This window comes from Aythya fuligula, chromosome 11 (genome assembly GCF_009819795.1).
Source record: "Aythya fuligula isolate bAytFul2 chromosome 11, bAytFul2.pri, whole genome shotgun sequence".
Taxonomy (NCBI): Eukaryota; Metazoa; Chordata; class Aves; order Anseriformes; family Anatidae; genus Aythya; species Aythya fuligula.
Genome location: NC_045569.1, coordinates 11,443,076 through 11,495,928, shown reverse-complemented (window position 1 = coordinate 11,495,928; position 52,853 = coordinate 11,443,076). Strand labels below are relative to the sequence as shown.

At 41.4% G+C, this 52,853-nt stretch overlaps 1 protein-coding gene across 1 annotated transcript; it reads right to left on the bottom strand.

The window, feature by feature from the left end:
• Positions 1-39,215: 39,215 nt before the first annotated feature.
• Positions 39,216-51,090, bottom strand: GATM (glycine amidinotransferase). Its single transcript, XM_032195180.1, has 9 exons — positions 51,022-51,090; positions 50,379-50,597; positions 44,505-44,700; positions 43,550-43,740; positions 42,648-42,785; positions 42,238-42,402; positions 41,398-41,461; positions 41,166-41,282; positions 39,216-39,328 (listed from the first exon to the last, which is right to left on the bottom strand). The coding sequence occupies exons 1-9, from the start codon at positions 51,088-51,090 to the stop codon at positions 39,216-39,218; spliced, it is 1,272 nt and encodes a 423-aa protein (XP_032051071.1).
• Between the last annotated feature and the right edge of the window lie 1,763 nt (positions 51,091-52,853).

Below are 52,853 nucleotides of genomic sequence, written 5' to 3'. Positions count from 1 at the left end.
CAGTTTCAAACATAAGCAACAGTCACATAAACTTCATCCACCCCATTAATTTAGCTGCTTCATATCGCCTGTCAGTACTAGCAAATCACTCCGGCTTCCTGTGCTCTCATCACTTCGGATGCCCACTTAAGATAAGCACTTAATAATAAATGAAGGAAAAGGCTTAACAGACCTGCTTTAAACAGTGGGCATTGGTGGGAAAGGAATCTTGTCCTCATTCTTTATGTTAAACTTCTAATTTTCTAAATCCCACTGATAAGAATGCACTTAAGTGCAGTGTCAGAAGAGAATGCTGAAGTTCTTACTCGTGCCATTAATCACAAGTGTGGGCTCTCTTCTTCAGCCTTAATGGATCTGTCATCAAAACTACTATTGCACTTAATTTCTGGTGGCACCGGGGGAGTCAGAGACAGCAAAACTTCATTTTCAAAGCTCCACATTCAGTTTGCAGTGCTGACACCTAGAGTTAAGCCTTCTACTTGTAAAATAAATAGGTTTGATTTGCAGCTACATGGACATTTCATGGTGTCATTTCAAAAACATGAATGTTAAAAACGTCTCTGCTTTCAATTTCAGAAGCAAATTAACATTCAACCAATATTTTATCAAAATGACAGACAAATAAGTACATGGAGGAAAAAGCACTTTGTTCAACATCACATAATAGCAGCAAGACAAAACAACAGCATACATGCAGATGGAATGCATATGACCTCTTTGCCCTTTTTTAAAATTTTTTCCACTCTAAGCCTATGAGACTATTTCTGAATATTTCAATTTAGAGTTGAACTTCAAACAACAAAAATTAAAGCTCCATTTGCAAGTTTTTCAAATGAGAATTCACACTGCCTTGAATTGGAGGGTAAGCTGAGCACAAAATGCATGAACAATTCCTTAACAGTCATTAAGCCATTGAGAAATTACCAGAATTGTTGCTACACTGATAAAATCCAACTAAAAAAATACATGTATAAATATATTTGAGCAAGACACTGGCACAGTCTTTGGCTTGTTTCTCTTAAATTTGAAAATATTACTTCCATTTTTTTGTTGCCAATAGGAAAATATTGTTGAAAGTATAGGTTCACCTGTAGTCTAGAATCAGAGAGAAAAGGTGAAGATATCAAAATCATTGCCAGTGGCAGTCATTTTTCACTATGCTACATGAGTTCTGTTTGCAGATAAAGGGGCTTGTTCAAGCTTATTTGCTGAAGTGCAGCTCAGGAAATGGTGGTCCCTATTATTCAAAAAATGAAATAGTGCAAAAGAGCAGAGGAAGAATAGGAGCGTAGACACTGGCAGATTAGGGCTGTGGGGGAAGTGCAAGGTCAGTGCAGAGTCAGTAAGTGAGAGGTCAGAAGAGAGCTAGCACGAGGAGACAGCTGGGGAACGAGAAAGGTTATTTATGGAGAATAAGGTTGAATTTCATTCAGGATTACAGAATAAGAACGAAGGCTAGAAAAGAACTTGCAATGATTGTTATCAGCTCGGTCTATGGACAAGTGGGAGCTGTAGAAGATCAAAGCACTTGGAGTACAAATGCATAAACTTAACATTCAGAAGGAATCAAAAGTCACAGTATTCGGCCACTTCCCCATCCATCTCCAAGACAAATTAAATTGTATCCTTCATTTCTTGACAAAAAACTGAACTACTGAGTGACTCCCAGATCTGGGAGGGATGCTGCGCCTTGTCTGCCCCCTAACTCCCACAAACAAACTCCTTTCCCGTGGTGTGCTAGCAGCAGGCATCCATTGCACGTTGTCCTTGACCACTTCCTGCCGCGCACTGCAAGAGTTTGTGCGTGAGTACTGGGACAATTTGCTCCTGTCCAGTTACACAAAAATGAAGGCCTAGAGAAAAAGTTTGGTGCCAAAATCCAATTCTGATAATGATTCAGAGCCCAAGACACTGACAGGCAGAATGATGTGGAAGAAATGATGGACTGGCACCTGCATGAACGACAAAGACCAGCACTCTTGGAAAAAAGAAAAAAAAAAAAAAACACATTTCTTCAGTGGTAGAAAAAGCGTGCCTGCAGTCCTGTGAGCAGACAGGAGCAATCCTGATACAAGATTACTCTATATTGGTTTAATTGCTTCTCCCCCCAAGTCAGCTATATGTTCCAACTGTGTCTTCTGGCCTTCTGAAGATTAGGCAATCCTGCTCGTCTCTAGGCCAGCAAAGGAGGCAGTGGGGAGGAGGAGAGGGAGGAGGAGGAATTGCGGAAAATGTGCCAGGACACAAACAGCTGAATGGGCTGTACGCTGCTAACTACCGCGACATGCAAACTTTGACAGCTCATCTCTCCAGCTTATAGAAAACCAGGAACCACGTTCTTCTGCCTTAGCCACAGGTAGCATTACACCTCATGAGCAAGGCAGGGTGTTTCCTCTTGCTTGTATATGAGGAACAGGCATCCTATCCTGGAGCCAGGCACCTTCAGATGACAGAAAACAAATACAGAACTTATCCTGCAATAAATCATCCTCAATTGTATGAAATACAGAAATACAATGGGTTTGTTTTCTTCATCACTTTCTGGTGTCCAAAAAAAAAAAAAAGCAATCAACACAAACCCTGCTCTGAAGGCCTTGCAGGCTGTCTGACTTGCAGTTGTTGCATAATGCAGATTGCAGAATACAGACAATTGTCTGTGCCACTTGGAAATCAGAGTCCTCAGGACAGTCTAAGTCAGCAACTTTTTCAACTCTAGCACCAAAGACATTTGAATCTAAAGCTCAGACACTTCATGTATGTGCAACTTATTTATTTTATTTATTTATTTTTACAAAACTTCATCTGCTGTTTGCTGTCAAAATGGCTTTCTGTTGCAGCTGTAGTGTACACATCACACTCACCACTGCTCAGTGATCAGGAGGATAGATAGCATATCTGGGAGGAAAATGTACCCCCTTTCCCATTTTCTTTACTTCTCTGCTGTCCCCAGAATGTGGAGGACTCTTTCGTCAAAATTTATCTTCCTCTTCTTGTTTCTTGTCCTTTTTCCTACCTTTTCCTCAAATCCTTTTCTTTCCTTCCCTAAGTACCTTTTTTTTTCCCCCATTTGGTTTCTCTTGCCATTTCTCCTCCTCAGATCAAAATCCTTCACCCTGCCCCAAAGCAATTCTCATCCCTTTCATTTTCCCAAAGCCCCTTAAATCTCCCACAAAAGCTCCCCATTTTTCCTGCTTTCACCATTGTCCATCTGTCCAATATTTTCCAGGTTTCCCCCTGCACCATGCCTTCTCTACGTTGTTGTTTGTAGGCTGTCCTGAAGTCAGCCAAGAGCAGCACCTGCTTGTTTAGCAGACACAGACCAAAGATGTCCAGATCTCTGTGCCCCCCCAGCTTAAAAGACTGGCATGGGGCTTCTGATGCTGCTCCTTAAGAGCTGGCTTAGCTGTAGCCCGATTTCTGTGGAGCAAGACATATGCAGGGAAAAGGGTGAAAGCATGGTCTCTGAGTCTCCTCTGCCCCAAAAGGAAGCTTTGTGGATCCGGAGACAGCTGAGACTGACACCCACAGCACTGCTGATCTCTAGGCACTGCAGATACAGAGCCTTGAGGTGATCCAGTCCAGGGATCTCACAGGTTTTCCTCTCCCTCACAGTCCTCTGCTTCCAAGCGTTCAGGTGCTCACCACATAGGAAACTGCCACCTAAGCCCCATTCTTCCAGTCCCATTGCCCAGGCAACGCATCCCCCGTGGGATGCAGGAGGCAACACCACAACACCCAGCTGCAGCACCAGCCCCAGAGCTCAGCGGGAAGGAGAGCAGCTCTGTGAGCTGCCGCTGCCAAAGCAGCCTCCAGCAGCTCCCACTGCCTGGCCATGCCTCGAGTCAGCCAAAAATTTGTGGGGAAGGGAGGAACAAAGCACTGTCGTCCCCACCCACTCCCCTATAATTATCCCATGCTTCACAAGCAAGTTTATCTATCCAGATGCACAGTGCCATACAGCCAGCTGTGACCATAGGGAATTAGCTGTTCCCCTCTTGGAGAATTTTCTCTTCCCAAGTATTTTTAAGCTAACTCGCATTCATTTACTATGCATTCTTTTCAGGTTGTGATTTACTAAGCCACAGATGAGAAATGGTCTTTCTCCTAGAAAACTAGCCCTTAGTTCTTACACCCTACAGGCCGTGTCACTGCCTGTTGTCCCTTTATTTCCCAAGGCTATGGGACCCCCACCCCAAGCCTCTGGCCCAGCACAGCGGTGACCACAGCCTCAGGACCCTTCCAACTTGTAAATTGGGTCCTGATGCCGTAACACCCAAAAACACATTGTGGTCTGCCTAGATCCAACAAAAGAAAGTAAAAAACAATCAATAAAAGAAACGAGCAACTTGGCTCCTCCAGCAGGAGGTCGGTCTCATTTGGTCATCAAAGCCACAAGGAGCAGCGCTTAGTGTCGGTAAGCCAACCTCAGCAGCTGACAAGATCAGGCTCACGAAGGAAGACTCACTCAAGAAAGACTTTCAAAGCCACAGAGAGGTCTCTCTGACTCCCCATGTCCCCTCTCCAGGGGAAGCAAAGGGGTTGGGTTCCAGGTCAGGAAACCTCTCCTGCCCCACTCCTCTTTAACCAGGAGTGTTAGCAGTTAGCAGCCTTCCTCGCAGTGCCAGCATCCTTTCCAGAGATGCATGGGGTGAGAGTGGCAGAGAGAAAAATGTGATACAGAGCTAGAAACATATCTGTACAGTATGGCAGTGATGGGAGCTGAAAAACTCACTAAAATGACTGTTTAAGACAGGGTGTCCACCTGCAAAATAGATGGCTTTCATTGGTTGCTGAATTTATTATTTAAGGAGCACATCCACCATCCAGAGTCATGTTAAGAAGTAATTTACTTTATATTCACAACTGCAAAAATTCCCATGTGCTGGCAGTGACACGTTCCTAGATCACTCAGACATCTAAAAAAAATCACCCTACAAACACATCTGAATGTAAGACAGAGGACTGGACCTAATCAGAACACTTAACACCTGTTAACTGTATTCTCAAGGACATTTCCTTTCTTTGGGCTAAAGCAATACCTTTAAACACACTCAGCTACATCTGCCTGTCTACACTCCATCTCCCTGATGCAAGATCTTTCCGTGGAGCAAGGTGGCTGAACCATCAATAAACTCCAAGAAGTGCACCCTAGCATTAGGCAGATGAGTTGAGATGGCCGTGCAATCTGTCTTTCTCTTCAGATGCACCCCCTTCTTCCAGGAACATCTGACATCCCATTCTTACACTGCAGTCAGGCTCTGTGAGTAACATTTCATTCATGATTCATATGATTTTTCCAACTGCATTCATGTTTCTCTAGGCTCTCATCAGGGAAGTTACACTCCCTGCCACTTGCCCGCATGCAGCTCTGCGTGCAGACAGCTGTAAGGAGGAACGCACGAGAACCCGACCTCTGTGGTGCCATGGCACAGTGCTCATAGATCATGAGCCTTGTAAACTCCATTTTACGGCTGTCTGCACATGCAGCAGAGCAGTGGGAAGAGCAACACCACAAGAATTGCGAGAGGAGATGACAACCTGGGGGAGAGATAAGGAGAAACCACACTGAGGGCAGGTGGAAAAACCAGACAGTGCAAGTTTTCTGGGGATAGCTATTAAAAAAAGAGAGAGAGATTCTCTCAGGATGTTTGGGGGAGATAAATCTTCCGAGTTTTTGAAAAGGGGAAGGCAGCCCTTGCAGATTCACTCACCACAGCCCTAGCAAACATAAATCTTATCCACATGGGCACCATCCTTCCCCACGTGCTCACCAGGGCTGGCTGTAGTGCCGCTATCACGGAAGGATCTGTCACATTAAGCAGAACAGCACTTGGCACTTTGCGTGAGTTATGGTCGCAGCCAGCACAGCTGGGTGCTGCAGTGGTTGACAGGCTCTGTAACACAGTCACAATAGCAAGCACTATAAAAGAAAAAAAAAAAAAATTAAAAAAAAATCACCCAAATGGGTTGAGAACAGAGCTGAAAAATAGTTTTAAAATACGTCCTTTAACCTCCTGAGAGAAATGCAGACTGGGGGGAGCGATGAACCCGCTGCCGAGGGGGAAGGCTGATCTCATGGTTTCTGTTCGCCTTGGCAAGTCTCTCCCGGCTATGCACTTAACATGTCCATGTGAGTGGATTCCTCACGCTTAGTCCAGAAGCTTTTAATCTCCTCTCACTTGAAACAAGCTGCAGTACCATCCCTTTCTCTCCCCAATATGCCCCCAAGGCATGGTTCTCCACTTCCTATCCCTCTGCAGAAATAAGACCTCACACTTCGGTGGCCACAGACAGCCAGGAGCAATGCTGCTCCTCCCCTTATCTCTCACCCGCTCCCAGTGCTAAACACACCTTTTCCCACAGCCCTAAGCTGGTTTACACTTCTGGTTTCAGGGAGTTTCAGAGGAAACTGGCGGACACCCCAGCTTTACAAAGAATTAAAACAACCAAACCAATTCACTACCACAACAGATATACCAATCCAGACAAAACAATGAAAGATTTGCCCGTCTCCATGCACTTCTGCAGATGATTAGGCAAGTGTCAGAGTGATTTGGCTTCTCTTCCGCCCCCTGTGCATAAAGCTTCCAAGCTTCCATCTTGCTCAGGCAGTATAAGTACATACCTTCCTTTTGAAAGTCTTGGGCACAGAAAGAAACAACCATTAAAAAACAAAACAAAAAAACACAGCTCTGAGGACTTCTAATGTAAAGCTATGACCCCATCAGAAGGAAACCAAATTAGTGACTGACCATTACACAGACTGACGTGGGAAAGGACACCTGGCCTTTTAAGAGAGAAAGGTAAAGCGAAGGCAGATCTAACACATAAAATGCTTACAATAATCTCACCACCAAAACATTTTACAAACACAGCCATGCTTGCTTTCAGCAGGAACAACAAATCCCAACACAGTTTGTTTTCCGCTTGTGGAGAAATACACCTATACAAGAAAAACACTGCACGAGCTAGCAAGCTAAATTCAGCTTATCCACGGAAGGCAAGACAGACTTGGGGCCAAACCTCAGCAGTTTCTCTCCTTCTCTCTACCCCACTCAGAGGTGACTTCTGCAAAGCTCTAGGAGAGCGACATTAGAAAACACTTGTCTTCTACTGCAAGTTTCCCCAAAAACAACATCATTGTTTTTGCAGCAGATTAGCCCAAAGTCACACCTGCCACTGCCCAAGGAGGACACCATTCACCTCTCTACCAAATGCCACATGGAGCGGGAGAAGAGAGACATAACAGATCTCTTAAAGCCTCTGTTAATTTAGTGTCTAGGCAGGAGCCCCGTCCCTATTTTCTCCCTACCTTAAGCCAGCAGCAGTAAGAGGACACAGGACCAGACCCCATTCCCAAGCCCTCCTTCTCTTGATTTTTAAAACCACTTGCTCATTTACCAAAAACAGCTGGAGGCATCTCACAGTTGAAGCTGCACTTCCAGCTGGGAGGTATTTCACTGATTATGTAGCAGATGATCAAAAAGAAAAACAAATTAAATTAGAAAAAGGAATATAACAAATTCCGTCCCTCATAGCATTTGTTCAAGTTTTTATTAATATAAGCTAAATAACAGGAAAAAGCACACGGAGAACGTAGGTGTATATGGTAAGTATAATGTATCAGCTTCTTTCATGCAGATGCAGTTTTTACAAAACAAACCAGAGACATGCAAACTTCTGACTGGTAGTGCAAGTTGTTGCACATTTAAGAATAGAAAAAAGGCACTAACCTATAGCCACAGTTAGAGATACGCATCGCTACACAAATTACCCGCAACATTAGACACTCAGATAAAAATCACCGACACACAGGTTTAGATAAGTGGGAGCAGATCCCTTGTTTGCATTTGCTTTGTAAAACACACCACTTATTATTTCTTTGCTGGCAAGCTGCACAGGCTGCTCCTTAAAGTGTGGGAGAGAGAAAGGCAAGACCACCAGAAGGTGACTTTCTGGGGTAAAAGGGACCATGCCGGGTGGGCAGCCACACCGGGAGGTGGGAGCCGGTGTGTGCTCCCTGTGAGCAGCACAGCTTTGCTGCAGCCCTTAATAACTCGGCAGTTCAAGCCTCAGTTGCAGGCTTTTCGTGCCAGTCAAACAGAAGGAAATGCTTTTTCACCATAAGGTCGTTTTCCAAGAAATCATGGACTTTCATACCTGCTGATTTCCTATCATCGATGAAGTTTATAGCACCCAGAATCCCTCTTAAAGGTCACCGTCGTGGTCACAGCATGGTGCTTAGGCAAACTGAAATAAATTTAAATCTTTGGCTGTTTGGTAAAGCTCTGCATTTTCATTAGTTAGGAGAACTCCATTAGATCAGCCACCTTCACTTTTGCCCACTGCTTTAGTTTCAGTCACTTTTACACTAGCACAATGCTGCAACACTCATCTTAACACAGCATTAGACATATTTTTAAAAGTTTCCTGCTAGTCCTAAACATTTTGCTCATCAGAGGAAGAGATGGATGTGCTAAATGTTCTAGAACTGTTTAGGATAATCTGGTAGGAATATAGACCCGGAAATTATACTTCAGTGTCATTGCAGATGATGACTTAGTTTAACAATTTCTAAGCCACCAGGTTCCCTTTAGGTTTTACTGTTTAGGTGGGAGGACATTGGTATGTTGGTAATTTGTATTCAAGCACTTGCTCACTGTCTTTTTTTTTTTTTTTTTTTTAATAAATTTGTTTGGAAAACAAGCTTTGCCTCTAGCTCACAGCTGAGGCCTCTGAAATCTACTCAGTCTTGAGAGGTATTTCCATTAGGGCTTTCACAATGTCAGAATACAGAAGAAAAATGGACTGAAAAGTTGAAAGTTGCCCTATGTAGTTAAGAATGAATTAGTCCCCATCCCAACCCTTTTTCTTGTAGGGAAGCAGCTTGGGGTAGGCTGGAGCAGCAGGAGGGGGATGCTGCACCCCCAGCCCTGTCTCTACAGGTGACTCTGTGTGCACTGCATTTTCCTGCAGCTGATGCTTCCTCTCCTTGCTCCTATCTGAGCTTCAAACTCAGAAACTGGGCATGTGGGGTAGCCGTGCACAGGTCCACATGCAGGTGTGCAGGGAAGCTGGCAAGAAGGGGTGAGGCACCTGGACAGCCAGGTCAGGATGCAGGAGCAGGTGCAGCAGCAAGACCCAATTAGCAGCAAGCCAAATAGCTTGTATGGTCTCACAGCAACTCCTGAGCACTCCAAGCCATCCAAAAGCATGCCGAGTAACTCCTCGTCCCATGTCTGTGATATATTAGGATATTTATCAACAGTATTTTGTAAGCACTTTCCCACATGTACCTAAATACTGACCTATATGAGGAACACATAAACACTCAAACGATGAGGGTTGCTGTTTTTCTCCCTTTTCAGGATTTCTGGTTTTATCTTCTTACTTCCCCCCCCCCAACTTTCCTCACCACGTCACCACGATACTATTATACTATTTTTTATTATCTTGATATAGTAGCCTATTGGTAACACTGACACATTAGTGAGAGCATTTTCCCATCTGAGGCAGTTGTTGGAGCTCCCCTGCTTAGGGCAGAGGGATCCCACATCACTGTGTTTTGGTTTTGTTGGCTCCTTGCATTCGTGCAGGGTTGTGCTGGCCACGCCTGGGCTCCCCCAGGCTGCCTGGAGGCTCTGGGCACAAAGTTCATCAACCTTCCTCTCCTTCCCAACCGGGTTTTCTCAATTTGCTGTGCCTGCTCCTACGCAATGAACTTAACACACAAAGAACTGAAGCAGAGATGAAGATTGTAAAAAAATTACAAGAGGAAGAAAAAGCAAATTAAGCAGGGACCTTGCTAGACAAAGACTGAAGCAGGAATAAAAATCCTCTATAGCACTGCAGATTTCAGACAAAATCTAAAGACCCAGGCTAGCATCCTACCCGAGTATAAACTACATTTGCCATTTCTCATCAATTTAAAGCCATGGTGGTAATTTGTACAATGACAGTGTATTTACTAATGAAAGCACTCTGAAAGGCATTTAGGGAAAAGGAACAATGTCATCAGGCTGAATTCCCACTGTGCAAACACTGTTTTTTAAATGAGGTTGTCTGTGCCCCCTGCATTATAGAAATAAAGCCGAGGTAACTTCCCTGTTATACTCTTCCTAAATAAGGCAGGAATTACTCAGCTCATCCTCCACTTGAGCAGAATGTGAACTTCTGATGAAAAGTTTGTTTTTGTTGCTCTGCCAAGTGCTAGGCCCAGAACCTGGAAGGATTAACAACAGGAGCGGGCTGGGGACACGTGATTTAGCTAGCCTTGTTTGCAGTTCGGCTCCTTAGCAAGGTACAGACTGACCTTAGGTGACTGTGGCTAAAAGGAACAATTATGGAGCTCAGCAGTGGAAAAAGAAAAAAAAAAAAAAGTAAAACAAAAACAGACAGACAGGAGCCATATAACTAAAAGAATTTAAAGTGCTCAACTAAATTATGCACATTAGAATACCCTACATCCAGGCTTTATTAACCACTTCAGTGAAAACAGAACCTCAGAAGCGATTACAGAAATCTTGGATTTCTTCTAAAAGAGTTGCTGTATTGCTTTTGTTTCTCTCTTGAGCACCAGAAGACAAACTGTCATTTATTTACAGGGCTATGGTTCTATCACAGGCTAACTGGAACACATCATAAATATTGACTGATCTATTATTCTAATTCCTTACAGATGGGAAAATAAAAATTGAGGGACTTGCCCTAAGTCACTGAGCAAGTATTTGCCATAGCCTGAAAGTAAGGCTGTGAGCTGACTCCCTTTGCAACTGTAATATTCATCTTTTGTAATGTCAGTGGTTTCTGGTCAATTGTGTATTTAAAATAGTTAATATAGCCACCTAAAATTCTATATTTTTGAAGTATTTTTAACATAACCTACAATTACACAGCATAGCCCTGCACACGTTTGCACACATTGGTCAAGACCAGCAAAAAATTGCTTGTTGTCCACAAGCTTGAACTGCCTAGTGATCGTGTAAAAGGCTTTTAAACACCACAACTTTCTGATACTTATTTAAGATTGCACTTCTCTGAAGGTCAATATATCATGAAAAGGCTAGTAATGGTCAATGAAGCAAGATGGCACTTAGGGTGCTATTTGCCCCTAGAAATGAGTCTCCAGACTTTGTTACAAATGGGAACTGCTGAAGAAAAAGGAGCTGTTGCACTAGGGAGACAAAGGCAGCAGGATTGCTCAGCATCTGACCTGTATAGGGGCAATAACATGACACTTCAGGAAGCTCTGAAACCCATGGGGAACTTCTCCATGGCTGTACAAGGAAATACTTCTCACCTCCTTCCAGCTCTGCTGGTTTTGAAGGCTTCTAAGTTCTTGTCTGAGCATGGATCTGTTGGCATTTTCTGCATTATCACATTCCTGTTCAAGAAGGACTTCAAGAGGAGCCCTTCTAGCAAGGTGAACAGCAGGCACAAAAGTGTGCTGGCGTGCTCACTCTGAGCCTGCTCATGGCTCTCTACTGCCAAACAGCCTGGAGTGTCTGGCTGCTGGTACCCATGGTAGAAGGAGCTCTAGGATCAGAAGCAACTCCACCAAAGCCATCAGAGATGATCTTGGTCCTCTGTGTGATGCCTTTCAAATGCTGTTTGTGGGCATATCAAAACACCAGAGGCATGTCTTTGGGATGTAGTCATCCAGACGCAGGCATCTTGGGACGTTTATAAATGGCCAATGCAAGCCACAGAACACGGGCCTGCTGCCTGCTGATCTGCATTGGGGAAAATTGCTGGGGTTGAGGGAATTTATTGAGAGCTGTACTTCAAGGGCCCCCTGTGGCCAGGCAGATGGGCCGGATGCAGCTGGGGTGCTGCCTCCCCTTCTGGAGCACAGCAGAGCTGGCAAAGGCGAGCTTGGCTTTGGGATGTCCCAGCAGGGCTCTGCACAGCCCTGGACACGGTGCCCAGGGGGACAAGCCACAGCCCTTCCACACCCTTGCCAACCAGACATGGAGCCAGTGGGTGGCATCCACAGCCGTGACAATCCCCCAAGTTCTTCCCACTGAAAGCACCTAATTAGTCCTCTTTTAAAGTCTGTTTCTTGAGAGTTAAATTGCATGAGTTTAAAATTGGGCTTAGCTAGCCAGGGTGGCTGGACCCTGACAGAGAGCTGCCAGGCCTGCCCTGTGTAAACACCCAGGGTTTTAGGGGAACATGTTGGAACATGAAAATAGCTCCTTGCACTAGTCTGACAGGTTACCGACTGTAATTCTCGGCAAAGACAACAGATTCACACAACCACAAAATTTAACGCATTTTTATGAAGATTTAGTGTTGCCCATAAAGACGAGACAGTGCTGTGCAGCAGCAGGGGCAGGGATGGGATTTCAGCAGCGCACGGCTCCCCCCACACCCCAGCGGCTGCGCGGAGGTCAGCTCATCCTGCCGGCTGCCCGCACTCCGTCAGACAGGCGAGTGCCATGACCTGAGCCAGCCCGCCAGGCACCGATGCCAAAAGAGATACAAGGCACAGGGCTGCCATATAAGGGGAGGAAGGAGTCGGGAAAGCTTAGATGAAAAAGAAGGAGAGAAAAAAAATGTAGAGGTTCAGCTCGTATCAACACAGCCTGCACGGTGCCACCTTTGGCCCGTTATCTCGTAGAACAAGAACAAAGCTAGATCCAACAACACAGCTAAAAGGAAAGCATACTATCTGGACATACTATCTCCTCTGTAGAGCACTTATTAACTTTTGGAAACCACAATAATTTATCACTCAAGCAGAAGTACAGTGAAATCCTAAAGAGCATTCTCAAGAACCAGCAATACCCTGTGGCAGATACACTGGCCACAGCGAATTATTCAAGCTTCAGACAGTAGATGATCAGTGGCCAGACATATTATTGTTTGTTTTTAAATATAAGTTGTACCTTAAGCCAAAAGGAAAATCTTGTGAGATGACATCAGAATGCCCATCGGGAACCAGGCAGTGAAGGAATGGCCACAGACAGTGCAGTTTTGGGGAGTGCATTAGCGAGCTGGAGCAGGCAAGGTTATGGAACAGAACAGTCTACATGAGCTCAGGATGTCTTTGCAGAAATCACGAGCTCTTTTTTACTGGAAATAGTTTGATGCTTGTCTGAGCAGGGGCTTACTTCAGAGCACTGTCTCATTAGGTCACCTCTGGGCATAACAGGTAGTTGTCACTTGCATGGAAATGAGGCAGAAGTCAATGAGCTAATTAATTCACTCAGAATTTAAAAATCCTTTCTTTTATCCACCCCTCTGCCCATGAATCCTAAATAAACTATGTAGAAAGGGTCCGATTCCCTTGTGCCTCTGACTTCAAGTATACACACAATGCTCCCTCTTCATATGGCTATCTTTGATGTGAAGCCACTGTGTGCTGGCTACGAACTCTCAAAATCCATTATAGGCACCCCTTGTATAATATGCACCTTGCTTTAGCACGCAAAACATTTGGTTCCCAAAAACATGATAGGATGGCTAGAGTAACCACTAACCAGACACGCTGGAATGCCTGAAAGTGTCCAAGATTAGTCATTTGGCAGTGATCCTGGGGAAATGCAGTTTTACATATCCCACTCCGCACAGAAAGGTTTAGTGCTCGGGGCCCGCTGACAGGCCTGACCCCACTCCTTCCCCTGCAGAGCGCAGCACAGCTTAGATCGGTCACAGCTCCAACAGCCAGAGACAGGATGCAATTGCCAAAAAAATCCGTATCATTCACTTTGTCAAATCTGTCTCCAGCATATTCTTTTCTTCACCAAAAGAAAAAGAAATCCAGAACAAAACAAACCCTTTCCGATACTTGGCTGAGCGTGGTATTTATTTTTTTCCTGGATAATTTCAGCTTCTGTATTTGTCATTTGAAAGAAAAGTACATGTGTCAGATGCACACTGATCAGAATTCTGGCAGGTGTTCGTATCTTATACAGGAGATCAAAGGTTGGAGAAATTTCATTCCGATTTGAGGCCAGCAGAACAAGGTTACCTAAGAGCACCATGCGTGCTCGTCAGCCATACACAGCAAGGCAAAAGCAAGGCTGTGTTTGGGTGTTACAGGGCTGGCAGGACCAAGAAGCAGCATCAGTCAAGTTCTATGCAGGACTTGCATGGATACATCTTATAAGACACCTACACCTCACCCTGTGCTTTTAAGAAGGGATCCAGCCAACTATACATAAAGAAATGTAACCTATTTCTTAGGCCACATCCACCCAAGGCAAGAGAGCACAACACAGCGCCTGTACCAACCCTTTCAACAAGCCAGCACATCCAAACGGGCAGCAAAGTGCTGCACGGAAACAGCTCAGGAATAACTCACAAGCAGCGCAGCAAGCACGGCATGGTCTGGCTGCTAGGCTTGTTGGCCAGACTCTCAAAAGAACCAGTTTGCTGGAGCTGAGTGCAGAGCTGAAGCAGAATTAGTCCCACTGGTTCAGGAATTGGCACGCCCTCCAGACCACGGACCTGGGCATCATGCTGTGCGAGGCTGCCATGGCCTCAGCACTTCTGCTCAGAGCTACAGAAAATAAACCAGTTAAAACATGCAAAAACTGGCAGCTGTCTTCATGTTTTTCACATATTAAGCTGCAGAGCTGGTGCCAAGTACTCCCGCACTCAGGACTGCACAGATGATATTGCTCCTTCGGTGCATGACATTCATGGAGCGTTCCAATCGGGAAAGAAACCAGCACAAGCGAATGAATGAATGGAAAAACGAATTACTTCAAGTTGATTTAAAGAAGATATTTAGTCATGCATGGGAATGAAAAAAGGAAAATAGGTGACCAAAATAGAATGCAGCAATTGGAAACAGCTGATGTTTGATGAAAAGAAAGATAACTTCTGGGGTGAGAAATCTAAAAGCCTTAAGTATTTTGAAGGCCAAATTGTGCATGACTTTTTAATCCTCTAAATGGTTCCAGGCCATCCAGAATCCATTCCAGAAAGGTTTCCGAAACAGTTGATTCTAGAACTAAGCCAAAACCTTCAGCCAACTCTGGAAAATCTTCTTTAGTGTCAGTCTAACATTTTGTGAGCTCATGTCAATGCTGGAAAATGACTCCAGCTGTAAGCATGAGAGAATAGTTTTGCAAAGGAACCCCTGAGCTTTGGTCTGGTTTTATGATTTGCAATAAGAAAAGGCAGAACAGGGAACTAAAAAGAGACCTTGACAGAAAAAAAAAAAAAAATACAAGAGCTGAGTTGCATTTTCTGACAGAGCCATTACTGCCCTTCCACTTCACAGAGCAGGCAAGTTTTATGCAGCACTGGAAGCAAGAGCAGGACTTTGCTTTACATGAGTGTTACATTAGCAGGCTCAGCAGACAGAAGCAGAAGATGGCTCCTCAGCCATGCCCACAGCACTTTACAACTTGAAGTATGACAACACATATTTTACTGCTCCAGCCACTGTCCAAATCACACCAATTGCCATTAAAAATCTCTGCCAAAATGGCAGCTCAGACAATACAGTCACCCTTAAGCAGATAGAATTCAGGTGACAAACCCCATGGGACACAGGGAAGGGGCTGTCACAGGCACCACCAAATTATTACGCAACTTTTTTTTTATAGACTTTGAGTACATTTCTGGGCACATCTCAAGCCTGAAAACAGAGGCATCCTAGTCATTCCTGTTTCTCATCACCAGCTGCTCTTTACATGTTGTCAGTCCCTCTCTCTCTCTCTTTTTTTTTAATTAAAAAAAAAAAAAAGCCCCAAAGTTAGTAGATAAATAACAGATCCTGCTTTATCCCTTTAATAAATCATTGGCAGAAATGGATGAGCATTTTGATTCATATGGACATAGCTAGCAAGCCAACCAGACTGTATATTCCTATTTTTCATAACAAATACTGATGTATTCCTTCCGTGAGTGTCCACATCTTTTTAAGTGACAAGAAAGAAGCATGCTGTAGTAAGTAAACCTAAGGTCAGACAGCCTTGTCTATATCAAACCACATGGAAGAAGAAAAGAGGAGCTATGTGAAATCCGTTGCATTTGGGAAAGATTTTGTATATAGAATCTGAAAAGAGTGTACATTGTCAGCCTGGCAGAGAGGACATAGATATCCAAAACAGAAGCCTAAGCAAACAGACAAATCAATATGTATTAAATTCACCCCAACGTACGATTTGTGGGGCACCAGATCCACTTGAAATCCAAGTCAAATTTGGAATTCAAGTCAAATGATAGTGAACACAGACAAAAATTCAAAACAGAACTGTATATAGCATATTCAAACATGCTTTGAGCAGAGGGGTTGGCGTAGATGATCTCCAGAGGTGCCTTCCAACCTCAAGTATTCTATGATTCTGTGAAGTGTTTTGCTTTGGTATTTTCTAAATTAAATGGTTTGGTTTTGATTTTTTTTTTTCCAAAATGAAAGGGGACAAAAATAAACAGCTTATAAAGCAACACCAGGCATTCTGTTGGGGACCGAACAAAACATTTTGCAATTTTTTTATTTTATTTTTTCTTTTTCTCCTAAGCTTATCAATTTTCTCCAAAGAAACCTCTGCTTTTGTTTTCATTAAACCTGTTTGGGTTTCATATTTGGGGTGGGGAGTAAGGGTGTTAGACAGCAAACCAAAAAAAACTCACCATTTATCCAGTTCTGCTCCCAACCCCTATTTTCTTATTTCATGGGGGAAAAACTGCAAAGATGATAAACCCTTTCAGATGCACCCCAGTTTTTTCAAGGATTAAGGTGCAGAGCAGGCACCTCTGCAGCCAACAGTAGCAAACAGTAATGCAACAAATGCCAACCTTGTGCGTTTCCATGGCCATGGTGCCTCAGAGACCTCCTCTTTCATCCACATGCTCCTCCTCTCCAAAGGCACCTCCTCATCTCTCTTTGGCTGGGGAAGGGGTGACAATTCAGATGTACTCATTTCCCAGTAGATTTTGTTTCAAGGGAAATAAAATAGGTGTTTCTGCTCTTTCATTCTTTCCCCACCTTCCTCATCTCCCTGGGTCTATTTACTCATCTAATGTGGTCACTTACAGAAGAGAAACTATTTGCTTACAGAGCAGAGAGAAAGAGCACAGGGAGCACCATTGCACAACCAGCAGCCACCAGGGTCGAGATGATGTCCCCAGGGCTATGTAGGCAAATCAGAGCAGTATTTGCCTATAAACACTGAAGGCACTTGCAGTTAAGCCTTGTGCTTGGGCTTGTCCCGGAGTAACAGTCTTCTGTACATCACACCAGCAGATCACTTACACCAGAGACTGACTCAAGTCCATTTGGGGTAGATGACAACTTTGGCTAGCTCTGTGCTCATGGCCAGCGTTGACTGGTGAGCTGCTCCCGAGGTACGAACAGTGCTCTTGTGCACAGTCTGATCCCAAAACACACAATCACTTGCAGCTGGAGGTAAATTTGGGGACAGAGCTCTGTACAAACTTCAGGGCTTTGCTCCCAGATTTACCTCCTGAGAGAGGGAAAGGGAATTAATTGTCCCCTTCAAGCCAAACTCTATCATCCAAGTCTTCCCCACCCTCCACAGATACAAATATTGCTAAGAGAGCATCCTCTGTAATGGCCAATATGTCCTTCAGGGCAGCTATCCCAAGAAGGGCACGATTGCCCCACCACAAATCTGTACTTGCCAAAGCAGCCAGCCAGTTAGCCAGGCAGAGGAACACTGCAGAGAGCCGGTGTGCAGAGTGGGCAACAGAGCCCAAAAGGTGCCTTCTGTACCCAAAGCACAAGCCATTCTGGCACTGCAGCACATTGCTGTGCCACTGGGGAGAAGCTGTTTTGCTGTGTACTCTGCCAAAGATCCTTACTGTAGTTCTGGTAGGAATTAGCCTATTAATTTCTGCGGGTTTTAAAGGCTATGATCAGTCATTTCCTTCTGGTCCAGCTAGTCTGCAAAGAGCAAGCCAGGGTCTGCCTCTGTGCCCTGAGAAGAGGTATCTTGAGAACTGTTTTCTCCCGTCTATGTGGCCAACTCAAATCCTCTTTGTTTTTTAAGGAATAAATTATTAGACCTAAGATCACTACGTGCTGGAGCTGCTCTGCAGCCTGGTTCTCAGGACAGGACCTGTGCGTGCGTTGGGGGAAGACGTCAAACCCCCATCACACTCCGATGCCTGCTGCTCCTGAAGTACCTCTGCTGTGCATTTGCGCAATGCCACTGTTTCACCTCTTTTATCAAAAAATCTCAGACCTCTGCTGCAAACATGAAGGCGCTTCAACAGACCTAGGCAGGAGGTTTGGATTGGTACAAACAGGGAAACACGCAAGGAGAAAGAAAAATGCCAGCCTAAGGGAGGGGAGACAGTGGAGCTCAGCTCATCACATTAGCATTTGTTTGCACCCAGCAACACTTCAGTACAAAGAAAACCAAATCTCCATTATAATCTCATATTTTTGGACGAGGCTCCTGCGTATTAATTCCTATTGATTGACACGTGGAACAGCACACTTTGATCATCTTGTTAATCAAGTATTCTTGCAGCAATACATGACGCAGTTTAAGTAAGTCAGGTTAAGTCCCTGTGTACACAAGGAAGCTATTATAAGAGAACCCGATGATGAAACTGCTTTTAGCAAGAAGTAACCAGAGACCGAGTGCCATGTATGCTTTGGAAAATTTCACTTCATTTGTATCATTTTTCATGACTTTCTGCATACCATGACACAGTGTTGCCCCCAGGCCATGACCGGTTTGGCTTGAAAGTCAAGGTTTTGCAGGCGGGACCAGTGAAGTCCCCTGAGGCTCTAAGCTTGCAGGGAACTTAGCACCTTCCTTTCGAGGGAGCATCTCCTTTACATGTGTGTCTTCGTCATTTCAAATACTGGCCATTCTTGAGGCTACAGCTTAGATGCACAGCAGTCCTTGGCACACGGCTGCTGAGGTTCTGTGGCCCTGTACCATGCTCAGGAGAAATAGGTGCTTCCCCCTGGGCACCAAGGAAAGTGGCCCCAGCACTGCCACCAGGGAAAAGCGCTGGTGCCAAACGAGGCTGCCAAGCCCACACGTGCACCTCACTGCATGGCTGACCCCATTGCCCAAGCTCCCAACAGAATTACCTTCGCAAAAGCATCTGATTTTCAGAAGTGCTGATCAGCGCCAGCTCCTACTGATGTCAGCAGGGACTACAAGCACTGGGGTACCGAAAAATCAGAGCGGTATCACCAGCCTGTGCCTCTCTTTCCCATTTACAAGCATGGCTCAGCCTCTTAGGGACCATAACTAAGTCTTTATTAAGCCCTTGGATGAGTTTTACTGCAAAACAAAGCTAAGAATGAGCACGCACAATTACACCAGGACAATAGCCTAAACTTAACAGCTTCCTGTAATTGTCTGAGGCAGCCTGTAAAACAGAGAATCACCTCATGATAAATCCTTGCTGGTCATTTACCATCATTAATCTATACTGTCAGAATGAATTAGGTGCAGAGGAGCATGTTAATTACAATGTAGATGACACCCTAGCTTTAATTATCAGGCCTTCAAAGTAAACAGTGTCAGATAATCGTCCTCAATCACCATAAACGGGTGTTGGAGGAAAGCCCTATTAAGCCGATGGTACCGATGTCCAGCGTCCAGGGTCTGCAGTTACAAGGCTGCCATTATATCATTACTTCTTCAAATTGCTCTCTATTTCTATCCACATTAGTCAGGTCCATGGGCCACTTTTTCCATTGCCTATGACATGCCTTAAGTTAGGGGTGACCAGTTTCATCAGTATGTAGCAACCTAGCTGTATTTATAGAACACTTCAGATTAAACAGCAAAAGCACCCACTGTCCTTTTATACCTTTTCATTTTGCATTTAACAGCTACTTATTCATTTTACTTACCAACTAGGGCAATGTTTATATAGCTTGTGGTTCCCATTTCAATATTATTTTATGCCATTTTCTGGAGGGCTAGGATTATGGAATAAACCTAAACACCCAGACAGTTTGCAAGGCACTGGGGAGAGCAGCTAGCAGAGTTGCAGAGGCCCCCTAATCCCATCAGATACACGTAGCCCTTTCGGTACTGCAGATCTTTAAGAGCACAGTATAAGGCAGCTCTTTGTTTTGAATTAAGAGTAACGTAAGCTTTGTACTCTCAGGAGTTTCTCAAGGAGAAAAGTCCTGCAAGAGCCCATGGATCAGAAGGCAAAGCTGGTCGCAGAGCTCCGATCACATGTGAAGTAAGTGGGGTGTCACGCAGCTGTAGGAGAGGCAGGTTTGGCACCCAGAGCTGCCTGCCCATGCTGGGCCTGCCGGACACGCAGAGCTGCCTGGGGACATCTTGTGCCCAGGGTGTCCCCTGCAGAGCTCAGGGCTCACGCGGGCTCTAGGGCGCTGGGTGTTATCTCCTGCTGCTCACCACACGCTCCAAAACAACACCCTACCTTTTCCTCCAAGCCATGGGCAGAATGCAAAAGGCCAAGGAGATACAGGTAGCTTGTGAAACGTCCTGCTTTGCTCTCTCAAGGAGAGCAAACTAAGGAAATAAGGAGCTAGAGAAATAACCCAATAAAGTAAAATTAAGGTGGGGAATTTAATCACTCAGAGGACGGGAAATTCAAGGTTATGGTACCCATGGCAACTACCATTTGTCCACAGAACATTAACCTTAACTCCATATGCGGAAACAGAAAGAAATTATGGGACATATCACGTATGAATGCATATTTCATGCAGCGAGCACTCTGCAATGGCTACTGTGGAAGCGATAATTAAATTTCCTGACTGCAGAACAGGTAGGATCATGCACAAGCAGCTCTTCTGAGACACAAGCTAACGTCACCAGCCAGAGCTCCCAGCTCAGCCCCCTGGTTTAGACAGGGAAGATTCAAGGTCACAGTTTGGCCACAGAATCCAGCTCTGCCTTCTAAGCTCCTGCCTGACATTCAGATTTTGTTTTGAAAATTGCCATCTGTTGATTTAGGGAATGTTGTGATTTTTCTTTCAGTTGTTTGGGCCAACAAGAATTCAGCATTTCTTATATGTTTTCCTTTTAAGCAGCTAAAGCAACATCCACAGTTCAACAAGGCAGAAGTCCAGCTCCTGCCGGGTGACCAGTTTATTTGAATGTGAGAACCAGATTACAGCTGAGTTACACAGCAAACAAGTTTTCAAAACCTGAGAGAGTTTTGTGCTTGTCTTGAGCTGAATTTTAACCACAAGCTGGGTGTTGAGGAGTCAGATTACTTACGTAAAGAGACAAAACCAAAGCCAGACAGATAGGCAGCCACCCTGTGGGCAGAACTGTTGTCCTTAGAGATTCAGTTTTCATGGGATCTTTGACAATTTCTTACTGGTATATCTCTTTTTGCTTATATCTCTTTTATATCTCTTTTTTTGGCTTTTAGAAGCCAACTGCAAAAATGTAACAGCTGAGAAGATTAATTGCAATCTGGGGGCCAAGGAAGAAGAATCAGTTTAATAAAAATTACTTCAATCTTTTGTCACCTCCATGGGACACAGGAACAGGCAGTCTGCTCGGTTGCAACCTCCCTCCTCTCCCAGCCCGACTTTGGAGGTGCCACGTGTCATCTCCTCCCAGGGCTGGGGGAACCCTTGTGCCTGAAAGGGAAGAAGAAACTCTTCTGGGGCTTCTCTGCTCCCCAGCTCCTCACATTTAAAAAAGTGATATGACAAATCCACGACACCAGCCATCACAGCTCTGACCTGACCTCTGTCACCACTTCATAGGCTGATAGGACAAGGCCAAAATTCAGTCAGTGCATATGGAGGGGCCACAGGAGTCAACAAAGCAGAAGCGTCCCTGGGCAGCCTCAGATGCCTGCATGCTGGGCACCTTCACACCTTCAGCCAACAGAGCAGGCTCCTCAGCACCTCACCACAGGGTAGGTTTGGGGCAGGACAGGGCTATGTGCTCAGGTCAAGCTCCCTGTAGAGGGAGGGAGGGGGGCAGTCTAAAATGCACCAAAACTCCTCCTGCACAGCAGTGTCCTCATGCAATAGCATTCCAGAAGGCTTCCATCCAGTAACTTTGGACATATTTCACCAAGCTAAGACCACATTTATGTGTCAGCAGTTCAAAGCAAAGAGATCTCCCACTGCAGAGGGGTTCGTAACCCTTCAAAATAAGAGGGCTCACATGAACTCCCTCCACCAGAAGACCTGTCCCAGCCACAGTCAGCTTACAGGCTTAAAACTCTCCACATAAAATATTTGTGCATATATTTGTGTATATATATATATATATATATATATATATATATATATATATATATCCTGCCTGCATGAAAGAAGAAAAAGTATAAACTTAGATTCTTCAAAATACCCCCAAGAGCCACACAAGAAAGGTGCCAGGGTCAGACCCACTGAACCAGAGCCATGTCAATATATCAGCATTCTTCATGCGACATCCTGCTGCAGTAAGGGGAGGACACCCAACAGCAGCGCTGCTCTTAGCTCCTAGAGACACAGGCACTGTCCTCTGGTGGGGTTACTATTGCTAGTGCAAACCTCAGACCAGGCTCATGCAAGCTGGCTGAAATCACCGACCTAATTTCCAGAGAGCTGTAAGTATCTTTGAACTCCTTTCACTCTGTGTACCTTGAATATGAGCTATTCTTCATCAGAAAGAAATCAGGACTTGATATTGCACAGCAAAGAACAGCCGAACAAGACAAACCTTGAAAAAAGGCTGCATGTTTTTTCACAGAAGTTAGGGTATAAAATACCTCAAAGTTCAGGAATTAAACTGGCCAGACACCATGACAATGTCTGTATGCTAACCTGAGTCCAAGCAGGTTTGAACACTACTGAAAAATCACATGCTCCAAATGATTTCCACATCTGAGTCTCTGAGTCGCTGTGTATAGGAAAAGAAAGAAGTGCAATGATGAAGTAAATGAGTTTATGAAAGCATTACTGTTACCTTTCTACTCTAACAGCTTCCAGTAAGGACTTTACCACCCATATTTATTGCTAATCAAGATCAGCACTGGGGGAGAAGGAGGAGGCATTTCTGCCACAAAGTTTGTGGTAAGTTAAGACAATCTTCCCTAACCGTGTGAAAACCATAGCCCAGGAAGACTTATTTGCAGCCTGTTAGTGGCTTGAAGTAACCTTTTTTTTCCAGGAGTTAGTTTTTATTTCTTACAACTGCTCAGGTTTTCCTGGGCACCTCTTCCACCAAGCAGCAAGTGCAGCCTGAGCTGCAACAGAGCAGCAAATCTGAAGTGCTCAGCAAGCTTCACTGAACTTGTGTTTAAGGAGTTTCCTCAAAAGCAGCACAAGGTATTTTGCCAGCTAATCTCTCCAGCCTGCAGCTACAGAGCAAAGCACAGCTGTAGACCTATGTCAAAGGTACATTTGTTAACACATTTTCCCCGGAGTGCTAATTAACATTTACATCAAGCCCTATGAGGGAAAAAGCTTCAACACAAACACAGTGCAGTGAAATGCAAGGAGTAAATTCTCTCTCCCCACCAGATGAAGTGTGCTGTTTGCCCTTCAGGAGCTGGTGAAAATCCAGTTTGTTTTGTAATCTTCTGTTCTCTAAAATCAGATATTTCTGCAAGTTAATAACTAACCACCTTCTTTTTCTTTAAAAACCCTACAAGTGCATTTAAAATTCTATGAAAGCAAGGCCCTGCTGGCACTGGTGCAAGCCAGCCCGCATGCATGTCTCCCTGCTGAGTCACAGCACAGGCTCCACATCTTCTAATTACAGAAAAATGACAATATTTTATGATTTTATAATAAACAAATAAAAGAACAGCAACACACTTTCACTTGCATCTTGAAACGAGACTGAATCCCTTTAAACTAAACACTGAGATAGGGAACACAAACAAATATTTGGAGCTGGATCTTCAACTGCCACGTTTTGGGATGCCGACAAAGAGGCTCTAATGAGTAACATTTGTACCCACAATAAGATGCGGACAAAGCTATTTGCAATCAGAAATTTGCACTTGGAAAAAAAAAAAAAAAAAAAAAGTGAAGGCAGTTGCAGAACTGCTGGTTAATAAGCTATTCTCAATATTATTTCTCAATAAGAAATGGGAAGAGTGTGCTATCACATCGCTGTAAATTCTTTTTAAGACTGCAGTATAACTTAGATAAGGTTGAAATCTCTAGGTTTTTCCCAGGGAAAATGTGTTTTTCCAGTTTCTAAAGCAAAACTAGAGAATTTCAGGTTAATAGAGGGAAAACCATATTCTCTGAGTGATGATAGGGTAGTATGTGAAACTTTACCTGTTCTGTGAACTTTTAGGCCATGAGAGAGTGCATATTATGATTCAATATATTTTGTAGGATGTATGCCACAACCATACATCCTACTCAGGCTCCCGTGAACTCAAATCCATATGTCTAAAGCATTGCCAACATCCCTGAAGCAATGCACACTTGCAGATATGGAAAATTTTGACTGAGCAAGGGGAACAGCTGCACACCACTTCAGAAATCAATTTCTAACTCTCCACCTCCACAGAAATGAAGATCCAAGATGGGTAATACACCAGCAAAACACAGACATTTTGGTTGCAAACTGGTTTAGAGTTCTGTGAACATGTTTTGTTATCTTTGCTCACTTGCCAAATATTTGGGGTGAACAACTTTCACCCTCAATGTTTAAGAACCTCTGCTGTTTCATCCCTGTTCTTTTTTCTTTTCCTTTTTTTTTTTTTTTTTTTTTTTTTTAATGTTGCTTACTTCTGCCTATTAACTGGATATCTAGCCTTTAAACAAGAAAATAAAAATAACAAACAATGAATGCAACAACAACAAATATTTTTGTTGGAGACACTCAAGTGAAGGACCCTGAGCACTGATACGAACAACAGTCTGGGCAGGAAATGCAGTGATCAATGCCGAGCAGATGTTCCAACAGAACAAGGTGATTGTGGTTTTTTTGTTTGTTTGTTTGTTTTCTTATTGCCATTAGATACATGCAGTTCTGTATTCATTAAGAACTTATTCATGTTTTTAACATGCAGATATTTTGCAAGTTCCCAGCTTCCTAAATTCTCTCCCTTAATTTCCAGTAATTCCCATAAAGAAAAGGCAAGTTTGTGCTGAAATCTAAACTGCCACATCCTGACACAATCTCACAGAGACTCTCTCCAGAGCATGAATGTCTGGACTGAAATCCTGGCCTCAGCACAGGCAATTCCACCAAAACTTGGAAAGATGAGAAAAAAACATTTTTGGGGGGGGAGAAACAAGATGGAGGTAGAATGCTCAGATCCCAATTCACTAATCTTTTAATCTTGTGTAACAGGATGAGATTAATACAAACATGCTAACCTGTCCAAATTGGAAGTCTTTCAAATTTCAAGCACAGGAAACAACAACATTTTTTTTCAGACAGGATGTCAGAGTTGCCCCTGTGGTTATATGTGAGCTGAGGACAATGTTGTTACATGAGATCAAGTTACAAACACAAGCAAACAGAAAACAATCTCTGAACGTCACTGCTCAAGATTTGACAAGAAGCACAGCTGACCTGTTAGGAAGGTTAAATACTCTCAAGCGAGCTCTGGGAGAATATTAGAAGTTCGCTGCTGGACACCAAGTTCTGTGCAGTTAAATTGTCAATTTGTTTGCCCAAGTTAATGCTTATCTTACTTTATGCTTGCTGTGGTTTTACTAACACATTTGACCTGCAGATCTTAAAGCAGTGGCTTTGCTAGCATAATAAGAAGTTTCTGGATTTTCCAAACACCTAGGAAGACTATTTCGGTAGTTTCCACAGCACAGAAACCTGTAGTTACTCATATATTTGAAACTTCCAGTGAGGTGGATGACAGTTACTTAACCACAAACCTTACTATTTCATTTCTATTTCTACTGTTTAGCACAACCTCACTATAAGGAGTTTCTGAAATTGTTTACAAAGGCTGATGCAGAGGTTGTATGCAGTCTGGTCCAAGGGCAATGGTTTCCCGAAGTCACTTGTAAACAGCAGAAAGAGATAATATTTTCTGTAATTGAAAAAAAAAAAAAAAAAAAAAAAAAAAAAAGTCCTCACCTTGCACCAAGGACCATTAGAGACAGGGCGGGCTTCCAAAATATCTGCTCCTTCATTTTCTTCCATGTCTGCTTTGTTGAAAAACTTTGGTTTCCAAAGAAAAACATTAAATTACCCTCCAAGCAAAATCAAACCAAACTATTTAGTCTCTAGTATTCCGGTTTGCCAAATCCCTGCAGTAAACCACACAGAAGCTTTACGGACACTTGTCTAATCCAAGGTTTCAGATCCCTGTTTCTTGTTGGATTTCAGAGGCACAAAGCTTGGCCTTTCTGTTAAGCCTCTACTGCTCCTCTTGTCAGGTATTTATCTCCTTCAGGCCTTACTTGCGGATCCAGGTTTTCACATAACAAATGGCAAATGTTTATCAGAATATGGCTTCCCAGGTACTGTAAGAGAGCTGACACTGAACCTCTGATCATCTCAGGAGAAACTTGACAACGAAGTGCAATAGCATGGCCACACCTCTCCACTGCGAGAGCTGGCTGAGACCATAAAATCACAGACAAGGTCACCCAGCAACCAACCATTCCACGTCACTGCAGTCATAAAGCTAACTTACATTCAACCTATTGCTTGGGTAGATAAATATTTTTATTAGATGAAAGAAATCCAGAGAAGATGGCGGGGGGCTGGCTGTTCTTATCTGAAATACATTTCAATCAACGCAAAGCTTGCAGCAGATATCTGAGCAACATCTGCAAATCCCATTGGGGTAAAAACCCTATAAAACATCACCGTTAGTGTGAGCAGTGCTGTGTGCCCCAGTAGGCCGGGTGGATAGTCCCTGCAGGGCCTCAAGCAGGAGAGAGATGATGAGCTCTTGTTCAGGTGCCTACTAGGCTTCCATCTGCCACGTGCTCAGTTTAACAAAGCTCCATTCTCAAAAGTCTTCATAAAATAGGGACAGTTTACAAAATAGCCTCAAGTTCCCTGCCAGAGTCCATAAAAATCAGGTTACATGATAAGGCAGCTTTTTCCCTACCTCAGGGAGCTTTCTCAAGCAAATGAATTGTTTTTCTCAGGGACTGGAGTACCATGTACCTAAAGGAGCACGCTCACTTTACAAAGAAATTCCTCTCCAAGTACATCACACGTTATAGAAAGAGGCTACAATAAATATGAATAAAAGCAGGTAACAAAAGATCAATCCTCTTTGTCCTGTTTACATTGCGTATCAGGCAGTGCAATTGCAGATAGCTGATGCCCTAAAATTTCGAAACTGACTGTGATCTCTGGCATCTATTTAAAGACACACATGGCTTCGTTTTCCATGCAGCTGCTTGGCCCTCTCAGGAAAGGTCTTTCCTTTAAGGATCCCCAAAACAGAGGAGTCCAGCAAGGCCACTTTTCCCTGTCTCTAGTATGTGAACTTCTTTCTGGCCGAGCAATTCTTTATATGTATATGCTTTGTGTCTTTATATCTATATGGTAACATTCTTTCTAGTAGTAACTGTAAAGAAAGATTAATTTTAGTTCTGTCAAAATAGAAAATCTTTTAGTCAATCATTCATATTGGCAGCATCCTTAAAAAATAGTGCTTTAGTCCTTTCTCTGTCACCAAGGCACAAAGTGCATAAGTGATTTACTCAAGATCACGTGCTAGATCTATGTACTCATCTATTCATTAATCAAATTTGATTTCATGAGATATTTCTCAGCAGTTTAATTAAAATTGGTCTTTAAGGAGTTGGAGAGTACATTTTACAAAATGGTAACTAACCAAAAGCATCAATCTAGGTTAGGACATGAATAGAAACACTGTCAGTAGTGCCAGGTGTGTGCATTATTGATTATATATTTATTTCAAAGAAGTGAAGTCAAAAGTGATAAACAAAATAGGCAATAAGCATAAGGACACAGGTGTCTCTTTAGGGAGAGACAGCAAAGCAAAGGATAAAAGCATGAATTTGGAGGCCAGTGACCTGGTATGTCTTCACTATTGATCCTGTGATTCTGAGGAAGTAAACCAAAGTTCCGTGTCTCAGTTTCCCCACCTGTACTGTGAGACGAGCAATACTCAGCACTGCTGTCTCACAGGAATAGCAGGCTGTGCAGTGAAGATATTCAATGTCTTTATCTAACTTGCATCTCTTCCTACTGACGTGTGAACTCCTTATCCTACCATTTGCCCACATAAGCCCAAGGAAAGCAAAGCCAACATGCCCCTCAGGGTGCTACACAAGCATAACACTATCCCAGCCTTCTCTCAGTGGCCAACACTAGTCTACAGTCCTACAGGTCTCAGGCACATGCTCACTCCACTGCAGTGGTGAAATTGAGTCTCAGACAGCAAATTTTGCCTATTTTGAAATAACTCAAGGCCCACGTGAACTCACTGTCCACTCTAGCAGATGATCAGCCAAATTCCTGCCTGCCCAGCTGGAAGTTTCTGCTGCACGCAGGTTGGAGTTATACCAGTCTTTTCCCAGTTATTCAAAGGGGCTCCTTATAACAACAGCTTTAAAGACTCTCTTTTATGCCATTCCTTTGACTTGGGCAAAAATCTCCAATCACTAATTGCTGAATTTTAAGAAAGTAAGCAAAGGGCCTGGCTGAAATATCAAATTTCTTTCTTTTTTTTTTTTTTTCTTTTTTCTTTTTTTTTTTCTTTCATGTTTTCTATTTACAGGTCACACATTTAGTGACACATTAGCTATGTCCCTGAGCAGGGGAAACTAGACTTCCAAAGTTTGCTTGCATTAAATAGCAAGCAAAAGTACTGTACCTAATTATCCACGTAGGTGTCCATGCTATGCCTTCTGCTTTGATGATGTTCTGTGGCAGTAACAGTCAGACTTCTTCTGGTTTTGAATTAGCCATTTCCTAATTTAAAACAGAGTAATTAAAGGAAACACTTTCCCCATACACAGCATAACATACGATAAACTTTCCTATGGTTGCTGTGGAGAAACAAACTCAACCAGGTTTTCAGCTTGAACCTTCAGTGTAAACCAGCCATCTGTTCCAGGCTGTGTCAGATCACAGGAAGGATAGCCCACAGCTTGGTTTACTCCAGACTAATTTAGGACATCAGGACTCTCCCCATGGATTAGTCACTGACTTCTTGGGCAATGACAGGCCAGACACATTTGTCTCCGTAGCTCAGTGGTTTTCCCCTGTAAAACAACGGTAATGTCTCTTCCCTGCGTCAGAAGGTGACTTGAGGTTGGAGGACCTAGCCCTGATGCCGAGGTAGAAACTAAACTTTTCAGCCCATTTGTAGTTCTGCAGTCTTGACTGTCAAAGTCAACCAGAAAAGGGAAGAAGAGGAAAAAGAAAAGGAAAAATGCGGATGGGTCTAAAGATGGCTTTGAAGTCCAGCCCAGGAGTGGAGATCAGGAAGTGAGAACTGTAATTGCAGCTGGGTATCAGTTTCCTTTTTTATTTCTGGAAAGCCCACAGTATGGTGCAGTTTTTCTGCCTTTCCTTCAGCAAACAGGCAGGAATAACATTTACCTCTGCAGGAGAATGGTTGTTAAACAGAAGGGGCCATAGAGACAAAACAACTCTGCATTTCCAGTGCAGAAACAAGGAGGAAGCCTTGTGAACATGTCTGAAACATATTTCTTTTGGATCAGCAGTGAAAGCTGTAAAGTATTTCTCATTTTGTTTCCTAAGGAAATTGTACTGTATTGCTTGTGGGCTCTGCCTGAGTTCCTTGGGAGGAGCGCCAGCTTCAAGCAAACTCAGTAGAGAGGAGATGTTGGGTTCATGAAAATGGGTGGTCTGGCAGAGGGAAGGGTTCCTACAAATGCCCCGCTGAGTGAGAGCCTCCAATCTGAGCTCACACCATCTGGAAAACTCACATGAGGAACTAGAGGGAAGCTGCCAGTGCTACAGAGATGTTATGTGTAACTTCAAGTTGTCCCAAATCTGGCACTGCTGAGCGGTTAGTGACACCCCGGCGCTGTTCATACCTCACTGAGCTGGGTGCTCGGCTGAACGCACAGTAGGCATGAGCATAAAACTCAACCACAGGTCTTGCAGCCTTTGACCCGAGCCCTGATAAGACTGCCCATTATAGAGGCTGCCCTGGCCTGTGAGTAACAAGCTGCTGCCACAACAAAACGTGTCAGAACAGGTTAATCGACATCGCGCTGTAACTTTAACGCTATTAATCAACATTAAACAAAGGTTTACATTTTTTTTCCTTTCTGAGATAAGCTGCAAGGCAGGTACCAGGGCTGCTGTGAGAAAACATGGACTAGATATAGTGAAATAAACCTGTTTGTTCCAGTTAAAAGAGCTTTGTGAGCTGAACTCATAGGCTGAGTTATCACAGAAGTGACCACATCTTGAAGACCATTGCAAAGAGTTTAGTTTTTGGTATTTGCTAGGCATAACTTGAATGTTTGGCCATTATAAATCTCTTCTTGTTTAGGAGAGAAATCTCATTTTGCATCATACAGTTCTTATCTTTTAGCAGAAGCAGGGGCAGGATCTGAGTATGCTGGTGTTTGCAGACAGCAGTGGTGCAGCACAGTCCGTCTCTGAGCTTCACAATGAGGAAAATGAGCTACAGTTGTGAAATCATTGCCTAATAATTGATGAGGACAGCCATTGCAGTCCTCTTCCATGCCCCTTCTTTGCTATTCTCCTATTCACCATACATAGCTGGACATATACAAAAGACAATGACAATACGGATAAAGTACAAGCCACACTCATAGAAGACATCACTTATGTCTTGCCTGATTTCCTCTTTCCCCATGACTAAGTAGCCCAGTCTTTTCAATTCATTTTTTCTTAGAATTACATTTGTCATCCTTTCAACAGCCCCTGAGCTCTCCCAAGGAATTTGTAAATAGGGTTACAGGGAAGAAGCTGGAGAGATCTATTCCTTCAAAAAGAAAACAGATACATTGAAACCCCCATTTCACCCTTCTTTTCAGGAATTCCCATTGGTAGCACAAACACCTTGTGACATGAGATCCTGATGCCAGCCTTCCCAAGAAAAGTCCAGCCCACCACAAGGCCAAAGAAATTTGGTTCAGTCTTTCTTGTCCAGAAAGGAAGGGTGGATGTGTATAAATCCTCAGTCTTCAAAATTCCTGAGTCTCGGGAAGCAAGCACACCCAGAAGAAGTCACTGTTAGCAAAAAGTGACTGTTTTGGGGGATACACTGACCATTTGTTGCCTATGAGAGGAAAAGTCTGTGGTAAACAACATACTTCTATGTGTGAAGTATTGGGTAAATACTGACATCATATATTGCCAAGTAATGGTACTTTTAGTATGCTATAAGGAAAATGTTATTTCTTCCTACTCTACAATGATGTCACCCACTCAGTGACAATCACAGTACTTACTAGTAAACTGCAGAGAAAAAAATGAACAGGTCTGGTATAATTTTTACAAGAGCTGTGTTACAGAGCCTGGGTCACTGAACTCTAGCTCCCTTGAACACAGTTCAGCATTACAGCTAGCCAGGGCCAAACTCTACCCAACACCCTTATAAACATCAAGCAAGTCACCTAACAGTTATTTCAGTGCCTTGCTGACTCAAAGGTAATATAGAAACAAGAGTACAGAGGATAGATTCTGTTTTAATTTAAATTTGCTGTTCAAAAGTGCATCACTGATGTTCTACTAAAATGAGATTTCAAATCTACAGAAGAAATAACATGTAATTCAAAAAGCAATTGCTGCTTCTGTAGAAACTTAAATTGTGCTTTGTACTAATGACTTGGAATTTCTTAAGGTTCATGTCAACAGTTTCCAGTTCATCTTAACTCCTGGTTCTTCCAAATATGTTTATATTTCTAAAAATGTGCAGTATATTTTGATTAACAGAATGAAATATTCTGAACAGTAATCTGAGGGAACAGGAACTCCTGAAATAAACCATGTTACCCACAGCAATCTCACCTGTGCCAGAGCTTAATAAAATAACAACATTTTGCCTTAATTTTAGAGACAGAGGGGCATAACTGAACCCAAAGGAGGGATCTAAAAGAATGGGTAATGGGCCCATAAATGTATGGCTTTTGAGCCATATTTTTTTTTTAATTAATGGCTATGTTGATATATTTTTTTGGTTCTCAGCCCACACAAAGAAGGTTTCAGAAGGCAGAGATCAGTCCCCATTTGGCTCCATATGTCATTTCTGACACCCTATGCAAAGCTAACCCTTGAGATATCTGTGTCCTAGCACTCCACAGCAATCACTTTCACACATATAGATATGCGAAAATTTTGACGTTGACAAGTAGTACTTTGTGTATGATCAAACAAAGAATACCTACAGGTAAAAAACATTTTTAGGTATTTTTACTTACTTTGATTGAAATGTCAATAGGAACAAGAAGAATAAACAAAAACTATTCTAAAACATCCATTATGGTAGACTGGAGAAAAGTTACTAGCATCACAGTAGCACCCTCTACTGTGCTGCTGTCATTGCGATTTGCCAGCACTTCCTAGATTAAATCTGGTATTTTGTGTCAGGATGCAACTTCACTCTTCCAAGGGTGAGCAGTCCTTGAGGTTTCTGTGCAGGCTGAAGGCTGGCATACAGGACTCCGCCTGCTGAAAGCCCTACACTCACCACATCCCAAGGGCCCATCAGTGGAAGGCACCATGGACTGTGGCGTGGGCATTAGTCGCTGTTGTTCTGTGCAAACCACCAAACAGGTTTTCAAGTTCATTGCAGGACACTGGTTTTGGGAATAGGTGTCAGTGAGGCACCACCATTTCTACACCTCCTTTACTTCATGGGGATAAGGTCTACTTTGTAAATGATTGCCAGGCCTTAGAGGTTGTCATGCAGGTAATGCTAAAGGTTATCTAATGGTGAGCTCTTTCTAGGTTATGTGCCTTGGTGAATGTTTCCATTGAGACAGAGCTCATGAAAAGGGCAGAATATCAACACCATCTTGTGGACAAAACGAAACATAGATGACTAAGGAGACAAACCAATCATTATTAACAAATGTTTGAATAAAGAACTGCAACTATTAAAGATCTTTGTGCTGTGTTAACAACACCTACAGCACAGTACAATACCTCCCAAGCAATGAGAAGAAAGAGCACTACAAAGATAGAGATTATTTTTTCATTGTGTAGTGGAAGAGAAATAAAAATACTTCCACAAGTTTCAAATCACACAGAGATAGAACACCAAAAGTAGCTACTGTCAGTCACAGCAAAATAGGTGCATAAATCCAGGTCTATAAGCTGTCTAAAAATTCATCTGTCACTATGTTGAACATAAAAAGATAGAGGCAAGATAGGGTATGTAAAACAGGGTTGATGGAAAACCATACACCATACTTTAGATGGGGAAGGCTACCTAAAATTTAAAAAACACTTCTTGCTCTTCTGAAGCAAAGCTGAGTCTGAGGTCCCTTAACTACCATCCATGTAGATTACAGATAGACCAGCATAGCTGAGGGTGTTACCTTAGTCTCTGCCAGTTCCTCCTCCTGCTTATCCCTGCCAGCTAGAATCACTTTCATGTTATCCACTCTGGGTCTCAGCCAAATAGCTTCTGCCTCTCTCTTGTCCTGCAAGACATAAAGTGAACAGAGAGATGGTATAAAGTGTTATAGAGCATGCAGTGGATTTGCTAGACTATTTTTTTTGTAGGGCTGTCTAATTCGTCACACTACCAAGCTCATGAAAATACCATTCCAGTAAGAAAACATTTGGAAAGTTCTGTTTCTCATTCATACATCTGGCTTCACCAACACATAAATCGTGACAATTTGCTATAAACTAATGAATGAACCACTTAATTGGGACATCACTCATTATCATAGAACTATTTCCTGCCTGCTCAATTAAGCTCTGAGAATGCTCTAGCATAAACAAAGCAGAAGCAGATACTCCTAGGAAGTGATAAATGCCAGAGGCTGAGGGGCATCCTGACAGTTTCAGCAGAGCTAAACACACTGGGTCTCGCCCTAGCAGGAATGAAGAGCCCCTGCCACTCTGGAAGGCTGGAACAGGGAATTCAACTCTGGCAACATAATTGACTAGCAGAAATATTTGTGGATCCAACAGCCTAATTTCCACCAGCAGCCCACAAAGCAAGACAAATTTCTTTTCCCCAGTGGGCCTAACTTTTGATTTAAAAAACAAAACAAATTTTATATGGAATTGCACAGACATCAGCCTATGCCTCTTAAGCATCAACACAGGAGTTGCAGTGCTACCCACCAAACTTTGCTGTTTGTGCTATTAATCAGATGGATACCAAAAGTAAAACCAAACGACAGTATTTTGAACTAGACAGCGGGAAGATTCAGGAGTAATCAACACCAAGAAACAATCACATTCTGCTAGGACAGGCACAGCCTACAGGAACTGACTGGAGAAAACCATTCTTTCCCTTCTGCCCACTAAGTAGGGAAAAAAAGCTCTCCTTCCCCTACTTTGTATACCAGCACTTAGCATTCCCAACCACAAACGACAGATACATGTACATTGCAAGAGGCTACCCCCACCTAAGGCTTCACCTTCTTTCTACATCCTCTCTGGTTTGGCATTGGTACTTTCAGAAACATATCTTACCAAAAAACAATAGACATGAAGAACTGTTATTACAAATATTTACACAGATGCAGCACATGGCTTCTTATAACCAGCGAGCCTACTGAAGCCAAGTTTCAGAAGCAAAGTGCAAGGGAAATCCTAGCCCTCCAGAACCACTGCCTGGAGCGTGGCTGGCTAATTCCCTGCAGCTGAGCTGAGCCCACCCTGAAAATCTCTGTAGATTTGGCAACTGATTTATCACCTTTCCTTAAAGCTTCCAGTCAAGACTATGTTTCTAATGCTTCTTTTGACACCATCTATTCTGAATACCAATTATTTAAGACCTTCTCAGACTGAAAAATTATGAAAAATTCAAGTCCAGCCCATGTTTAATCTACTTTATCTACATATATAAACTGCAGCCTGGAACAGAGGTGGTCAAACACCATCACGCCTGCTTCCTCCATCTCGCCCAATAGCAAGGCCTGTTGCCCACATGTAATTTGGCCTCCAAAAATTGCTTGTAATTGGATATCAAAGCAGAAACCAAGCGCTCCTGTTTCTCACCATATGTTCCTATTTCCAGGGTCTTGTCTAACCAAAACCAACTGTGACATGGGCTGACCTCCCTCTCTGCAAGAATAAAAATAACTTGGAAGATTATAAGTATCAATGTTATGTGGTGGCATCTACCAGAGCAGTATTATATATCATGTTCCCTTCATCATTCCTCTTAAGGTTTTGCTGTCTCTGCATCACTCCCTCTTGAATGGGCTACTGGGGAAAATACTGATTCTCATCAGCATTTTTCCAGTTCTTCTACCATAAAGAAAGTCTACTAGAGCTTTAAAATATATATATATATATTTATTTTTTTTTGTCATTGCGTTGTTCACTTCATAGATTCTGTCCTATAGCAGCATAACCATATCTCTCAATAGCACTGGTAAGACAGAAGAAAGTGTAAGAAATGGTAAATTTACATTTGGTTATACAGAAGTGCGTATCAACCCCAGGGACATTTGTAAGCATATTTGTGAATACATTTGCATATGTACTGTGCACTGGTGGGAAAATATTGCAGCTGCAAGAGAGACAGAAACTTTGTTCTCTCTGGTCTTGTGCTGCAGGAGACTTATACAGGATCACAAAAAGTCTTCAGCACTTTTGCAAACTGAAGCAGTTTCCAGGCATGTATTGTTTAACCATCGCTACACTTCATGGAGTACTTAAGCATGGTTCGCTTTTTCCTTATGTGGAAGTAAATTGGCTAAGTGACCAGCCAAGGTCAGTCAAGGAGACAGATCTGAGAAGGTCTCAAAAATATTCACACTACCAGATCCTCTGTCCCTAAGTGATGGTAGTAACACTTCATTTTGTCAATACATTTCTCCTAGGGTGTCTCTGCAATCTCTATTCTGATGCCACTGCTGAAACCGAACAGAAAGCTTCTGGTTATATGGAAAAACTCCCCTGCCTTCCTTGTTGAAGGAAACATGAGTTAGAGGCAAATCTATTCAGCCAAAACCTCCAAGGATGAGGTAGAAGAACATGTATTACTAGCAGAAAACAAAAAACAAACAACTTCAGAAGCATAGTGGTGGTTTGCAGGCTGAAAGACTTGGTACTGTGTGAGCAGTTTAAGGTTAATATATATATTTTTTTTATGAAGGATAAGCAAAAAACTGGGAAAATGCTGACGTTCATACTTTTTTTTTTTGCACCTAATTTGGTGTTTAATAACATCCTTTTCTAAAGTCCTACCAGACATAATCAAGGGAGCTATTAATGGAAAAGAAGAATTCTGATCCTTTGAGACTATATACAGATTTTTAAACACAGTTCAGTTTGCCCCAAAGCATACAAAACAGGAGAAATTCCATCTACACTGCGTGTTAACTTCACCTAAGTAAAACAAAAAAATGCATATGAAAGAAAAATGGTACTAATTGTTGAAGTTGCTCTTCATCTAAGTACTAGAACTAAGACTAAAGCTTAATTTCACATTAGCAGCTTTCAAATCTGTTTTTAGGCATGGCCTAAATAGGAAAGCATTTCCTGTTAAACTAGAAGCCTGAACTCCCAAGTCAATATGTTTGTTCGGTTGGGTTGGTTGTTTCTGCTTCTGAAAATGAGTTGAAGAAAAAAATCAGCAAGACACTTTCACAGGCCCGCTGTAAAGACAGCTCTGTTCCAGCATTAGGGATCATGTATTTGTCATCAAAGTAAAGATTACTACACTTTCTTTATAACCCAGAACATGTGAGCCTTCAGAAGATTCAAACAGGAGTATAGGGTTCCACGGAAATGCATCACATGCCTAAAAGGAAACATCCCACAAGCAACAGAGTTTGTGAGAAACACAGTGATTGGAGAAAAAAAAAAAAAAAAAAAAAAAAAAAAAAGAATTTAGCATTTTTTCCTTCAAACTTAAAATAGTGTGTTTAATACAAAGGGTGATTTACAGTCCTTGTTTTGTTTTGAGCCATTTGCTTTTTACATTCCTCCCAGATGGGTATAAACAACTACCCAAGAGTCCTTGTAATTTTTCAGTCATCTTCACCATTGGATACCAATGCCTTAATTAAACACTACAAATCAAAACAGGATGGTAACTGAAAAAAATTTACAGAGCTTAAGCATTTGTTGGGGTCTAAAACTCTTAGTCTAACATTGGATATAAACGTGTCTTGAGTGTTTTCTCCTGTGATGTCAAAATCTCTAGTCTACACTATTTTTGAAGGAGCTACCTTCATTATTGGAATAAACTGGTAGAAGACTTCAAAGACAGGCCAGCCACCCCACCTATTCTTCCTTTCCTATGGCTCTAAAGAACATGAAAAACAACTTATCACATCAGAGCAGAGAGCAGCACATTTTCCAGAGAAAGAGAACATTAAGGTCAGTGCACATGCAGCACCTTTATCACTGGCAGGTCAATCACATTTATTGTGTGCGCATGGGGGGGAATTGTGCTTACAATTGCGTCAGAAAAGTATACTGAGATGAAGTCAGAGCATCTGTAATGTTTACATAAATCAGCTTTCAAGTAAGGATCACATATAACAAGATATGAAAGTAGTCTCCATCATCCTGGATGTATCAGAGGTACTTGTATCCAGCTATCAATCCACATTTGGCCAAAGCTTTTAATGTTTTCACAGCTGTATCGTGTGATACCTTATGTTATGCACAAATATATAGATATCCACTTCAGCACTAGAGCATGCAGAACAATGGCAAAAGAATGCCTTGGAATGCATGCTCCTCTACCCAGCTGTTTCAAGTTAAACATCCAGCTCCCTTGTCATTACTTGTCATTAATTGAAAGCAAAACTCATTTATACTTGTAGACTCTGCTGAATTTCAACTGCCTAAAGAGCTTTGATTTTAAAAGACAGAAGCCATCTTTACTCAGTGAAGTGATAGTAGCCATGTTATTAGCTCTTCAAGTGTGGCATGTCTTACGGAATTCCACATCATCAACATATGAAGAAAACCTGCTTGGTCCCTTGCAGGTACTGGCAAAATACAATAATAGGGCTTTATATTTTGTTGATAACTTAGATGTGAGCATGTTATGCCTGACAGCTGATTTTGCAAGATCTTTTCTGTGTAGTTGCACTGTATTGTTTATTATCACAGTAGGGAGGAAGCAACTATTCCATACATCTATTGAGGGTACTCTCCCCCACCAGTCCCATTTCTGGGCAAAACACAAGCAACAACATGTTACGTGAACAATATAGGACAAGGATATCCTGCATTATGATGTTCCATGTTTTACAGAAAAAGCCACGTGTATTTTCTATTTCCAGCTGTATGCTGGATATTACAAGCACCTAGCCATCCAGACATGTCATGATTACTCCTTTTCAGAAGAAAGGCAACACAAACAGAGAATGCAAAAAAGTTTATTAGCATAAAAAGTACATATTCAGTAATCAACACTCAAATCGCTGTATCTGCTACAGTTGAAGGAGGTTGTGTGAGCGGTAAAGGTGTCAGCTCTTTTTTTTTCCCTTTCCTCTTTTTTTTTTAGTTACGTAAACAATTCACAGTAAAACCTGTAGATGCAGACTATTAGCTACCATTTGTACACTTTAAAAAGTTAAATAAAAGAACCAATTTCAGCAATACAAAAAGTAATATAAAAATGTGTTCAGATGCATGACAAATGCATTCGAAGAAAATGTAGACGGACATCACAAGTAAATGAAAATAATGTTTTAAAGTTAGATCATACTGGAAATTCTCTGAATATCTGTATGGCCCAACATGAAAAGCATTATAAAATTACTTGGTTCCATAAGAGATCTGTACAGTTGCATCTGTTTTAACTGCATTAAACACTAATATATTAGAACAATAAACCAATTAAAAGGAATAAGAAATGTTAATTCAAGTTTAACATTTCAAGCTGCCTATTTGATAGAGTATCAGACAGAGGTAGATGTCCAATGTTAGTGACCATACTCAACTAGCAAAAGCCTTTAGCTATCTTGACAAGTTTTTACATTCAAAGCCAATGTGAAAGGGCTTCATAAATGAAGGATGTCTTTCAAAAAGCCAGCCAGAAAACCCGTATTGCTGATGGAAGTAGTTTCAATTATATTGCTTGAAGTGAAGAGTACCTAAGAATAAATCATTCTCTAGACCACTGTAAGGACACCACTGATCAAGCACTAACAAATTAATTTCACTTTTGTTAAAATGACTGCATGAGCTTATTTCCTATGCTTATTTTAAAAGCTGAACTATAGCTGCCTAGTTGACTCATGACTAGTCAAAATAAGATTGCAGGGTACCACGGCGGCGGATATCACATGTCCAGCAATGGAAACCACCTCCCAATGAATTGGCATGGCGAATACTCACTTTAATTGTAGAAATGCCTGCAAGAAACATACATTGCATACTTTTAAATGAAAATCTCAGATTCATGTGGTAAGCTTTGATCAGAACATTAGATAATCTTTTATCAGATCATATAAAGTATTTCCTACTCATTTGTTAAGAATTTCTTTCCCCCAAATTCTAGGCAAAGAACAAGCTAGGAACATAGCTGATTTGTTTATTCCAGCCATACCCTCAGGAATATACAGTACCTGGTACACAGCTGGTGTTTGATGTGTTATGACATGTCAGTTAAAAAGAAAATCATTTTCTTCAGCATGTGAAAAATTAGTTGAAATGCCACTATGATATGTGACCAAGGGACATTTACATAAATCTGTATAAGCATTTACAGTTCAGTCGCTGAATACACTCTTTCAAGTGCCTTTCAAGAAAAGCAGAATTGAAAGTACAGATCTCCAAGACTCTCTCTGAGAGGGGGAAGAAAAAGCTGTTATACTTATAACCTAGGTTAAGTTAAGCTTCCTCCCACTTCTTTTCAGCTCTGATTTTTCAGCTGTGGCTCAGCTTATGCAAAGTCGTGACAGATGGATTAGGATCAGAAGACTTTTCTGTTACAAAGTTTAACTTTTTCCTTTCTTCGTACTTTTGGGAGATCAAGAGCATTTCAGTAGAATCCACCATCTAGGTCAGAAATACTTTCATTCCCAGCAGACCCATCTCAGTCCTATGAACTTAGTGACTACAGAATTTTATGTAGAACTTGTACAGAGTAAAGTTCAAGTGTGAAAGATGTGTCATGACTGGCATTAACAGCTTCATTTTCTAAGTATTTTAAAGTATTTATAAATACTCTGCTCCTTGATCATGTGGAGAATTAAACAACCTAACACTAGAAAGCTAGAGTTGTTCACTAACAGCTGTACACCGAGTCTTTTAAGAGTAGAATAAAATATTAGATTGCATGGTTCTCATCTGTGAACTGCCTCAGATTTGAGGGAAGCTTCAATCAAGTGCTCTCTTCCATGAACAAAGCAGCCTTTCTTCTAAGTTCACTGTTATCTTTCACCTTCAGTTCATTCTCTCTCATTAGTCTTCTGCTTCAGGGAGTATTCTTTCTTATTCTCCAATATAACGATCCCTTACTTTGCTTGATTTTTCCTTATTTACCGATCAGTCCTTCTAACCTGTTAACATTTGCATCACCATGTGCTTATCCTGCAGCAAGAGTCAGCTGGCTATAGCACGAAGCAAAAGTAGACTACCCTCCTACTGACCAGCTATGCCTGTAAGTAGATCTACTCAAATCCTTCTCTCCCGGCATGATGGGAACAGTTGGATTAACTGCATGAGTTCTACAAATTAAGTCTATTTTATTTGTCTTTCCAGGGAGCAGTGCATAAGACTTGGACTTTTATATTCAACAATAGCTATCCTGCCACTGCATGTCTAAAGGAGTTCTGCCCTATCTAAGGTTACATCTTGCAGGAGAAAGATTCTCCATAAGTGAGCAGAAATACCTCGGTTAAGTAGTCTTAGACAGTTTGAAGTATAAAGAGAAGGAAAATCTGAAGCATTTTGGCAGTATCACTCAGCAATATGTATACAATCCCTCTAACACAGCCTTTGACACCAAACAGATAGTTTCACAATTACTACTCATACCTTCTTTTGTTTCAAGCTGTAGGTATGTCTTAAGCATTCAGGAGAGAAATCACTGAATGATTGTTAGTTATTAATTTGATTGTTTGAATACATTTCTCCAGTGTTGGTTCCTTTGACTACTATGAGTGAAGTCTCCACTCATCCTGATGCACGCAGTTGATCTCAAGATCATTTCACTTTAAGTGTATGTTAAAATAAATTAGGACATACCCAGTTTTTCAAACATCTTCTGAATTGAAGTCTCATTGGCATCGACCATCACACGTTTCTCATCCAGCATTAGGACATTCATGGAGAGCCATTTAGAAGACATCCACAGTGGGTGATCTAAACACACAAGAATGAACCTGCTACAGTAAATGTAGACTTGGTAGCAATGTTGTCCCATGAGAACATACTTAAGAATATTATGGAATTATTAGAAAAGAAAGTATGAATATACCATCTGGGATGAGTGGCACAGGGGGGTGAATCACTGTCCAGCCTGCTTTCTTGAAGAGATCAATCTGAAAAATAAATTTAGTTAGATTCTAAACAGGCTTCTTTAAGTATCACATTATGTCATCCAACCTATGCCACATTTTCTCAGGGTAGTTCAGTATATACAACACCCCCTTCCCTTGTGTTCCATCCACAAAACCAATTTTTGTACAAGCACATTTTGAAGACCTTTTCCAACTTAGCATACCACTAGCATAGTTCTACTGTTTTTCTTAGTATAAGCTAAGTATACAAAGATACATTAAAGACAAAGACGATATATACAGTTTAGAGCCCGTCAAGTGAAAATGATATTTGTAAGAATGTTAAATAAGTATTATATTTTAGTATTATTAATTTGTCTATAGGAATCACTGATATGAATTAGTGCCGTTTATAGAGACAAAACCAGCAAAAATACCACAAAGTTATTTCTGCATTGTGCTTCCTGAGAAGCTTAATATGCAGTCTATTTAACAAAGGAAAGAAAAATGTAGGCATTCTGTTGAATTTGTTTCTCTCATAATAACACAATTAAGTTAAAAATAAGAGGAGGATAATTTAGTTAAAGAGAATTGACTTTTCAACCTCATTGCCTGAATACTTGGAGGGGTTCTTTATTCATGTGTAACCACCAGAGGGAGATCTAGTTCTAAAAACTCAGTAAGCAACCCAGCCTGCCATTATTTTTAAGAAAAGCCCCTCTTCACCCTCACTTCAAATGATTTCAATGATCAGCAAGGATATCTGAATCATTTTAAATATCAAACACTTGATACTTTCTGCTTTGATGCAATCTTACCTGGTAGCAGGGACGGTCTGGGTTAGACAGCACAAGGCCAGGTCCAATGATATTGAACGTGGCATCAATGTGCATAGGGTTTGGATCCTTAAAGGATATCACATGCACTCTATAGTCTGGTGCAAGATGTCGTCTCATCCATTCAATGCCCATGTAATTAGTAACCTAAAAACAGAAACTTTCACTAGAGTATAAATGACATCCAAATTTTGTTTGTATAAGGTTTTATTTAAATAAATATTTAACAGCAAGATACTAGAAGTCTATGCCTCTAGTTAATATTTAACAGATAGTCTATAAATACCAACTTTTGTCAATACTAGCATTTTTATGGTGTTTGGAAATGTAAATATAAAAATATCAATCATCAAAGATAGATAACAACACTGTTGGAAGAAATCTTTGTTTACCTGACTCCTTTGTACAAAGATATCTCTTCCAGCTCTAATGAAGTCAGCAGCATCAAAGCATGGCTCAAATTCAGTAGTTACAAATTTTCCCTGAGCAGCCAGTTTGTGCCTGTCTTCAACAGAGCGGATGGGATAATCCTAATTCAGAAAGGAAATAACTTTAGGTTGGAGCTGGTAGGCAAAAGTTTTCAAACCATTTGCTACTGACGAGCATTTTGAAATGAAGAAAATATGTTTACATTGATAGCTAGTATGTTCTGTATGTTCCCTTGGAGTTGGTTTGGTTTTCTTACTTCTAAATGAGTAGAAAAAAAAAAAAAAGTGTTATTACGGAATTTTAAATAAATAGATTTTCAATTACACTTAAGAACAGATAATGGTATAAGAGACGAGTTGTATCACAAAGTTGTTTGTCAGAGCTACTGTCTCAATAGTATACTGACTTGTGCACTGAAAGTGTTCATTACCAGTCACAGTTTAGATCTTTCACTGTTTCTTCAAGTAGCTTCCAAAATACAAGTCCTTCATGCAAAACAATAATTGTGATGTCTTTTTGGTGAAAAGAAATATACATAACTCTTTCCCACCTTCCTGATATATTCAGGAAATACTAATTCTTTGAAGTACTCTTTGTGATGACCTTCAAGCATTCTTTCCTCTTTAGCAATGTTAAGTTATAGTCAGTAATCAAAACAATTCAGAACAGACATGATTCCAATAGGCACAACTTCCTGTTTCTTATTACACAGGTGCACACTCAGTTTCACCTGGATAGACTGTAGAAAGTTTTCCAACGCTAAAGAAAACACAAATTCACTTATTTTCCTCTGTCCCTTCCAATTTTGTGAAACAAATTTCTGGTTGAAATTATCAAAAGTTCTGAAGCAAAATGAGAATAATACCTTATCGTAGAGCTCATCTGCCATTGTGGGTTTGGGAGCAGTTGTCCATTTAGCACCACAGTTGAAGTACTCTTTAATTATTCGTCTATATGCTCTGTACTCAAAGAAACGAGCACGCCAAGCCATAGGCGCTTCAATAATTTCATTTCCCACCACCAGTAGGATGTCTCTTGGCATGGCAGCATACATACCTTAAAGGAAAAAGTACATGAATCTATGAAACAAATAGGCTTTTCTCAGATTGTTCAGGTTCTTCACTTTTTACCAACATTTTTAACATTAGTTTTCTATCTGAAAGACTTGCAAAGAGCATCTTCACAAAAGTCAGGAAAATAGCCCATAATGAGGCTCTTATTGACAGTCTTCAGTTTTTCAAGGTGACATTTTCCATTCAAAATACTTGCAACAGTTTGCTACAAAGCCTCATTCATAACAAGTTTACAGCTAGAAGGAAGCAATCCACAATCTACAAGTTTCCACAATCTGATTAATGGAAACTAACTATGTTTATGAACTATGCAGAAGACTTCTATAAGAGGTAAGAGGTAGTAGGTTTTCCAAGTGGACCTCATTTTTTGTATGTAATCCTTTTAAATAGTAATAGCACGGAACAGGAATTTGACACAATGCAGAACTAGTCCCAGTAGGGTACATAAATAAGAAACAAGGACAAAAACCTAAAATGAACAACCAAAACCAGCTTTGTTATTATATTGCTAAGAATTTTCATAATTATTACCTGGTTCCCACTGAACTTCTACTAGTAAAAACTAACTTAAGAACACACTTGCCATGAAGGGAACATGGAGACCACAATTGGTACAAAGTTGAGTAGGATACACTGTCTCCAGACAGCCCCCCTCCAAGCAGGAAGTTAGACTAGATGTCAGCCAAAGTGTCTCAGACAAGAGAGCTAAACAGACTATACACCCTTCAACAACAGAATAGTATTTACCTGTAGATTCAAAATCAGGTGTTTTATACTTCACAGACCAGTCAATTGGATCAGGCCTCTTGACAATTACACCTTCTTGTTTCAAAATATTGCACATTTCCTCAATTTCAGCAATAGCTTTTTTTACATGGCCTTCGGGGAAATTCTGGCCTCCAAATTTCTGATAAAATCCCCAATACTTTTCATATGTGTTGGCCTAGGACAAAAGGACAAGCGACAAATAAGCACCATTTTTTTTGGCAAAGTGAAATAGATGTATAACATACAATTCATGTTCAGTTTCTTGTTCTTTCACCATCTCAACATTGCATTGTATAAGTTATAACATAGCACACCTTACATTTGATTCCTGCTCTAATTTGAGGAGTTGTTAAAAACTGTTAATGGCCTGCTGATCCTTCTAAAATGAAGGACTGGAGTGAGGCAGTGGAAGGAAGGCAGGAGATTCAAGACTTCAGATAAATGCTGCCACTTATTCACTGTCAAGGACCCCTATCCTAGAAGCACTCTGCTGTCTTTTTGTGGTTATTAATGGCTATTAATATTTATTTACTCTAGCTATTAATATTTATCACTGGCAAGGTTTTGCTCAGATGTTTTATGATGTGCATGTGTCCAGTTATTAAATATGTTTAAGTGCGGGTGTTAGACCAGTTGTGAATAGCTGATAGTGTCTTCACCAAATACACACAGCAACAGAATTAAGTTTCAGCTGTACATGCTGAGAAGATTCACTCAACTAGCACGCAGTTCCAGTACTGCTGACAGACTGTACACATAGCATGATGCCTGGGAAAAAGTCCTTTGATGAGCAGCAGAAAAAGAAAGGAGAAATCAATTCTGGAAAGGGGAGAAGTACACATTTCATTCCCATTTGCAAATCTAGTGTTTTGACTTTTAGATGGGATATTCAGGGCATTTTCTTTCCTCGTATTTTTGGATATGGATGGATCAGTAGCTTTAAATTCCTTGTTCCTACAGATGGAAATACTGCTACAAATAATGTAATAAATTATTTCTTTAGAAGTCTTTTCCCCTCTCTAGTCATAGCCCTATAGAAAGTCTCATTATTATCGAATCACAGACAAAACCCAAGACAGTCTATATAAACACCTCCTATTCACACTTCAGTGAGTATTTACTAGCTAGTGTTGCCAAGTGGCCGTGAAAAATTTGGTCCTTGTTATGCTAAACTTGTACAAACACACCAGTCATAAAGGAAACCCTATAGACACGTGTTATTTAATAAGGCTAGCAAAAATTCACCTGTCTGTAATCACCTTGTTAAAACCTCACTTTGGTACTGTCACAGTAGTGGCATCGGGAATTGTAAAGCAGCTACAGATGATACGCCCTGTTTGCTAGAAGCGGCCATATTTCAGATAATGCAGAAGTCTAGAAAATGCAAGTGATAAATTCATCTTTCAGGGTTGGATTAAAACAAGTATAACACTTACAGGCCAAAATCCTCTGCTCCTGAAATCCTCTGACAGTCTTCTCAAATTAAAAATAATAATAATAATTCGGAATTATGTTCTTGCATTCATGGTTGAAAAGAAAAAACAGATTTTCAAAACAGATTAGGCTGCTTCAGCAGCGTGTCTTTGGAAGCACTTCATTCAGATTTATAAGCTGTTGGAACCAGCAAGCTTTGATGGGTCTCTGGTAACACTAGCATGACAGATGAACACGTGCAAACATAGCCCTTCTGGAATGACAGCAGAAAGCATCAGAAACAGTGAAGAAAGAGGTCAGGACCTCCCTCTCCCAATTCTGCTCATTCAGACAGCATGACTGACAGCAACTGTACACAGGAAAACCTTGCCCTCCTGAAGATGAGGAAGACTCATGCAACTGCAGTCCTTACTGTCTCCCTGAGAGCATTGCTCTGGACAGAAACAATGCAGTGATGAACCCCCAACAACGAATGTTGCCAGTATGGTGTGTGAGTCCCAAGCAGGCAAGGCAATTCTGTGAACAGAGATCAGGGATGATGCCTTCAGCAATCTAGGCTATCCACTGCACTCTCTACTATTTCTGGTTATTTGCCCTCAAACTATAGAGGTAAGATAGAAAGGGGGAAAAAAAAAAATCAACCTTTTAGACATTCTTAACATTTATATAGAGAGCCCAAGCAAAGGTCTCAGTATGGCCATGCTCCTCCACTACTGAAACATGTTCCCATCCTTCCTGGGGGAATTTATTCCTTCCCTGCCCCATGCCCAACTGCTACCCCTCTTCTCCCCCCAAGGTCTTGGGTGATTTGATCACCTCAGATTTGCCAGCTGTTCAGAAGTCACATGCAGATCATATGAACTGCCTAGCATTCCCATGGACTCCTGTTCTGCTAATGAGACAAATTTGTCCTAAGGAGTAAAGCTAGTTATTTTCAGAGTCACCCATGTTATATTTGAATCTCATTAATTCCTAAGAGGTATAGCTCTCCTCTACTACTGCTCCTATTTCTCAAATGTGAAAAATGACACTTGTGGTGCCCTGATCTGATAGCGCAATCTTAAAATTATGACAAAGTGAAACACCATAACACCACTCCTATTCTATACTATAACAACACTCATATTCTGAATAGAAGGGCAAGAAACTCTGTGACTGGGACATCTATTTTGTACTAATTCAGGGTTGAGATTTCAGGCCCCTTTGACCACATACTTACATACTTGCAACTTATTTCAGACTTCTCAAAAACTGCCATGGCCAGGAAATAGAAATGAGCTTTAAATAATATTCTCAATGCACTTTATGAGCTATAATCTGAAAGTACATGAAAAACTGTAGTGGTATTTGGGAGGATGGGGGAGAAGCAACATTATCTTTCCAAAAGAAAGTCAAGAATGTGCTGTAAGAAAAAGATTATCTTTAAGAAAAAGGATAATCACTCCCTACAGTTGATATATATTTAAAACATTTATAGTGAGGAAATAACTAACGTTATCAATATTAATGCTCTCTAGCCCTACCTTAAAGTTAGCTTCTCACTGAAGATATAATGATCTATTGTAATATCTCTTCATCAAAAACGCATTATTTAAAAAATATACTGAAAAATTGTTGTGAAGTACAAAGCCATAAAGCTCAACTGTTTGACTAAATGTCAGCTGTTTCAGAAGAATACAGCCGAATAGTGAGACTTGATCAATGTGCTAATTCAAAAGAGGGCATCTTCCTAACTGATGGAATGCTAGATAAAATTTCCTATGTTTTTTCCAAATAGTGCATTTCCCTTTACATAACCTACACATGCCATTTCAAGCTCCCAAAAGGATAAGCAATAAAAAAAGCTGTCAAACATGTCAGCTTATTAAAATTCCTCAGATATTTAGAGTTTCCTATTCAATTCATTGATACCTCCTCCTCATGCCAAGCGCATCATTTCTACACACAGGAAAAAGGCTTTTGCTGTACTTTGAGATGTGCTTTTGGTATACACAAGACCTGAACGCATCCATACTTCCTGCACTTAAGTATTTCATACATAAACATACTTACAGTTTTAAAACACAACTTAGAAGTACCTCAAAAGCCAGTATTTACAAAAACAGCATTATGATTTGAGACGTTTTTCAGGTAAAACAGTTTAGTTTTTCCTCTATACAATTCAAAGTTGATAAATTCAAACTGCAAGTTTTGTAACTGATAACCCTCATTCAGACTTGGCAGAAGCCGTGTGATATACAGCAGCCCTAATATTGCCATTTACAGGAACATAATAGGGAAATAGATTCTTTTTTACCACCCCTACCTTTCAGACACATGGCAGAGGTCTGAATAACATCCAGATCTATTAAGATCTTTTGCTATAGGCAAGGTAGGATTTAGAACATTGCTTGGATTATTCAACAATGTCCACAAGGTAGAATTACCATAACAATTTTTACAGTACAATTAAGACAAAAGCAGAGAAAACTAGAAAAAATAAATAACATCTCAACGAGCACACTCTATTCCTGTTACCTATTTTGGCCAATGTATTCATCAGACAGTTTACATAGGCAGTTTACATAAAGAAAAGCTAAAAGTAAAGCTTGCTTTAACCCCCAGATAGCAGGTCTTCAAATTTCAGAGTTAATTCTATACTTTGACACTCCTCATTAAGCTTTTAATATCGCATAGAACAATAGCCCTGAGTGACTTGAGCCCATTTGATTAGTTAGGGTTTAATAGACACTAGAACAAGGCTAAGAGTAAAGTATGTGATATTTCAGCAAGTTAGACATTTGAAAGAATATTTTTTTTCTGATATTAAAGCCCTTGGTCATTACTTGAGAACATAATTTTGCTCCAATGTGATGTTAGAATGTAACAAAGATAGCAGTTGGGTTTTCTCCATTCTCTTTCTGTCCATTCCTTGTGCCAGTTTTAAGTACATAAACGCACACACACATATTTTAGAGTAGAAATCCCAGTCCTCATTAGCTTGTTTTTCTGAAGCTGCCAGAATTTCTCTGGAGTGTCTGGAACGGGATTCCAGAGGTTGGTAAGTGAGTTGAAGCTTTCAAGGAGTCTTTTACAAGTCATAATGAAGTCAGTGGCAAATTTTCATTGAGCTACTGGGGCCAAGGTATCATCTCAAATATCCCAGTGTATGTCAAAGGATTACTCTTCTGTCTGGAGATTAGAACCACCAGGCTGCAGTAATTCATTCAAACTCCTTCAAACACTTTTGGCCAGAATCATAGCCCGAGTTTTAAAGAAAAATATACAAAGGTAAAATGGGCTGGAGGACAAAGAATTTATTTCCACAAGTACATCCAAAGCTTCCTTTAAACTACCATTTCCAGCACTTTAAACATCTTTTCAGTATCATCTGTCCTAAGCAATAAGAGAAGAATTTCTCTGTCTGTGTGCGTGCATCTGTGTCATATCTCCTCCCCCTTTTAACACTGAGGTCTTCAGTCAATTTTGTCAAGATAGCCTGTAAAATTTTACTAAGGTCTCTCCAGCAGCTGTGTTATGCCAGCTCATTTTGCTGGGATAGCCATGCATTGCATGTCCCTCCTCTAAGGCAGCAATGTGACATCATGCTGTATCTATAATGTGACACTGGAAGAGAAAAACTCAGGCTTATCCCCAGGAATGCAGGTAACAACACATGTTCAGCACTTTAAAGTCCAGCTAAAGTTCACAAAAAGAGTTCAGAGCAAGCCCAGCATTTGAGCATTTCTCTTGAACTAGAGAATGAAAGCTTCTGCTTAGTTTAAAACCATTCAAGAGTCTAATTTTTCTGTGTAAAGCTTTTCTTAAAGACACATAAGAAAAAAAGCAAGGCTGAAATACAAGATTTTAAAGAGCAAAGAAACATAGATTTAAGTTACTGTTATAGTTTTATGCACACATACAAAAAAAAAAAAAAAAAAAACAGGTGAGTACCTACAATACTTACTATAGCGCATGGGATTTCCAACGAGCTATTTAAAACCTCAGTCCTACAGCTACAGACACTAATCTCTCTCAGACCATTAAGTAGACAGCTATACTTCCTTTTCCTTCAAGTTGTAACCCTACTTGGTTTCAAGCCCCAGCTCACCAATTATATCAATCCTGCCACCTATCTCAAATGCTACAATGCATGTAGCCTGATAGTGTCTGGACTATATTACTAGATAATGCTGTACATATTAAAGACTGTCTCTACTACATAGTGACTTCAGTTAAAAATTAAATCAGTTGAAGGCGGGAACCAAAAGCATAACCCCCACCAATACAGCTGAGCTGTAAAATTCCAGAGATGTAAACAACTAACATTAAAGAAGAACTTTCATGGGTAAATACTATACCTTGTGCACTGCAAAGCTTAAGTTGCATATATAGAAACTGCACTACTTTCCATTTAAAGTTGTTGTTTTTCTTGTTTACCTTAACCTCCACAGAAAAAGGAGGAACACAAGCATTTTCAGCTCTTCCCACAATGACTTCTTCCAGTGGGTCCCATTCATTGTATGAACAAACAGGACAGTCCTTAGGCACAGAGTTTGTAGCCTTATTGTCATCAGCAGCACAGGTGTTCTGGGAGGCCGTAGCTGCCTGGGTGCTCTGGAAAGTTCGCTGCACCCATCCTGTAAAGACTCTTCCAAGCTTAAAATAGAAATAAAAATAACGTTTCCCTTACAGAAGGCAAAAAGTAACAGTTCAGAAGCCCACAAGTGCCTTACCCCGTAACCCTAAAACAAGCATTATGTGGAACATTAACAGTAACACACTGTTTATTAGAGGCATTCTAATTTATTCGTGGCATAGTATATGCTTAAAAGACAATTTGCCTTCTAAAATACATTCTGTCTGGAGGAATAACGGCATGGGAGAACAAAACTGACAGCGATGACTGATGTCACTGAACTCAGCGTTGCTGAACGGGGAGGATGCCCATGGGAGCCCCTGCCACGGAAACCAGTACCGTGCCCACACTCGGGGCTCATCCCTGCGTGCCCGCGGCCACCCCAACCCCGTCGGAGCGACCCCGGCCCCGCCGAGCGTGGCGGCGGATCAGCACGGCACCAACCCGCGAGCCGATGAAATGCGCCGCTTCGGCTCCGCGGCTCCCCCCGCGCAAGCACCGCACTCGCAGCATCTCTCCGGGGGCTGCCCAGCTCCGCGCCGTGCCGCACCGCCCTGCCCGCGCTTTTACTGCGCCGGGACACGCCCCCGGACACGCCCCCTGCCATATATGGCCTGCCCCGAGGGCGCGCCCTTAGGGCCGAGCCCGCGCTGCCCGGGAGCGGGGAGATCAGGAGCAGGGGGTGCAGGGGGGGAACAGGGAACTGCAGGAGCCCTCGGGCCCGAAAGCCGGCCCAGGGAGACGTGGACGTGGTCTGCCCAGATGAGGCAATCCTCAAAGCCGGCTGACAGCTGCTTTCGACATACCTCGGTCCCACCTCTGCGAGTGACTCTCCAGCAGCGAGATTTAAAGCTCTTCTCTAAGAAGCGCGCTGAGGTCCATCATAGCTGCTTCTAGTCATCAAATGTGTTCTTCATTAAACCTGCTGCAGACAACAGGGATTCAATTTTACAAAACAAACCAGTAATTCATTGCTTAACAAATCAAAGTTTTAAACAACAATCTAAAGATTTTGTGATTCTCCAAAAAATAATAATTTGAAGGGGTGTTTCAATAAAATCCCAACCAATTTCTAATTCTGGCTTCTTCAAGTGAATATTGTGATACAAAATTCATCTTGAAATGAAAGCCTGAAATGCTTAGCTCCTGGTAGCCTTCTTTTTCCCAAGCAAAATCACTCAGTGATAGTATTACCAGAAAGAGCCATATCTTCTAAAATACTTCTGCAATAAGAAACGTGCTTGCTACCAGCTCTACTCTTACCTGGTAATAGAAACATTGGTAATAATTACCTAATACACGTAGTTCTGCATTTTCTCAACTTTGCACATAAGTTCACTTTTAATTTTGCCTTACAAAAGTAAAAGACAGCATAGGAAAAAATAGTTCTATCTGAGATATTTTTGTTTAAAATAGTAGAGGTCTAGATCTTTCTTTTAACCCTATTATTTTTGCTTCTGCCTTTATCACCAATGCTGTGCCATTTATTCAACTTTACTCAATCCTCTTTCAGTTAATGCTTTGTTTTTCAGTGCTAGTGCTTCAGGGCATGACCGTGAATAGACATGATATTTAGCATCACTTCTATATATACGTGAGACCACAAGCAGTGCTAATGAACTCAGCAGACATATCTATAGCAGGGAGAAGGTAAACATCAGTACTACTAATGTATATTAAAAATACAGTCGTAGCACAGAGCAAAACAACTACAGTGTTAACACGCCTTAGATACAAGAGTAAGCAAGTTTTACTCTACTGGGTAATTAATAAATCAACAGTTTGCCTTTCTGGCACAGATAAACACTGCAGCTTCCCAGGAGAAATAGGACAGTACAGTTTCTCTCATCATGAATTTACATACTTTTGGGAGAAAAGTTAATTATTTTAGCTGTTACAATATCAGACATGTTTTGTCCTGTTTCAAATGACAGCAGAACTTTTTCACATCTTTGTTTGTTAAGACTCAGGTGTAATACAGTTGCCTTAAAACTATATCTCTTTGTATTGAATGTTTCCTTGTATCAAAAAACTTATTCTTCTTAGTTTCAAAAGGGATTTTTCTTGATGCTACTTACTTTCTAGTTACCTTTTTTTGCCACGTATTTAATAATAATATATTTAAAAATTTATTTTAGTTCTACTCATATGCTTTTTGTTTGATTCAGTTGATTTTTCTAAGGTCACTCTACTCACATTGACCTTCTAAAAGAATTAATCATTGGCTTGAGTCTAAATCCAAAGGTCTTGCTTCTTTTCCTGTCCTTCTCAACTTA

Excerpts from the sequence above, each read along its gene's own strand:
- GATM (XM_032195180.1), bottom strand. The coding sequence starts at position 51,090 with ATGCTGCGAGTGCGGTGCTTGCGCGGGGGGAGCCGCGGAGCCGAAGCG. Across the intron at positions 43,741-44,504 it reads ACCTGATTTTGAATCTACAG|GTATGTATGCTGCCATGCCA; the intron begins GTAAATACTATT and ends TTTTCCTTTAAG. Across the intron at positions 41,462-42,237 it reads CAGACCGTCCCTGCTACCAG|ATTGATCTCTTCAAGAAAGC; the intron begins GTAAGATTGCAT and ends TTTATTTTTCAG.